Source organism: Gymnoscopelus braueri (genome assembly GCF_963280865.1).
Source record: "Gymnoscopelus braueri genome assembly, chromosome: 4".
NCBI lineage: Eukaryota > Metazoa > Chordata > Actinopteri > Myctophiformes > Myctophidae > Gymnoscopelus > Gymnoscopelus braueri.
Genome location: NC_137605.1, coordinates 29,773,095 through 29,845,183, shown reverse-complemented (window position 1 = coordinate 29,845,183; position 72,089 = coordinate 29,773,095). Strand labels below are relative to the sequence as shown.

Here is a 72,089-nt window from a genome sequence, read left to right as displayed (position 1 = left end):
AATACATATGTGCTCAAGTATTTCCTAAGTTCCTGCTGTAGCCTTATGCTAATCTAGCAAAGCAATATATAAAGTTCTGATTGAGGGGAACGCGAAGGAAAGAAAACAAAGCTAATGTGCTCCATTGTTGTCTTTGGGTTGAGTCACAGTGGCTGTGACCGGCTGGGATCTGAACTGTACATGACCTTGGGGTCAATCCCAGTGTTTGTTTGTTTTGGAATATGACTAACATTGGTCTGGTGATGCATTTGCCCTGTGGACCTTGCACAATGAGGAAATCAAAAGGGAGAGAGTGAGAGAGAGGGGGCGGGGGGGGGGGTGAGACAGAGACCGAGAGACGGACAGAGAGAGAGAGGGAGAGAGAGGACCAGATGGGAGACGGAGATGGATTGGCCGGGCTAACAGGCAGATGTTTATGGGCCATTATTTACAAGCTCTTTAATCTGGGCTATTTCCTCGCCCTTGGCAATGGATAGGTCTATGGGTCATGCTGCCTGAACTCCTGCACCACTGGTCATCCATCTCCTACTGTAAGAGGGGCAGCGATAGAAAGCAACAAGGAAAATGGGGAAAGAAGCGGGCAGGGGAAGAGAAAGGGAGGGAGGAAGAAAGAAAGCCATGGAAGAAGAGAAATCAGACAGGGAAAAAGTTAGAGAGAAGGCAGATGATTGAACAGAGAGAGAGAGAGAGAGAGGAACACATAGTACAATGTGAGATGACATGCTTATAAAGGGTGGATAGAGGAAGGCGAAGGACAGGGCACATCGCATGATGATCAGATGAAGAATAGGCCATAATAGAGGAAGAATAATTGAGTGTCTCTCCCTTCTAAACGCTTGTCACGGCTATTTGTAACTTTTCTCCTTCAGTATTCATCTTTCCCATTCCTCTGCGTACATTTCAATTAGATGGAATTTGTGTGATGCTACTGTATGAATGCAGCTCGTCTGCCTCTCTCCACCCCTCCAGACCTACGCCTAATTTTCCCATCTGCTGCTCAATGAATATTAGCCCAATTGCTGTTCATATCGATTCACACTGAGGTTAAAAGCTTTCAAGACCTTGGCTTGGCTATGGGTTGCCTGGCAACAGTTCAATACAAACCCTCAACGTGACCCCACCCCACATGGGAAGATTCAAGTGGGATGGGGTAGTAAGGTGACGATGAGGGTAATGGGAAGGGGGGTGTATGGGTCCGGCCAGATAGCAGAATCTCAGGCCTTGATTTCTATCCCCCATCAGTGATTAAAAGCACCCCCTTTAGCCTGACATGGTGACCTTAACCCTTGGACCTCTCAGCTCTGGGGTCACTTAACCTTGAACCCAATTACAAGATAAGGTTATTTAAGTGTGACCCGGGTTGCGCGCCTCACTCAGTTAATAGGACAGGCTCGAGGAGAAAAAGGCCAGCACAGCTGATACGCTTCTAGGCTAATTCACCAGGTTGACAAAGGTCGCGGCGGGGCCCATAAAGAACGGGACGTAACTTCGATTTCTCATGCAAAGTGAGACTCAGCAATACGATATGGTGGTGAGGGGGGGGGGGGGGGGAATCGCAGAGACAGCAAAGCTTGTATTCAGATAGGATGGTTTCATCACCATCACCAGGTGCCATCGCTGAGTCTATAGTTTGATCTAACTATGCACAAAACTGTATCTGACCTTTCCACACTGTAAAATCCACAGTTTTGATTTGATTTGACACTGGGAGAGTCTCGTTGTTAAATCAACCCTCCAGATTTTCCTGTGCATGCCTTCAGCATCATTCCCCTTCAGTATACAGTTTGAAGAGTTTATTTTCATAACGCATCCATTTTGGGAAAGTTTGTCATACAGAATCTCTGAGATAGCAGTGAAACTTTTGAACTAGCACTACGCTCCTGCAAGACTTTTGTTATGTTCAGTAAGTCCCATTTTCTATACTAGTGACACGTTACATTGCACCGTGTTGTGAGCTTGTAGATCTGCTATTTTTCCGCAGAATACGGATGCTGGGGTTTAAGTGCTTAAAATAATTATTTTATAAAACCATGCATCCCACTACTGAGTGTTTATCCAATTCTCTGATAACTTGTTCTGTTCCTACTGAACTGAAATGTGAAGACATTGACTGTAATTATATCTTCCAGTGAAGACTAACAACCCTACAAACGTTCCCTGTTTAGTTAGATATTAAAGACTGGATGTCAAATAATTTCCTTCAGTTGAACTCTATAAAAACTGAAATTCTCATAATTGGCCCAGATCACTTACTGTACATTTTCTAAATCAGTCATCACTTTTATCCAAAAATGTCAGTTTGGTTGTTAAAAAAAACAGGTCTAATTTTCTTATCAGGTCACAGGCCTGATCTTCAGATAGACGTGCAACTGCTCGTCACTTTCTCATAAATCTTTCCTCATTGGCTGGCCTTGGTAAAGGGCCAGCCAATGAGGGCTCAATGTCCTCTCAGAATAAAGACCTACGCAGTACAATGCGATACTGTGTTCGGCCACTGTATATATCTCCATGGTAAATCTGTGGCGCTGTTCCTCACAAATTTTTCGTCTAAAATGTGCTAAAGCCACAGTAGCAATCCGGTAATGCCAAATCCAGGCTACATTTCACTTAAATATCAAAGCTTCAATCATGTAAATATGACATGCATGCATTAATGTGTCAGTGAAATTAAACATCTGTCCCCTGTATCCCCAGTCCACCAGCACTACAGGATACAGACAGGGAGCTAGCCAAAATGTGGCTAATAGTAGGCAACTAATTTCATTGCACATTTGCAGCCGAACGTGGAAATGTCCACTCGATTACTTAGCAACGCGAGTCGCGCTATTATTCCCGTAATTTTCATGTCATGTACATCACAAAGAAACAATTATTAACTGACAAAGGCTATGGCTGATGCTTATTTTTTTCTCTATGGGCTGATGATGTAGGCGGAAGTGATTTCCTTCCGGAAAAAGCAGATCTGCAAGCTCACAACGCTGCAACGCGTTGTGATCTTGCAGATCGGCTATTTTGGTTTGATTGTTATTTCTACAGCGGTCTCAAACTTTTACTCAAGAAAGGACTATGTTTCAAAGACAAATATTGTACTTTTGACTCCACTACATTTCTAGGAAGGGAAAAGGTGCATTATGAATTAACCACTTAACCACACGTTTTACATCTATAGTAGCCTACTTCACTTTCATAAAAGCTAAAATGTGAACTAATAGCAGCATATTTTATCATTTCTTTTTTCAATATGAAAAGAACTTCTAAGTAATTTCGATTTTAGGACTCAATTAGACCCCATGAGAGGACCCCAAATGGACACATGATTTGGGTAATTTTTTCATGTAAGGTATATGCCAGTAGTGAAAAGTAACTAAGCACATGTACTCAGTTAGACCCCAGTAGTAGATGTTTTTTTAGGCTACATGTGAATTAGATCAATAATTATGATTGTGTAATTATGACCAGATTCATATGGTAGAACGATGCAATTTATGACACTTAAGCACAGAGATGTTTCTTTTCTTTGAAGCCCACGTTTGTATATGAAACTAGAATTAATTAAAATCTTGTTTATTTTTTATAGTAATTTATTATTCTGTTATTCTTTATTATGCTCACATAAGCTATTCAGATGGGGTAGACAGTGCAAAGTATTCAGGCCATTCACCACAAGTAAGGATGTTTACATTTATTGAAATACAAGCACATATGTCTGGACCTTTTGTTCTGGATCGCCTGCCTTGCATTCCCCCTTGCATTTTTGGAGTGCTGGATCACTAAAGGAAAACTACAAGTGCGACCTGATATATACGGCTGTCATTTCTTGTTTCTTCTTCTTTTATCTTATGGCGGGTTACAACCTCTGGGGTGTATACCGCCACCTAATGTATAAAGTGTTTCTGCTTCATTTGATCCAAGCCTAAACTTTGAGAGACACATTAACAAACTTGTTCAGACATGTGTTTTTTTCCATCTATAGGGAATATATCCAGGATCAGGTCAATTTTAGAGACTCCATGAAACACTGTAGGCTTATTGCAAATACCATCAGTTTATTGGTTGAGCATTCGGTACAAGACATTCTTCAGAACATGTTGAGAGTGAAATGACACAATCCAAATATAAATAGAGTGGAGGCATTAACAAGTGCAGAAAGGTGCATTTGATCAGGCATCATCAATTTAAAGTTATATTGACCAGAAGTATACCTTATTTAAATAGTCCCATATACAGAATAGACATTAAAATAGGAAGTATTATGTATATAAAAACACAACTCAATCAAACATTGTCACCAGAGTCATAATGGCCATCCGTACAGAACCTCAAGGTAACATAAGAGACGTGAATATTCTTAGACTACAAATGGGAATATCAAAGGAGTCATGAACAATAAATAGTGTAAGGCACAAAATACTAACCCCTTATCAAAGCACTACTGTACATCACAGAAATAGTAGATTAATACCACGAGACTAACATTATTTTTAAAGACAATTTGGAATTGAGTCCCTCAGTCCCATTGGTTGCAGGGTAAAGGAAAGCCTCTCTATTTGTTTTTGTAAAATATCTATGTTGCCTCCTCTGTGAGGCAGTCTCTTTCGGATGAAAGGTATATTGTGTTTATTATCATTGAAATGAATAGCCTCTGGCTATTCTATATCATTCCATCATATAGATGCTTATGTTCACTTATCAGTTGTTTTAAGGCACATGCTGTTTTGTCAATATAGATAAGACCACAAGGACAAGTGATCATATAGCCTACTGTAGATGACATGAGTAGTTGATCAGGTGATGGCATCCCTTATGGGGAACTGTTTCTGTAATAGGTTGGATAAATATAGTAGACTTTACTGAATGATGACACTGGGAATAATAGCCACAACGATAAATTCCATTTGGAATCGGCATGAACCACATAGTCATGTACTGTTGGTCTATTTGTTTTCCCGTTTGTGTTTGTAGACAAATCGAGGGAAATCCTTAAAGAAATATCTGTAAGGGAGGGGTCGGATATTCCAGTGGTGTTTCATTCTATTTTATTTCATATGCTTTTGGAGTATAAGAAAAAACATGTAGGGATCTTTCTCTACCTTTCCCTTTTCCTTAATAAGTCTAGATGTGACTTATTCCGAGCATGTAGGTAAGCCTCTTTAACCCAGGTGGTAGGATGCCTCTATCTATGAACTTCTCAGAGTATTGATGCATCGACTTTTAGGGAGGCAGGATTAAAACGGCACTATGTAACTTTCCTCTTCCACCCCGGTTTTGAGCCTGGTTTACTGCTTAAGTGCTGAAATGTTTACCATTGAGCTAATAGATCCAGCCTGTTTGCTCGTGGGATAAATTGAATTTTGAACATCAGGTCAAAATTCGTGTCAGATCCTGTGTCTAGGTGAGACAATTGTATAAGTTATATTGTATTAACATACTCTACCATACAGATGGGACAAATTTACATTTTATTCATTAAAAAAAAGTTATATCGTTTTTTTTCAAATTCTTTTTCCCTGTCTTTATTATAGAAATAACAAAAATGAATTTCACCCACTGTTTTACACCTGTAAACCTGTGATGTGACAATAAAGTTGATTCTGATTCTTTAAATGAGTTAGCCATAAGAAGACAATTTATTTAGTACATAATGTAGCATTCATTCTGGTGCCTTTTATAACTCTCATATAAAAAAGCTATTAATGTCACATTTAATGGAAGAACCTGGAGAGGAGTAGTGCCGATGTTGTTCTCATTGTGTGGTCCTTTTGTTGTTATTTTGTGTGATTGTCTTGTAATGTTTAATGTAATTGCCCATTTTGTTTTGTTGTAATGTTAAAAAAAATGTTTAAAAAAATAAGAAAAATAAGCTATTAATGATAAAAACCCAGCTGTAAAATAAAGATTTGCATTTTGTTGTTAAAGGGGCACTTCACCCATATCCAACCGCTTGTTCATATAATTGGATCCTCACTACTGCTCATTATGGTACATTTTCTGTCTACTACTGCATCTCATCGGGGAGCTATGGACAGTTCAGACACCTGACATCATCAATGGGGATTCCAAGGTAATAGAAACTACAGCCTCTCTTCCTGGGAAGTTGGCATGCTGACATAAAAGCCATTGTTCTTGCAGTAATAATAATACAAATTTGAAATATTGTTTGAAATGACCACACCTGTCTATCGATGATGTCACTGTTTGGCAGTTTTCTGAACTGTCAACAGCTCCCCTCAAGATATAAAGTAAATTGCATAAAAACCTCAGTAAATTGCATAAAAACCTCAGTTGATCCCAAAAGAATACATAAAATTCGCAAATCTAAACCGAGAAATTATGTTTTCTCTAGTGATTAATGGCTAATACTATTAATATGCTCTTTCTCAAATCAACAAAAGCAGTATATTTAGCATTTTTGGGGGCAAAAATGTACCACATAGGATTTCCCTTCTGATGAAGATTGATTTAATTCTCAAAACTGAAATAGTTAGAAAATAGGATGCTAAATCTATGATGAAACCGAAGGACGGAGTCACATTATATTAGGCTCATGATCTGACAGGGAATGGCAGAGAGCATTAATATGACCTTCATGGAATATTAGTATATAAAATCTCTATATCAAAGCGGGCAATAGTGTTGTTAGGCAAATCTTGTAAAAAAAGAAAGAATGCATAAAGTCCATTGAGTCCTAGGAAGGCAAAGATTTAACATAATGGCTAAATGGAAAAAGTCCACAAATTGGAACAAGGCTTCTAGGATTGAGTTTTTTCTGCAGCACATATTGTGTGTATAGGACAGGGTGAACAGGACAGGAATATTCTCATAGACGATATCAAAATGGCTGGGCCCTACTATACATACCGTACATTTTAGAGTTACTAACCACTTAGAGTTAGACCCTATATGCTTTGTTGACCGGTGTCCGTCTATATAAGGCCCCCTACGTTTTCGCGCTGTACAGAATCTCTTCATTGAAAACACTGTACCTCATTGAAAATACTGTACCTCATCTACAAGCTCACAATGCATCGCAATGCGATAAGTTGTAAACTTGTTGGTCTGCTATGTTTCGCCAAATTTTCATACCCAAAATAGGGACGCTAGGGCTCAAGTGGTTAACCCCATACAAGCCTGTATGTGCAGTTTATGGTCCTCAGGCAGAAACCTGCTGCTTGTTCTAGAATCAAGGCTGAAGACAAAGGGTGCCTTTGCTGTCAGGGCTCCCCAACTTTGGAATGATCTGCCTGAGGATATCAGTTTTAGTAAAAGAGTGTCTTATGAGCTTGCACATCTGTTTTTTTGTTTTTGTTTTATGAAATATTTTGCAGTTAACCACATTAGTGAACACTTCATTATTTTTAATTTCTTAGAAATTGTCACCTAAAATTGGGACACCAGGTTGAAAGTGATAAAGCCTAATTTACTTCTTTGTATGATGGTATTGCTGGCTGAAAATAACCACATTTAAAGCCATTTCTTCTTTAGTCAGACACAGTCGGACCGTATATTGAGACTGAAGATGTCTCAACTTAAACCTACTAAAGTCTGTCCGTTTGGTTTTGCCTGGTGCCACGTATCATGTGGTTAACTTTTACCCTGCCTCTCCCCCTACAATCTGGCATTATTCCTCTTGGACCAAGGCCAGCAGGCAGCTTAACAAGCTGGGCTACATCCGAGCAGACAGGAGGGTGAGGGGTGGTGAACACAACAAGCCAACATGAGCAGTATATCTTGGCAGAGCCTAATGGCACATTGGGATGAGATTTAGGTGAAGCTGAAACAATGATGTTATGGTTTTTTTTTCAACTCAATGTTCAGGTATATTGTGCTTGATATTAAACTTTTATATCAAGAATTTTCTTCAAGAATATTAGCGGAAGATTTGAAGAAAACCTTACAATAACACAAAAGCAGTAGGTCTAATATCGACAGCTGTACAATCAAAGGGCATATGTCTACTTAGTCTTATCTATTTCTAATAGTTGATATGTTGCGATATCAATAGCTATTAATAACAGTAAAAATATGTTCTTGAGGATACATTTAGGATTTGGCTTATTATTATTGTAGTTTCATTATCATTATATGTATTAATATTATTTATTATGTACTGTATAGATCATCCTTTATATTTAACTGCAGTGGGGTGGGGGGTATTGGTGTCATGTCTTGTTGTGTGTGTAGCGTAGAAGCCACTCAAACGAAGCCCGGACATTCTCTGCACCACTGAATCACTTAGTTTGAGGTCAACTGTTGAAATAGGTCACCATTTTCCTAAAATGAGAGACAAAGGGGTTTCTGATTAAATTTCGCAGATGTAACGGATTTATCAGGATCACATCATGCTAGTCGAGCAGAAAGGTATGGTACAGCCTCATCAAAATTCCAGCCATAAAAACCATAACAGAAAAGCTTTCAAGTTCATTTATATGATGTGGTTACATGAGTCCGTCAAAGTCAATTTTGCAAAAGTTCCCTCGAAAAAGAAAGAAAGGATTAATGCAGTGTCAAATCATGCAACGAACACAAACCTCCATCAAGCACACACAAGACAACCGCCTTTCCTTTTCACTTTGCCTTGCCTTTTGCCTCATGCCCTTAAAGCGTGAACAGGGGAAAATATACATATATTCTGAGTGTTCATTTAACTCTTGAGAGTATAAAAAGTGTTGAAACACCCAGGATTTCACAGTGCATGTACCATATGTTCTTGTACCACTTTCAACCTGATATCCCTATTTTGGGCATGTCATACTGTAGGTGAACATTTTCAAATAATGTTCAAAATATTCAAAATATTTACAAAATTCACCAAACATTTCCATAATAGCGAAAATAGCAGATCTACAAGCGCATATCATGTCACAAGTGTATTTTGTACTATATAGGGCCCTGCAGTACATGGGGCTTAAGTGAAACTGCAGTTTCATTCTGGGTCAAAGGATGACAGAGACAACAATGCATCAGTTGTTGCTGCACATGAGAGTAAATATAACACAATCTCTTTGTTTTTAACTCACTGAGTTTGAACCGACTGATTGCCTCGCGGCCGCAATGCAACACAGGCTAGAAGAAAAAGAAGTGAAAGGCCAGGGAAAGGGGAGAATTCCATAAGAACAGCGAGCCGGATGGAGAGTGAGTGAGGAAGAGGGAGATGATGGGAGAGAATAGCAGGGAGGGAGAAAGTGAAGAGCGACAGTGGTGCCCTGGCAGTGGCCCGCTGACCGCCAGTTGAACCTCGCTCTGAACTGCGGGTGAACCCTAAACTTGAGGATCATTGGTCACAGATTGCCCTGGGAGCTACAAACCAGGGCAACATGCCCCCGGACCAACACATGCACTCACACAACACTCACTCGCTCATCATTCACATTCTGCATGTGGATGTGAACATGCACGTCATCCTATAATACAAAAGTAAAAACGGTTCATCCGCCACAGCATGCACAAATCCACTCACTCTGCATGTGTGCACGCACACACACATGCACAGCACACACACACACACACACACACGTCACACGCACAAGCACGCACGCACACGCTTATCCTCTTAATATTATCTTGACCTTGTTTGACCTGACAAATGCTGCCTAGTTTGCAGAAGTCTGCATGTGTGGAGCAAATCAACACAGTGTAATTGTGTATACTTATGTGACGTACCTATAAATATACACGCCGATAGAGCATAGAAGTGCAAGGCCAGTTTATTCATATAGCACATTTCAACAAGAGAGTTCAAAGTGGTTTACATAAAACTTTGAAGCATTGAGACATTAAGACACAGAGCATTGAGTGTACAAACGCATTATATAAAAATAATACATCAGACTTTTATAGCGTGTTTCTTAGTACCCAAAGTCGCTTTACAAAAAAAGGAAAAAAAAGAGCGAAAAGGCTAAAAAATATTTAAGAAAAACAATTTTAAATAAAATACAAGAATACAATTACAGCACAGAACACAGTAGGGCATGCAAACAAACACACTTGCATGCATGCATGCTATTGTGCTTACAACAGTAACACCAGACATGTCAGAGGTTGCTCTAGCCAGTTAACCACCCCCACTTTGGCACGCCCAGGAGGGCACAGCAGAATGCACTTCGGGGTCATGGACAGGTCAGCGCGGAGCATACCAACCCTGTCCCTGCGTGACGCTTCGCTGAAAATGTCACATACAGCAAGTTCAATGGAGGAGAGAGAGAGAGAGAGAGAGGTGTAAATGGGGGCACTGTTCCTGCACATTTAATTCCAGAGGTAGAATTATATTGTCTCTGATACTAACTTCAAAGTGCCAAGAGTGGAAAGTGCTTTTTCTTTTATCTCATATTTGTTTCTTCCATATTTACGAGCTACTGTGTCTGGTCTGGCTTAGCATTTCACTTGAGCCTATATTATACTCTTGTCACTCATTGGAAATGGAAAGACACAGTCGTGTAACAGAGTATAAATTAGTGACACAAAGTGATAACGGAGGTGTTACACATACTATAGGGCTGTATTAACTATGTACTATTTTCGTATTGATTACCTTTCAATTAATTGAATAATCAAGACGTGCAATATTTAGTATTTTTTATATATCAACAAATCAACATGCAAAAAATTCCTTCACATTCTTTTTTATCAACTAACTGGATTAGTCTGATTAACCACGTAAGCCCTACTTTGCTGTACAACGGTGGCATGTAAAAATAGCAAAAATAACCCATCTACAAGCTCACAACATGTCCTCAAACATGTCCTGATCGGCATGTCCTGATCGTCTATTTTCGATAATTGATTATTTGATTGAAATCACTGAAATTGATTCGTTTGATTAACTGTTGCACCCTATACTACATTATCCTCTCCAACTGCTCAATTTGACTTTTCCCTTTTTCCCCTGTAACCATCTGGTTAAACACATTGCAGTGTAACAGATCTGCAGCTGAAATCAGATTAAAATGTACAATTAATCATTCTTAATGATATAATGAAAGACATATTTCATTCCAGACTACCGTATATTTTTGTCAACCAGCCGATAAATGTGTTAAAAAATATACGTATGTTGTCAAAGCAGAGCTATATACAATAGTCATGAAGTGTTGAAAAAAACTATGGTCATGAATCAATAATTCATATCCCATAATGTCCAATTCCAGATGTCCACCCACTAACACAAGAAAAAAAACAGCATTTCATTTAAATAGCAACCTTCCTATGTACATACTACATATTAAATGGAGCATCTTATAGTCAATGGGATTTTGCCTCTGCATTCGAGATATGGAGTATTTTGAGGGTTGCATTTACCTGATGAAATAATGGACACTCCAACATTTCCTATGATGATTTATTTATATCCCACAGGAGCAATGAGAAGGAGAAAAGGGGTAGGAACTGTGCTTCTATAAAAGGGTCTTCCAGGAGACGGGAAAGGCTGCCCTCTTTTGTTAGTGTTAAAAGGCACTTCACTTTAACCTTTCTTTAACTAGGGAGGGAATCCCTGTGCATGCATGGCTTTTTCCAGTTGCAGCCTGCTTCACATTCATCCAGTTACACATATTCCCACCTGGGAGCTGCACAGTACATCCACAGTCAGCTGTGGTTGTACTGGGAGCTGCCCTGTATATCCACTGTCAGCTACGGTTGTACTGGGAGCTGCCCTGTATATCCACTGACAGCTACGGTTGTACTGGGAGCTGCCCTGTATATCCACAGACAGCTACGGTTGTACTGGGAGCTGCCCTGTATATCCACTGACAGCTACGGTTGTACTGGGAGCTGCCCTGTATATCCACAGTCAGCTACAGTTGTATAGGAGCTGTCCATTACATCCACATCTACTATTGTATTGGGAGCTGCCCAGTACATCCATAGGCATATACTGTTTAGTTTGGGAACAGGAATACATATCACCGGGGGGGGGGGGACAGAGCCAGATAATAATAATCATTGATTAGTCTTGCCAGCCTGAGCACTGATGTGAATGTTATATGTATGTTTTAAGTCACTTATCTTGAAGTAGCTTTGAATTTGAATTAATTATAAAATACAAAAGTGCAATGAACAGAAGTGCTGTCATTACACATTATACATTAATTAGTACCTAGAAGAATACTTCAACGTTATGGCATGGTCAAGTTTTTTTAGCACGGCTTTTGACTTATCCAGTCTATTTACAAACTGCAATGCTTAATTTATACTCCCTCAAGCGCTGGAAATAGCAGATCTATAAGCAATGTGTTGCATGTTTAGCTTGTAGATCAGCTATTTTTGCCATGCAACACGGTTCAGAATCAGAATCGGCTTCAATTGCCTGTTGTGATATATAACATCAGCATTTCTCATCAAATTAAAGCACATCAATAAATGTTCTGTAAACTGTTGAATTAAAGTTAGCAAGAGCTAAACCCATTTCGTTCATAAATGTGGGCCATTGCCCCACAAGGAGACAAAATGAATTAATATTTAAACTAATATGCCTTTCTCATTGAAAGGGTTTACTCCAGACAATAGAGATGACAGACCCCAGTTAATCCCAGGTCCAGATTTCATCATTTGTTAGAAATGAAAACAAATGGCTTGTACCACATAATTCCTGAAATGAATAATATTATGGTCAAGAACTGCAATCTATTTAATCAAAGCTGGCGTTGTGTAAGAGGGGCGATTCAAGCTAACTGACTAAACTAAAAGATTTGTTGAAAAATTTGGGAATACAGTAATTTGATCAATTTGTAACGGGACGCTTCGAAAAAAACTTGCGTAAATGGCCATGACCTGCGTGTGACCCATGTTCACAGCTCAATGTAAATTGGCCCAGACAGGGGTCGACCCATGTCAATATCCACTGTTAAACCTAAGTCTGTGGTGTAAAGAGGATTAATCTGTGCCAGGAATATCTCCTGTTTATCTCTCATTGGAGGATTTTGAACAGAGCATGCTATACTGCTAGAATGCAAGAGAAAAGCTTTTCAAACATCACTCACATCAACGCAATTATGATCACCTGGAGAGAAGTTACCACCTAAGGCACATTGTGTGATATCCTACTCTTTTGACTCCACTATTCAAAGGAAAACAGCAAAAACTCCATGAGAAGCATGTGACTCAGACCTCCCTGAGGTTATGACAGGTGCTGGTATCCTGGAGCCACGGCAGTGGCAACAGCTGCCATGAAGACCTGTCTATGGACTCCCAGGCAGGGTTTAGACTGACAGGTGGTGTAGAGCTGTTGTCACCGTCACCTATCATGACCTAGGATGGGGTTTCACCTGGGGCCAAGGAAAGATCAACATTTCCAGATCTAACACTTCCATTGTTAGGAGCCGTACATGTTTAATTTAGGCGTAGTAATTTTGTACGTGTGCTACGTTTTAATTTATTTAATTGTGTTTCTTCTAAATCAATGGTTCCATGTCAAGAATGGACAAATTGATACAGAATGTACTTGGCCACGGACCCCTATTTGAAGATTTTGTGCCAGGGACCCCAATAGGAGAAGATTTATAAAGATATGTCAAGATTTTTTTTAAATACCGGATCTACAAACTCGCAATGTGTTGCATCGCGATGCATTGTGAGTTTGTGGATCTAGATACAATATTTTTGTATAGCCAAAAATGTTTATGGGGCTTAAAATGTTTAAACTGTCCCTCACTTTGCCGGGGACCCCCTGGAACACCCTCGAGGACCCCTGGGGGTCCCCGGACCTTAATTTGAGAACCAGTGTTTTAAATGTTCTCATATCAGCCAGAGAAAAGTTGACTTTATGTATAAAGTCACACAACATGGTGTCCAGGTATATTTGTGTTCTCAGCCCTGAATAGTCTCTGGATTGAATTATGATGGCAGTCATAACACACATGGAAGCAGCTGAGCTTCTTCTGACAGAGGGAGCTTTCCCCCTTAATGCTGTGGATGCGTCGTGGGCATGGTCATGGCACCAAACAATGCAAATGTGTACCGTACAGTTACAGTATGATGGCCTGTTTGAACCAACGGTATTAATATTTTAATTTTTTTTATTAGTTTTATTTTTTCACCTTACTTTTATGTTTTCAATACCAGTTTAGGGACCTCAGGCAGATTCTACAAAGGCCTTCTAAATCAGTAGTTCTCACACTTTCACGCAGTGACGCGCTGTGAGCTTGTAGATATTTTTGAATGGCCAATGAACGCTAAAATCTAAAATGCTTTCCCTGTTTCAATGGGTTAAAATCGTTTTTAAAGTGGGTGTGCAAGTTTTTTTTTTTTTACATGGCATGGCTTAGTTTTTGTTTAGTTTTTATTAGTTTTAATGTTGTTTGTTTTTTATTGTTATATAATGGGGTATTTGTCAGGGGTGACATTCAAAAAGGTCAGCAAGGGTGTTAGGTAACACCATTTTAAACACAAGACAGGGTGCAATGGCCAGTCTGTGATGTCGGGCACCTATTCCTTTTGTATGAGACGCGCATTGTCGTCACAACATCTATTAGACCCTCCAGAAAAACGCGGGCAAAAATCCTTAATTATGCGGGGTAAAATCCTTGATTTTGCAATGAAATATGTGGGGTTTTTTTTCAAATTTATGCGGTGAAATTGCGGCAAGTTGCAAAATATGCGGAAAGTTGTAAAATATGCGGCAATATGCGGCAATATGCGGCAATATGCGAGATATGCGAAAAGTTGCGAAAAATGCGGAAATATGCGATGCGCATATTATGCGATGCGATGCGCATATTATGCGATGCGGCCTTTTTGAAAAAACGTTACCCCCGCATAATTATGCGCCATTTTGCTGATTATGCGGTAAATTCTGCAATCGCATAATCGCATTTTTCTGGAGGGTCTATATAGAGCACCGAAGTCTGACGTCACTGCCACTAGAGGGAGCTGTTTCACGGGTTTGTGGCTTTATTTTTTGTGTTGAAATCCCCATTTGGAAATCTTAGATCACGTCATATAAGAACTGTGTTCCAAACATAAGCACACCACCCTGGCGTTTTTGTCAGGGGGGTGGCTCTGCATCGTTTATGATATTCATTCATATTTGATACAGCCTGTTTCTGGCGCAAATGGAATTAATTCTGCCTTAAAAGTCTTAAGAACTACTACTTCCGGGTCTGATATCACTGTCCCTACAGCAGCCGCGTTCATGGGAAATGTAGTCTTTGGGTTGCTTGACTCGTTTCTAGTGTTTATATTGTGTTACTCTTTGGGTAAATGTGTACATTTACACCTTCAGTCGATGCTTCATATCCATATGAGTAAAATCGCCAGGGTGGTGTGTTTATTTTTGGAAAACTGTTCTTATATGAAGCGATCTAAGATTCCCCAATGAGGATATCAACACAAAGAGTAAAGCCACGAACCTGCGGAAAAGCGCACTCTACTGGCAGTGACATCAGGACTTCGGTGCTCTATGACGTAGCCTATTTGGGCATGGTTTTCGGGCTGACCTGACTACTATTGATTTCTATTATAAATTTAAGTTAAATATTCTTGTGCTTCTCACTTAGCCTGGGACCAGACGAATCTGCCAGTGCAAAAAAAAAAATTGCCCTCTGCGATTTGGGTCTGGCACCGCTCCATTGTGAATCCATTTCCTGCTCCAGAAGTCTGGGGTGGCCAATCAGGGCCCAGTATTCGAATATGGGAGACTGTGATTAGTAGTTGGTTGTAGATCTAACCAATTGTGTCCAGAACCATCGTTTTGATCCCGCCCCCTTGGAAAAAAAACGTCCTCATAGATGCACCAGACTCATATCCACGCAGTGATATAGTCTGGCTACGCGAGGCTACTTCTCACTGCCTGTGCCCCACCATCATTCATCTATATGACTGTCAGCATCCCTGTGTAGCCACTTGTGTTTCTTGCTGCCTGTGCCTGATGTGACTCTTTGCAGTATTTTCGTCTCTCCTGCGATACACTTCATCTTGTATAGACTGTTTGACTGTCAACATTCCTGTATGGCCTCATGGCTCATGGCGCCCTGTGCTCCACCATGACTTGTCTAGCTCACTGTCGTCAAAGTTGTGCAGCATACAGTAGTTGTTTCTGTGTGGCACAGTGCTAAAGTACCTGCCCATTACTGGTTTCGAATCCACCACAGTGCATCCGGCTTTGTCAAGGTCTACATGAACACCAGCTTGCTTGAATTAAAATTTGACATAAAGTAAAGTTAAGTAGTCAAATAAAGTTTGACATCAAATTTGAGGTCCAAATTGGAAATTAGTGTTATTTCACGCTTTCATTATGCTAACTTCTGGTGGGACAAAGCATCTAAGGATGCTTTATATGTCTGTATGACAAAGAAATAAAAATCAATCAAAGAAAGAAAATGGATAGCTATATTGTGTGTTCTGGGATATTCTGACAGAGCAGAGGCAGAGCACTGCAAGTCAATACGTTGATTAGGAGACTGCACTGGCATATCTTGGCGTGTGATCCATCATTGGCTGAACCCCCAGAATAACCTTCTGCAGAAGGACAAATTTGAGAGACAAAATTAAGCTCTCAACATAATTTCAAGCATGAAGACAACTTCATTCAGTCTCTCTTTACACACTTCATGGGGCGTCTGCCTCTTATTTATTACCCAATGATAGGATCTTATCCCCAATAAATCCTCAGCGACGGGGTCAATGCCAAAGGTACCAATATTTTAATATTATTATCAACATCACTTTTGGTATCTTTCCTGAACCGTTGCACTCATATTATCTATATGAAACAATCTCAAGTTGTATACAGTACCCACACCAGAAGGGAATTTCGAATGTGATTGATGTGCTTCTCCCAGTGACAGGCTATCAGTACAGGATGTGTGGCTCTATCACGTGCACCACCACTGGAGACATCTACCTCATTAGATGCCCTTGTGGAAAGCCATGTGGGACTGACAGCCAGGTCTTTGAATTAGAATGGCTGTACTGTAGGTCTGCAATGAAAAATGCTAAACAAGAAAGTTGCCCAGTTGCAGTACACTTTCACCATATGGGACATTCCCATTTATCTTCCTGGTACTGAGGTATTAAAGAAGGCCCATCAGGGCGACCTGAGGGAATGTGAAGTTATCCTTCACATGAGACTGTCCTTCAATGTGAAGCTGTTATTCAATGTGAAGCAGTTCTTCAATATGAAGCTGACCCTCAATGTGATGTTATCCTTCACGTGAAGCTGTCCTTCACATGAAGCTGCCCTTCAATGTGAAGCTGTCCTTCAATGTGAAGCTGTCCTTTAATGTGAAGTTGTCCTTTAATGTGAAGTTATCCTTCACATGAAGCTGTCCCTCAATGTGCTGTTATCCTTCCTTCAACGTGAAGCTGTCCTTCAATGTGAAGCTGTCCTTCAATGTGAAGCTGTCCTTCAATGTGAAGCTGTCCTTCAATGTGAAGCTGTCCTCTACATGAAGCTGTCCTTCACGTGAAGCTGTCCTTTACATGAAGCTGTCCTTCACGTGAAGCTGTCCTTTACATGAAGCTGTTCTTCATGTGAAGCTGTCCTTTACATGAAGCTGTCCTTCACATGAAGCTGTCCTTTACATGAAGCTGTTCTTCATGTGAAGCTGTCCTTTACATGAAGCTGTCCTTCACATGAAGCTGTCCTTTACATGAAGCTGTTCTTCACATGAAGCTGTCCTTTACATGAAGCTGTTCTTCATGTGAAGCTGTCCTTTACATGAAGCTGTCCTTCACATGAAGCTGTCCTTTACATGAAGCTGTTCTTCATGTGAAGCTGTCCTTTACATGAAGCTGTCCTTTACATGAAGCTGTCCTTTACATGAAGCTGTCCTTCACATGAAGCTGTCCTTTACATGAATCTGTTCTTCATGTGAAGCTGTCCTTTACATGAAGCTGTTCTTCATGTGAAGCTGTCCTCTACATGAAGCTGTCCTTCACGTGAAGCTGTCCTTTACATGAAGCTGTTCTTCATGTGAAGCTGTCCTTTACATGAAGCTGTCCTTCATGTGAAGCTGTCCTTTACATGAAGCTGTACTTCATGTGAAGCCTATGATAACAGAACTAGAGTCTTGTGCACCAGTAGGGATAAAGAACTGGATTTGAGTGTTTTTCTGTAAGATCTCAAATTACAAGGGTCAAAAAAGTATACAGTATATACTGAATATACTGTATATTATGCAGTACCGTAATAGAACATTACAGTCAGCCATTTTGAATCATCATTCATATTATTGAACATACAACTGTATGTGTGCATGTTCAAATACCCACACCCACTTCCACATCTTTCATCATTTATTCAGTCTATGTACAGTATAAAAGCACAAGCACTGTGATGGGAGATCAAAACATCGACAATAAACCGGTGTAAAAGTGTTTCTCATGTTGTGATTTTGGGGTATGTGATTCCCACAAAACACACACAGTGATGAGCATGTTATTCAGCTCACACATAACACACATGACAGAACAAGTGGGCACACAGCCTATACCGTATACACCAACACTCTCATGTACACACCAAGTCGCACTTGCTAATCACACTTGCTGAAGCATTTGGTAACATGCAGCTGCAACGGCCAGTGCCAATTATTATGGCTGTGACCTCACACATACGGGTCAGTGATTCCCTCCAAAGGGACAAAAAGAAAACCGGTCCCGGAATTTCGGCTCCCAATTACTCTACAACAAGCTCCGTTTGGCTGACAGTGCTGCAGGTGAGAAGTTGGATGGGGCCCCTGTCACAGCTTGGCAGAGGCACAATGGATCTCTGTGGCATTGACTAGAACAACTACAAGCCTGTTTACCGAAATGCACTCCTAGAATGTGATTAGTTTAGAATGGAGTTCTATACAATATACTGTACATACAAAATAATATGTGTAGTACATGTGAAGATGGATACATAGTTATGATGGAATGAGCTGTGGCTTTGTTGTTGAACGGGTACAAATCATATAAAACTAGAAAAGTCTCCGCCAGGCCAGGTTGCCTGCCCAGGGCCCACAAACTTTGGTCATAGCCACTTGAAATGGGATCAGACAAATCTAACTTATACATCACATGACCCTAGAGATAATGTGTAATGATTTGGGTGAGTTTTTGACAAAATCTGTAGTAGTAGCAAAAAGTGTTTAGAAGAAAAAGCACTATGGCAGAACATTTTATTTGGCACTACAGTATAAGTTGCGTCATGACTCATGATCCAAGGAATCTAGGGGAAAAAATGTTGATTGAACGTCCTAACGGTTCAAGAGTTATAGGTCAAAACGTGAAGTGGGCTGTTGTAGCGCCACCATGAGGAGATTGGACAAATTTGGGAAGGAGGTTATTCCATGGCTTAGTGGGAATGTGCGTGCAAAGCTTCCCTACACAGGTAATGTATATAGATTTGCGTGTGGACAAATCTGTAGGAGTAGTGACAAAATATGTGTTTCATGGTGGCGCTTGTTTTGTCTATTTATTAAGTGCTACTATTTGTAGTCTTACTTAACGTGCGATAGTACATGAGCATTCCTCTCCGGTGATAATGATGTTAAAGTAGTTCAGTCAGATAACTCACGAATAGTTTGAACCAATATTTTATTATGAATGTGAATACAAGTGTGGATATAATAATTTATCTTGGCGTTCAGGCTCTGCAACATTTTTCTCCCTGCTCAGCACAATCATACAGCCATCATTAACCACTAAGAGCAGGGAGATACATATACCATAACAACCCCCCATGGGGAACAGAACCAATAGCAGAGCCCACTGGTGGTGCTGGGGTGGTGGTGGGAGTAAACAGTTGCATACCAACAAAAGACCAGGGACAAATGACAGCAGGAGGATGAACAGAGACTGAGGTGAGCTTAAATAACCCGCTGATTGGTCAGCTGATGTCACGTCAGCTATGACGTATGGTCTGCGTAATAGCGTTGTAGTAAGCTCTGTATGCACCCGCATAACCGCAGTGTGTAACCTCTCGATTATATGCTGCCTGGACTAACTTGCAGGCTACGTATCATTTGATTGATATTAGTTAGATGCTGTTTCTCCCTCTTTCTAGTGATAACATTTGCCCGTATTTAGTTGAAATAGTCATGTCATGCTTTTTAATTCTTCCACCTAAAATTATTGATTATTTTATGTGGGAAAATCGGTGATATTCCATTCAAGTCAATGGATGAGCAGCGATGCTTGCCAGACCTAGAGCTGCAGAGTGGTGGGGGGGGGCGGAGCTTAGCGAAATTATCAAAATTTTGGAAAGCATCATGAACCCCAAATTTGAATCCAAACATTAAGGTGCCTCTACACAACGCAGAGTCAAAAGGGATTTCACTTGGGGGCGCCACAAATCCTATGAATGTCACTGTTGCAGAATCCCCCCACCCCCCACCACCACCACCAAATTGGGTACAAGTGATCTCGGGAGTCGTGTGACAATGAGCATTAAACAGGGTTTTGAGATTCCATACTGTTTGTCTGTAATTTCCACAAATAGTGGGAGGGGCCCCCAAAAATGCCATAATGAATGCAACACCCAAACAACCCCAAATTTGAATCGTATGTTGAGAGGCCTCAGGCCTCTATAGAGCACACCTCCAAAAGCAATTTGAAACGTTGCACTGTACGTTGTAGAAATTCTATTTTCCCCACAGCCTACTCAGCTCCTGATGGTTTTCAACCCATGATGACTTAGACAGCCCTGTCGTGTCTAGACAACTCAGTCTGCCAGAGATATGCCCTCCACGGAGCACACCTTTCTAGTTGTTTTTGTGTGCATTTCCACACCATTTGCAGTGTCTATGAGTGCAACACGAGTTGTGGAGCAAAGCTAAGGTCATCAACAGAGAACTCCATTGATTCCACATGGTCAAAGACCATCAGGGGACATCTGCCCTTGGGCATTTTCCAATGATTCTGGATCTCATACTCAGTGGAAAACTTGCCCTCCATTTACAGTCCAATGACCACTCGCCTGAGCACAATTATAAAGCCCTGCATGCATTCTGAGCGTTCAATGCAATGCACATGTGATCTAATATACTGTCGATTTTTCCCACTGCTTCAGGACATTGGACAATTTGAAACATAGGAGAATATGAATGTGTGTGCCTATCCAAAATGTAACAGAAATCACAAGTGTAAATGTTGCCTTGCATTTAAAAATACATTTTAATATCAAGTGCGGAAAGAGTACTTCTACCCTGTGGCATTCATTATTTGGCTCAAGTAAAAAATGTGAGTACTTCTTCCAACAGACAGACCAAGTGAGTACTGTTGGTTTTACTGTCTGTCTGTCTGTCTGTCTGATCAGGGATCACTTGACACCTGGGACAGATTCCAGTGCAGTTAATCAGAACTAACTAGTTCTTCTGGGTTTTCCAGATCCAGAGATTAGAACCAATTAACTATCGGCTCCAACTCAGTCCTTCTCTCAGGGATCATTCCTTTTACTGACATACAGTAAGAGACAAGCATGTACAGTACACAGTACACACAGGTCTATAAATTGTACACCTAGATCAGATGATTGGTGCGTTTGTCCTTACTAATACAGATTATAGCATGCTGTGGAATTATCTTAACTACTTAAGTTAAGTTCCATATACTTCCTAGTGTGATGACTAGCAGAAATAGCAGAAATAGCAGAAATAGCTGATCTATAACCACAAACAAGGGAATGAACTCTTTCTCATGCTATGTAACAAAAATGTGGAATGCCCTCGAACTGTCTATTGTACATATTTCTTTGTTTTTCATACCAGTAACCTGTAAGCTGATTGTATGACGTTCTGCATAGTTGTGTATATTTGTCTGTTTTCTTAAATGTCATCATGATTTGAGTGCGTGGGGATCTCATTTTATATAAGCCATTGTGCTTTTATGAGCGATCCAGTTTAGAGGACCTTGTATTGTGACAATGTACTATTTCCATGTCTTTCTAAATAAAGTATTCAATCAAAACGCAATGCATTGTGATGTGTTGTGTGTTTGTAGATATGCTATTCTCGCAATTGTTTGGAAAATCTTCAACTTTATGAGCATGCTTAAATAGGGATGCTAGGTTGAAAGTGGTTAAATTAGGCAAAAGAAACACCAAAAAAAGCACTTAACCAAGCTGATGTTCGACCAGTACTGCAACCACTAGCACTACTGGGTCTGTGTGTGGATTGATGTACTGTTTCTCAGTTGGGAACCAATTATAATCCACCCCCAATGCACGCAATGCTCAACTGATAGGCCCTGGGGCCATGTGAAGATGACTTGGTGGGTCAAACGTGGCCTGCAGCAGGCAACGCAAAAAGCAAACAAGAGATGCTCTAACCCAACTCACCGCCATCCCAATGCATCCCATGCAAATGGCCCACACACACGCACGCACGCACGCACGCACGCACGCAAAGTGGAAACAGACAGAGCCAAAAATAAACCATCTGAAATATTTAACTTACTGACCCAGCTAACAAGCTAAGCTAAGTGTAATCATATCTTTGTTCAGAGGACACTGTGATGGCAGAGCCATACTGTAGGTCTGATAGTAACTGCAATGTAACATACGTGTACTAACCTATAGGAAATCACCTTAATGAAGCACTTATGTCTTTAATTGATTATGCAGTGAGTCTGATAATATGGTATGTATTGTGTTCTCAAATCAATGGCAATGACATATTGAGTTTAAAGTCCAAATCTATATACTATACAAATACAATCTACACTAAATATGATTGTATTATACGTATAATGCATGAAGCAAGTGTTTACTTTTTTCTCCTTTTCTTCTCTGTAGTTAAATGTTGACATATACCAGCTCATTAGTTTATGGTTCTAGTCACAGATAGCATCACTAAAGTGACTACCGGTATGTTACAATCACAGGTTTACAGGAGTAAATAAGTGGGTGAAATTATTTGTAGTTTTCTGGAAAGGGAAGAAGAATGGAGATAACACACTAACATGAATAAAAATGAGACTGCCTATAAAAACCTCCAATAATGATTAATTAGTTAATTGATTAATTGATTAAATGTGATGTGAGAAAGTTAGGCACAATCAAATGTAATACACTTAATCCTAATTAGATTCTTGGTGCTGTTTTATTTACCAGGTTTCTCTTAAGAAGGACATTTCTTAAATCTCTGCGACATTACCTGCTTAAATAAAGGAAAATCTAAATCAAATATGAATCAGAGATCCTCATTGACCCCAGATCTGCCCTTCTTGATGATTTGCCAGGACAGGACACAATGCTTGGCATAGCCCCCTGCCCCACTTTCAGTTAAATGGCTGTCCATATTCAGTGATGATATTGGCCTATAACCCCCAGCCCTGTTGCCATTACCATTTTAGAGTCCCACCCAGCAGCCGGGACAGCTCACAACACCATCAATATTAATGTTCTGTGGCTGAGGCAGCTTTAGAAGAACTTTCTCCCACATCAATATTGATGGTGTTGCCATACATCAGAGTTGGGGCCCTATTTAAGGATTTATAACAGGGATGCTGGTGGTGGTGGTGTGGGGGGGTTCTGTTCATGAAGGCGGGCCCATGCCATTTTTGGCCGGCGCCTCAGTGATGGGTACATTTTCCTCCCATTCAGAACTATTTCCGTGGGAGAGGGGTGAATTCAGCCCACCCTTGATGAGATCCAAGTGAGAGGGGTTGCGTGGCGGCAGATCCAATTCCCTTACAATGCTTTGCCGGAGATTATAGTTATGGAAAAATGAACGTTCCATTTCAAGGGATCTGGGAATGCTAAATGGGGTCTGTTGATTCTGGAAATGGGAGTATTGCTTTTGGGACATCTTAACAAACAGTCCTGTGTTTGGCCACACACATACAGACAGATCTAATTCATTACAATATTAGCTTTGGAGATGCATTGCTCTACATATCAAGTGTCAAGAGGGCTTGCTTGGTGAAGAGTTCCAGCCCTGGTTGATTTGTCATGCATTCTGAACCAAATTACGGAACGAAAACTGAAATTAATGACACTTGCAATGTAACATAAAAGAAAATACTATTAAATGCATTTACACAGCAGGAAATGGTTTGTTGCTGTTTGTTAGTTTTTCCCACTTGACTGATATTAGTTTTTTCTGTTTTCTTTTTTGTCAGTTGCCAATAAACTTATTTCTCAAATTGGTTTGAAAGTAAAATAAATAAATAAAACATACCTGGCTGCTCTCCCTGATTACTTGATTTTTATGGCAAAATATTGAATGTATCTTTGCTGTTTTGGAGTCTCGTTATATAAATGAGTAATTAGCCTGATTCATACTTAATTGTACGACAGTAAGCAGAGGACAAGGTTTGTTGGAAAGACCAAATTGCATTCTGCTTCAGACAGGCAATTGTTCTAAATTGCTACTTCCATATCATTAACTTTGAGGCCAGGTTTTATCTGAAAATGATTACACTGTAACATCCAACTGATTTCATTAAAACAGGTCACAAATAATGGAACTGAGGAATAAAAGAGTAATCCCTGAGATCTCCTAAATGCACTGCACATGCTATTACACCACACGTTTCCCACCATGTTCAATATCACTGAAATGCATACCATCGCTGTAGAGTGGAAACCTTGTATGTCCAAACCTTTTACTTTTCAGGAAATGGTAAAAAGAACCTGTGTTCCAATGAAAAAAGAAAAAAAGAAAAGGTGAAATATGGAGATACAAGGTTTCTGCCCGACAGCAACGATTATGCTTTCAATTGAGCGGTAAGAGTCAGGCAGGCAGGCCGTTTTAACATTAAGATAAAGCTGAGCATCAACAAATCCTATGCATCACATCAGCTTATTGATCCCTAGAAGAACAGATCTCCAAACCAAGTCTTCTCCCAATCCTGGAATGACATAGGATGAACATGTTGCTTGACCAAAAAACATGCTGTTCTGACAAGACAAGAGCCACAGATACAGCTGTATAGCCACCACAACCCCCACGCCCCACTCCACTTTAGTAAGCGTTTGACGGTGAGCCAGTAAGTGGGACCTCTTAGGGAGACAAAGAGTGACCTCAATTCAATCTGACGTACCGCCTATCGATCTTCTCTTGGCTGGACTGCCGTATCCCCAGGAGATGGACAGCTAGCTTGCCCTTGTATGCCTAGCATTCACATTTAGGAGTTAGTCTGTTTAATAAGCAAAATCTTCTCCTTCACTCCCACTCTCCCATCCCAGATGAAATGACAGTACATATTTTAACTATAACCCCCACTCTCTTTTCCCCAATCCCCACCGCTTTCACGGGTATTCTTCCCATGTAGAGCGTTGCTCGTCTCTGTAAAGGCCTGTTTGTGAAATTGTAAGTGTGCTAGAACAAATGGAGGAGGTGTCAGGGTCAAATGCATGTGACTGGCTCACATGTCATTTTCGTCAGAGGGGCACCTCTTGTATTTTTAACAGCGGGGTTGCAACGGGGACTCAGGACAATTACTGTCAGAGCAGTAGGGGTGATATATCTCTGGTGTTATTGTGTTTGTCATCCCAACCCCTGGCTGGGACTTGATTGGTATGGAAACACACCTACACGCTTTATTTATTTGTGTTATTTGTGTGCATCGCATTGCACTACCCAACCGACTGTTTCTGACTCAAACCTGAAAATCAACTTGGTTTTTGGACACCTTGGTGGCTCAGCCAATTATGAATTGGCTTTCGTCCATCGGAGGAAAGCCAAGATCTTTTTGCTGACACCAAAGTATAGTACAACTTTTTTGATGACAGTATAGTATGACTTTGTTTCAATTGCCTTTGGCATGACTTTTTTTTCCAATGCCATTGGATGATATGACATTTGTCCTGTGTGTGTGTGTGTGTGTGTGTGTGTGTGTGTGTGTGTGTGTGTGTGTGTGTGTGTGTGTGTGTGTGTGTGTGTGTGTGTGTGTGTGTGTGTGTGTGTGTGTGTGTGTGTGTGTGTGTGTGTGTGTGTGTGTGTGTGTGTGTGTCCTTGTGCGTACTTGCAAACCGCTGAACCAATCAACATTTGTGTGAACATTTCTTGTGACACTGCCAGGAAGCCAAAGAAGCACCTCCACTCATTTGTTTCCACGTATGTTTTATTTAACTTCATTTTATATGCACATGCCACACAATCAGTTGCCTCGTTGTTCTGTCTTATTTTTTCACACATGAAATGGCTGTGGCTAGTTCTTAAAACGGAAGAATGTGTTGTGAGTGTGTTTGTTCCCACAAACATGACATTTGTGAAATCTCCCAAAAATCGACTAATACACTCTCGCTGGAATTTGTTTTGGGAGCAGCAGGCTACTGCATGGTTTGCCCAAACCAAGGCTCAGTTTCCACTGAGGGATATCAGTGTGGATGACACAAAATATTATTATGTGTCTCTCTTCACTCAACAGCTCCACCGCGACCAGGGTGGTGTGTTTACGTACAGATCCCCCACACCATAACAAATACGCTCATTCAACTCAAACGCAATTCTTGGGACTATGTCGTCAGAGCCACCCGTGAGCAGTTGGTTGGCAGTTACTCACCAGAGTCACCACTGAGTGGCATTTCATTTAAATGTGGGCCTGGCTGGTGGGACCTTTCCCCCCCTCCCGCTGGTTCATGCACTTACGGTACTCACCATGGTGGACAGGACCACAATGTGGCCAGATGGCCAACGTGGCTTGGGGCACTCACTGGCACCTGGGTCACGCCTGGTTCAGCGTGCCATCTGATATCACTTCTGCCTGCTGCCCCCAGTTCACTTAGGACCTCTGGGCCATCATTGACCAGGACCTTCAGGTGAAGAACCATCCTACACCTTCATCCCAGCCACAGGACCGACCGCCTACCCAAGCATTTACATTGCTCTTTGAAAGCCTCATTGAGAGCCAGCCTGAAGGATGATCCGATGGATGGTGGGCACAATCTGCTTCCATTGCCCCAAAGGAAGACCTACAGTACTTGGTGCTACAGTACCACCGTTCCCAGGACTGCATCCCTTCCAGCACTAACCTAGCCTGGCATGGCCAGACTAATATCACTTCGAGTTATTAGTCTGGAATCTCTGTGTGGAACCTGCATTTCCAAGGGGCAAATAAAAAAAATGCCTCTGGTGATAAACCCGCCCCATATTTGCATACTGGGCCCTGATTGGTCCCTCACTACTTCGGAGGGAGTGAAATCCAATCACAACTGAGCGGTGTCAGACCAAATCTGCCGAGGGCTAAAAAAAAAACAATGGTGGTGGTTCCAAACCATAGACCCCGCCCACTCTCTGAGTGGACTGCCTCTTGGTCTGGTGTTGAATTGTGAGCCGAGGATATCTTCGATACCCTCCAGTACCGTCCAATGAGAGTCGGAGGTGGGGGTGGGGGTGGGTCTAACGATAAACCAATCAGCGAATATCTGCTAAAACAAGCTGTGCGATGACGGCCGATGTAGGCAGATCTGTGGATCTCTTGTGATTGGTTTAGGGAAATTCAAATCCCCTCCCCCTTGCAATCGCCGACACTGCAGCCAATTTCAGACTGAAGCTCCACGCAGCTTCAGGCTAATAATCAGGCTAACTAGAACTCACAACCAGGACTCACCTAACCCCTGCTCATTATGCTAGGGTGGGATGGCTCAAGGTATAGGACAGAGTACAGCAAATTGCAATGGGCCTGGTTTTCAAGATACTCTAGGGACCAGTGCCCATGTACCTGTCAGACCACTTCAAAAGAGCCAGAAACGCCCATGGGCACAACACCAGAGGGAGCTCCACTGATCTCATTCCCCCCAGATTCGGCAAAAACATGGGGATGAATTCATTCCACTATTATTCCACCAAAATGTGAAATGCCCTACCACCAGCCATCAACAAGTGCAACTCCGTACCCTCCTTCAAAACCACCATAAAAGAGCAATTTTCAACTGGACCTAGACAAGTCTTGTAGCTTGCCAAAAGAAATTGGCCCCACTGTTTTCTGTAAATATATTATTACTGCTCCTAGTATTGATAATTTCTTGTATAGTATTGTATGTCTTGATGAATTGAATGCATAGGACCACAATGGAAACAAGCCCTCAGGGCTTTATTGTGTTATCCTTTTAGCATTATTGTATAACTACCTCTGTACTTTTTGCAAACTGTTAATAAAGTACTCAATCAATCAATCAATGCCCCCCACACACATACAAAACACATTGCATTTACCGTACATCGCATATGGGATCAATGCACAATATAGTCAGCTACTGCCTACACCTTTTGTGATGCCATAGTACTGTATAATGCTTTTTTATACTATCATATGACTTAGCTTGATAGCATACCATGGAATAGTATGACTAAATGTGACATACAGAATATGTTGCTGCATGGCTGCCAGTTTTTTCAATTACATAGTTTAGGATGAGATTTTCCACAACTTGACACTGCTGCAGGCCAGCCTCTACTGGAATAAGGCAACCTCCGTCCAACAAAATATCCACGATTCCAGTGACCAAGACTTCATGACCAAGACTTGCAGATGCCAGTAAAGCTAATTGTGCTAATATAGGCGTATCATGCAGTACTGTATGTACAGTATCAGTTATATGTTGTCTAGCAATAAACGTTTCTGATTTTGATATCATATCGTTCAAATTACAAACCACCTTAGTATGATAGCATAAAAATGTTATGCTGACCATTGCTGCACATACTGTTCTGGCTGTTAGCTGTATCACATTTCCCTCACCCACCGCGGCTGGGGATTTGGTGCTGGGCTCACCACTATTGAGGGAATCCATACTGTATGGGTTCTACTCTTCTATTCTTATGTTGTCTATTGTTGCAAATTAGAGTGCTTTAGAATAGATTCAAATATACATATGAGCATTACACTGTTTCCAATGCACAAAAAGCATAAATAATCTCGATAAAATGCAAATTAAGGGTCCAAACACACCCAGTCGTAAAGATAAGCAATCCAACAATTGTAATGGTTACAAAAAAAAAAAAAAAAAAAATAGACACCCAGTTTGCATTCATAGCTCATCTAGTTGAAAAGTAATTGCTTAAACCTTTTTCAGGTGGTGGCCAATTTGGATTTGGCCCCCATGGCCCTCACTAAATCATTACAGCATGCCCTGGGCTACATCTGGTGCTTATAGACTGATTTGTGTGAAAATATCCCTGAAGGCCCTGAACTCTACCTATGTGATTTCTTTAATGCTACTGTATAATATAGTTGGAGTTTTATTGACACCATACAATAGTATGACATTCATAATTTTGTTTGTCATAAATAATGTAGAATTAGGGCTGACTGCATCTGCTTTCATACTGTACCTTTGGACCATATGAAGTCACATACAAATCGCATTACAAAAATGTTATACAGTGCAATATCAATAGTTTTGTTGGCAGTGTAGCCAAATGTAAGCAAAGCGAAGAAAATTCCCTTTCCCGAAGAAGAAGAGCAGGCCTACTGTATATTGTGAAAATGTTTTAAGACATTTTTCAGACGATAAATCACGACGTTTCTTAATGCTAAACCACTACTTTTGATTCCTAAATTGATGTATTTCATTTGTATAGTTAGAAAATAAATGGCCACTTTCAAAAATGTATGTGCAAAATACGTTTCGTTCCCACCATTCAAAGAAGCAATGTCAATGTCAATTGATTTACCTGGACATGTACACGTGCGCGCACACACACACACACACACGCACACGCACACGCACACACACACACACACACACACACACACACACACACACACACACACACACACACACACACACACACACACACACACACGCAAACTGACACCCCCACCTACACACGTTTAGTTCACATGTGTGTTTTATATTCATATGTTGGAGTGGTGGAGAAAATGCACACCTCCAAAATGGAGGTTGTAGGGTCAGGGTGTTTGGCCAGGAGTGACAGCTCTGAAATGAAGGCATAAGTCAATTGGTTTCTACACACACACACACACACACACACACACACACACACACACACACACACACACACACACACTGGGAAAAGCAAGGGTGATGGAAGGGGGGTTGAGGTTTGGGGAGCAAGAGTAGATGGAGGAGGGGAGGTTGGGTGTAAAGGCTACAAGGTCACTAGGCTGGGGAGTGTGTGTGCATGCATATGTGGGGGATGTTTGTGTGTTGGTGCATTTGCGTGCATGGTGGTGATGGTGAAAGGCTTGGTTGTGTGTTGACCATATTCACATCGCGGCCATTTTGCTCTTACGTCTTACTCGGGGTGGGGTTTCCCACCTCTGAGTATGACCCAAGACCAAAAAAAAGAAAGAAAGTCATGCCATCTCCGGTTTACTTCCCGTAGCTGCGTGAAGTAGGTGGCTGCCTTTTTAGGAGACTGGAAGCAGGTTGGAGTCTTATTATTTCCAATGGAAGAGTGAATGTGAACACAGCTTCTGAACCATTCTTTAGCCCCATGGTCACTGAACTAAAATTTGGACCCGATCGTCACAAGCCACACAATCTTCCCAAGATTTTCATACCAATAAATCTAGCACCATTAAACATCGGAAGTTTGTGAGATCAGACGCAGCCCACTTAGAGACCATTTGTAGGATTTGTGTACCATTCCGCCTCTAGTGTCTCCAATTGGCGGATCTTTAATATTTGAATATCTCTGGCATGACTTAACCACTTAAACCCTTTAGTCTTAGACTTGTCACAGCACAGTTGCAACTGTGCTTCTTTCATTTTTTTTTTTTTCATCTACACCAAATCTCTTCACCAAAAATAGCAGATTTGGCGAATGTTCCCACCAGAATAGGCATGCTGGGGTTCAAGTGGCAAAATGGCCGCTGTGTTGTATAGTGGTCCGTTCAGGTCTTAGTAGGACTCCTGTCTCCCTCTGCTTTGGTATCTGTCTGACACCCCTGGGACCCAGTCAAGGAGCAATAACAGTGTTTACATGTACTCGAAGGCACCAGCAGGAAAATCTGCTCCTCTAGGACACACACACGCACACGCAAACACGCACACGCACGCACACACACACACACACACACACACACACACACACACACACACACACACACACACACACACACACACACACACACACACACACACACGTTCACACAAAGTGACGCACCTTGAACTCAAAGGTCAAAGACCATGTGTGCTCTCCCTCTTTTTCCTCTCACATGCACACCATAATGTGAGGGGTCACAGTGTTTGTTTACATTCTATCATGTACCATCTAACAGCAGCAGGCCTGGATCAACATTTGTGCTGCACCATACCAGCCAGGGAAACCCCCCACTTGTTTTATTGTCACTGATGGAATCAGTATTGATCAGTCTGTATGCTTTTTTTTCTCATCACATCACAGGGTTCTAATTGGTGAGAGACACGTGGGTCCAAAGAGGAGTAATGTATCCTCAATGGACAGTGGTGCATCGGTATCATTACATTTTTTACATACTGTAGAGATAGATCATTTAGGTCCTTTCAGTTTGTTTCAAGCCATATGACCTTTTAATCTATTAGTTGTCATACTTATACAGTGTGCTTGGTGGAGGGGGGGGGATAAGTAAAGATTAGTTATATGATTTGTTGTGATGGTCTCGTAAGAATATTTATTCATGTTCATGTGTATTATGGGAAATATACTGTAACGGTACAAAGAATACTGTGAACAGATTTTTATTTATTTCAAATAATGGATCCATATTTTCAAACAAAAATAGAGAGAAAAAAAAAACTCTTATAGAAATAATCTGTGTAATCATTTATCAATAGACAACAGACAAAGGTCCCAGATGTTTGTCAAATACTATTTGTTGCTGATACCACAGTGCCATGTTGGCAACATGACGACGATTGGTCAAAAACAATTTCTTGCAAACGAAAACACTGAGTATAATCCTACACTTTGTCACAGTCAAACGTCCAACAAGGACAACATTGTAACATGAATTGGGGTTTTCAGAGGTTAGTGATACATTTTACTACAATATCCTGTCTGACTGAATGACACTTGTGAATTGAAGGTGGCCTTTCCTTAATGACAACATCAGTAGAAGAGGAAAGAAACCGGAACACAGTCAACAACAAAAAAGAGCTGATGTAAACCAAAAATGTATTTTTTGTGTTTTAGTTTTTTCAGTCGTAGCACTTTTTGGTACGTTAACATATTATTACACCTCGAGTGGGCATTGTGGTGGTTTTGACAGTAAGCCGGTCCCTTTCCTCTGCAAAAACGGTATAAGGAGGACGTAATGCCTGTCATAACAGGTAACAACAGATTATGGCACAGTCATAAAATAAATGGTCATTGACAAAATATTTTGTTCTAAGGCAAGTACAGCTAATTTTACAAAATCCTTCCCCCACTTCCCCCCAAAATATCACAGCTATCACCCGTTGTCATGGTGAGGGACTGACAATCACTGGCTGTTGAAACAATCAAGATTCAAGAGGTTATGTTTTTGTCTCTCCTTTGACAACGTTATGTTGGAGTTATGAAGGGCCACATGAAAGTTGTGAAATGGTTAATGGTAGGTTCGGTCTAGTTTTACAATGCAAGTGCATATAAGATTTTATCCATTTATTTTATTTTTTATAAATTCCCACACCCCCCTGAGACCTAGATACAAGTAAAAGTCAAATTACAGACCTACCCAAACTTAAATTGCCATCACCAACACTGTCACAAAAATATTCCAAACAATATGCATTTTTCAGCTTTGGCACAGTTTGTCGATGGGTGTAAAATTGGTGAGACGGATTTGTCCTTGTATTGATAATGGCATATGTCCATCTGTACCCTCACCCTTGGACCTGAGCTTTTCACATTAAACCTCAATACACTATCAATGCCTATGGGTCAATGATATTCATATGGACACAATCATGTTTTTTATATATATAAACAGTGCCAATACACACACACACACGCACGCGCACACACACACACACTCACACAATATACATGTCCTCTGCAAGAGTCCAAGGAAAATTTGGCATTTGTCTTTTTTTAATGGCTTGTGGTTTTCTTCCAAATAAAAACTGGTAAATAAACACCAGACTTTGTTCTGTTGGCAGAACAGTTCTACTGGCAAAGCCCTTGCTCGACAAGCACTATATTGGGATGCTTCGACACAACAGCCCCTTTTTAAATGCAGGAACGGTACCAGCAATAGAACAGATGTCCTGTCATTTGCTTTCCTGGTTTAGGGTTTTTGGACGTGACATCTCCTGTGAGTCCAACAGACCTGCTGGTGAACTGACCAGCTATGACCTGTTCTCTCCCAGCATGTTCATCTCATGTCACGCCTCAAAGATAGACCGCACCATCATCTCGGGGACCACGATGGGCCATTTAAGTCTCTCCTTTGGCCGCAATCTCTCCAAGGAGGGGGTGAGTGGTTGGCTGGCTTGGCTAGCTGGGATGTTGAAGTATGGTAGTTGGCTGGTCAAGTCTAGGTATTTGGTGGAATGGTGAGTGGGCTTCTTCTTCTTCTGGTAGAGTTGATGTGTTGTATACAGGGGACAGGAAGATGGTGTACTGTATATGAGTGGTCGTCAGATGAATGTTCAGCATGAATCGCTCATGGAATTCCGCCAGGTCCGCGCTCCTCCTCCGTCTCAGGGCCCGTTCTCGTTGTAGTGGAGGGAGATGGGCCGGTCCCGCTGCACGGCGGGCATGTATGGCCAGTTGTAGCTGGACCCCGACAGCAGCATGTCACGAAGCAGCGTCTCGATGGGCGTCTTGCCCACCAGGCGCACGAAGAACAGCTGCTCGATGACGGGCGAGGACACGATGCGCAGCGAGGGCAGGCGCAGGAGGAGCCGTCCGAATCGGTTGGGCTGACTGGGATACTGGTTCCTCACATACTCCTCCAGCGCACACTGGGACTTCTCCTGGATGCTCTCCACGTGAGCCACGTCTGAGAGCCCCATGGCATCTAGAGGGACAGGGAGGAAGCACGTGTAAGTTCCTTATGACATCACAAATGATGTCTGATAAGCAAGAAAACAATACATGTACATAATATGTACACAAATATGTGGAACTCATGATCTATTCTTCACTGTTTTCTCTAGTTAATTCAGTTCACTTATCAAGGTGAAAAAGATAGAGGTAGATAGTGTTACAGTTTGTAGTCTTAAAATGGGCTTTTGGGTCTGTGGTTAACATAAACCTTTGGTTTTGTTCTATGAAGTTTTTTTACACAAAAATGTGTGAATTTCTGTGCTTTTTCTTTACTTACTGTATATTAACTGTGTGGTAAAAAAAAGAATAGATAAAGAAGTGTGCGGATTTGCAGAGAGATCAAATGTGTGACTATGATAAGCCTTTGTTTGCTACAGAGCTTGTTTTAAAAATTTATTCAAAACCCAATGAAAAAAATCCACCAGTAATCTGGAATTATATTCTGTAATGTGGGAATTGAACGGAGGTTGGCCTACATCCTCTATTTTCTTTTTTTTAAGCAATTCAAGAAAGAAAGAAAAAGTATTGTGCAACTCGATATTAGAAGTGCGGTGCTGATATGTTGGTGAAAGTGAAGTTCAGGAATAAAAGACCAATGGCATTCAGTCATTTAGACCAGTGGTTCTCAACCTTTTCAGGCCACGACCCCCCCAAAAAATCATATTTGAACTGGGGAACCCCCACCCTGCAGCACTTGGAATTGTAGGAGTTGAGGCATTCAATTTAGTTTGACTAGGTTCCACAGATAAATATTGTGAAATAGCAGATCTACAAGCTCACCTTCGCGTTGTGAGGTGTTAATATGATTCCTAACTGTCATTAATTTAGCAGGGGACCCCCAAGAATTCCCAGACCCTACACTGAGAACCAGTGATTTAGTGATCTTCAGCCTATATTACATGCAATTATTTGGACAGTAATAATCACAATTCAACGCATTCGTTGAACTAAAACTGACATAGAAAAATAATTACATATTCAGAATGCTGATGATATTTTCCACATTCTGAGACCTTCATAAGCTAGTGAAAATCAGGGCTGTAGATGCAGGGAGGTACAGTGTATTACACTCGTACTGTAATAAACACTCTTGTCACATTGAACTACAGCATTCCCTCTCCCCACGGTTGGAAGGTCACGCTCAGCACTCCCACCGCCTCACACCTCTGGTTCCACCAGCCCTCCGCCTCAGAATGAGTCTCGCACGACCAGGAGAGCGTGTTACGTTGTGTGATACTTTTCACACCCTCCGTACACAGGGGCTTTGTGCAGGAGGTCAGATATGTGTGAACTCAGAGCTCATGCACATTTTACTGTGCACTGCTGCATGTTGTACACCTAGCAGCAGTGCTGCTATACTCTCTGTCCCTGTCCCCTGTATGAACCCTCATTTGGAAGGCTGACTTGCTCTCCCTGAGTACTTTACTTTAGTTGAGTGTGCTAAAGCACCACGGTTTGAACCCGTCAACCTGCATGCAAGGTCCCCTTTGTCCTTCCCGATGAGCTTCAGTTCCCGGCAACAAAAGATTTAATTTGGCTGATATTTTTTATGGGGTTGTATAAAGCATGCACTTGCTACCCCTGCTATTGAGGACAAATCTGCTGCGTTTTTTTTTTTTTTTTGTCTGTTGCTAGTTGGGGAGATGCGTGACCAGTCAGTTGTTGTTGGCTGGTACACGCATTGTAAGTGGGGCCATCCATGTGACTGAATTCCCTCGCGTGCCAAAGAAACAAGTCTGTGGGCGATCGCCCACACCAGACACCAACTCCCTTTGTCTGATCCTTGGGCACACACCCAGGGGCGGTGGGGGTTAGTGATCAGGGTGGCCGGGCTGAGATGCCCGATCTCTGATGTGGGTTGATGGGGCTGGGTTTTATGCAGGAACGAGAGGGAGGGTTCTCAGAAGGCAGAGGTGGTAGATGATTGGTGTTTGATTTTGTTATCTTGCTATACCAAGTCTTTATGGGGGGGGGGCATGTCTCTGACTGCTTGTGTTCAGATTTGGTTGTGTCTTTGTGTTGATCTGTGCACACCAATTGAATGTGTATGACAAAATTCACCTCAAGTCTGGCTTCTTATTTTTTTTCAAATGTAAATCATCTCATCTCCCTTTTTTCAATGTGCGCAAGCGTGTCTGTGTGTCATTGTGTCATCGGTGTCTGTGTCTGTGTGTGTGAGTGTACGTGCCCATGGGATGCTCAAGGCTACAGGGGTTATGTAGGTCATGGCAGGGGCTGTGGCGTATTCCCCTTCACACTGAAACCCACCATGCATAATTCAGCTAGCGTGGTGGGGGCTGGGGTGGTAGGACCCAAACTAGGCCTGGGGTTGGGTTTGGGGGAAAGAGAGGGGGGTGTAGAGGGGTCGATGACTGGTTTCAATAATAGATGGGAGCGTGAGGGGGAAGAGTTTGATGAAAGAAATGAGATGGGAGCGATAGATTCAGAACTACCTGCATGGAACAGTGCACAGCGTACTACCTTGGTACACACAGAGCGAGGCACACTAGCTGTGAGAGGAAGAGGACAGGGTTAGGTGTGATTTAACTAAAAAAACAACAAGGGTAAGAGACACTTCCTTGCTGGCCAGGGATGTGCAGAGAATGTTGGAGGGGCAGGGGATGACATTTCTAAAAGTGCACTTTTGGAACAATTATGAAAATAGCCAATATACAAGCTCACAACAAGCTTGTAGACCGGCTATCCTCGGTGCGTGACACCACGCTCAACTAAGTAACTCCTAAGCCTTTACAGGAGATGCGGTGTACGGCATGGAGTTCTCCACAGAGCGGGCAATTCTTTCAACATGAAAACGTGAAATGCTGCAGTTCAGGAGAGTTTGGAAAAGGCAATTCTCTTGAATGCTGCCTTCAGGTACGGCATGGAGAGGGGGCATTTGCATTAGTTTCACCATAAGTAAATGCTGCATTCATGGTCTGGAGATGGCACTTTTTACAGATGGGTAAAAGGGCAGGGGCTAAAGAAAAGACCCCTTTGATGTATGCATGTGTGCGCGTGCCTGTTGCTGGCTTTCCTCACCACCCCCTGGGTCACAAGGCATGATTTCTCATTAAAGGAACCACCAGATCTGACAGTATTTTGACTCCCACTGGAACCCAATGCTGGGAATGATGAACACCCAACAGGGTTTGTGTATAAGTGCTATGAAACCAACTTTCATAACACAGACTTTCCATGAAAGAGTTAGGTATAGCTACTGTAGTATCCCTACTGTATACAAACTGTTCACTAGTCCTGGGTAGAACAAGGTTGGGGATCAATATACCTGAACCAATTCACTTAAAATATCTGCAATACCAACAGGCATATATCATAGAAGAAATGTTTTATGTAATTTAATTTAAAAGGACAATTTTGGGGGGTGGGGTGCATTTAGAACACACACATAACATGAAAGAAGCAGAGGAGTTTCATTTTGAAAAGCCACTAATAATTGCTCTGAGGGAGGAAGTAGTAGGGTGTCAAGAGTCAAAGATTAATTTAGTTTGAGCCAAATTGGATCTACAGAGCTACCCACAACTTTTCAATAATGCATGTCATACTATCAACAACCCATATTATTTCCTGGGTCTTTGTTTTTATTTTTTATGTAAACAGCACGTGGTACGACATTAAGACTAAAAGGATAACAGAAAAAAGTCCTGGGGACTTGTTTCCATTGTGGTCCTATGTATTCAATTCATCAACATTGCATAACAAATTAACACAATAATACATGTCATCAACAAATACAAAACACTATATGTACAAAGGAGAAAAAGGGAAAACGGTGGCAGTGAATGACGCCTACTTTCGATGGGAATTTACATTTACCTCCCCTTGTGGTCTCCTATTTAGATGTTTTTTCAAGCCAATTTTGAAAGAGAAAAGTGATACACTTCCTTTAAAGTCTAATGGATGGTGCCAGGGCATTCCACATTTTGGTGGCAGAGTAGTAGAATGAGAATTTTCCCATGTTTGTTCTAAATTTGGGTGGTGACCATTGCACCACTGATGCAACTTTTTATATATATATATATATATATATATATATATATATATATATATATATATATATATATACACACACACGCGCACACACACACACACACACACACACACACACACACACACACACACACACACACACACACACACACACACACACACACACACACACACACACATACACTGTAAAGACGTATATATTATGTGTGTGTCCCTGTGCGGCGCGGCTAATCCCGCAAGCCACTTCACCGGTGGTGGGGTCTTTGAGAGGTGTTCCCAGGGGTCCCCAGTTAAATGATTGATAGCTGGTTATATATTTTTGATAGATAATATATATATATATTTTTTAATAGAATTCTTCCTCTCTCATTCTATTTGTGCAAGGGTTACATTAAACTACTCAGGGATAAAAAAAAATGAAAATCTTGCTAAAGTGTGAATTTTATGCAGGAGAGAGAGAGAGAGAGATATTACAGGCAGACAAACGGGTAAGAGTTCATATAAGCAGGATTCCCTGACTATCGCATTCTAACTAATCTAAAGTAATTTTGCCGGGCCATAAAAGCTTGCTGGCTGGCACAGCAGACAAGCTAATCCAGCGTTAGCTGTGTAACAGCTGTCCAAAGACTGTCAGAAAATGGCAGCATGTGTTTTGCTGACAGTGTGGGGCATTTGAATTTATTCAATTGGAATTTATTTACATGTTATATCATGTTACATGTTCATCCGAAAGTGTTAAGTAATACATCTATTACTTAACACTTTCAGACATTTTCAACAGCTTTTTGGTGCTGTCTGGGATTAGAACAAGCGCAATTATGATTAACAATTAGAGATGTACATGATTCCTAAAAATCACCCAGAAACACAGATATGTGTACTATGTTTTGAATGGTATAAAGTCCAGTGTTTACAAAGGATTTATTAAAATGTTAAAATGTATCATTGATGTAAAAAGGGGCCAGTATGTGTGTTGTGTTGACTCAACAGGGATAATATTAAATGAGAAAAGTTCATAGAACAATTTAAAAAGCAATACACAGAATGCATGACAGCCTCACTGCAATGTATTCCATTCCATTATGTTTTGAATTGTCACCTGGCGCCTAAATTGTTTTTTTCCCCTTTAATGTCCACCAGAATGCAGAAAATTAAGTGTTTGATGCTAAACCCCCCCCGCCCCATCCGCCTCCTGCTTCATGTGTCAATCCTCCCCAATGTTCAAACCAAACCTACAGTACGGGCCGTACTATGATGTACACAACTACACAACTAAACATAACTGCTAATTGTAACTGAACGGACAAGATCACCAACCATGACTAGCAATGGAACTGTGGTACTAGCAGTTACATATGGACTTAATGAGACCATATCAAGTATGGTGGAGTGGGGGGGAGGGTGGCGGGTCACATCTCGGTCAAACTCACTGGAGGTGAAAAGGCTATAGACTAAGTACTATTGAAGTTGAGGTCAAGCCTGCCAGAGGTCAGATATAGGGCTGTGAGATGAATTTACATTGACAGTAAATTGTCAAGCAATGATCAAACTTGAGAATGATGCAAAAGAGTTGAGTTCTCTGTAGGTCTTTGAACAAAAGTAGGAGATACTGTAAAACTATCTTTTACTGCATTGTTTTTAATGGATACATCTAATCTACATCTAAAACACTAATGAGACATGTGCTCTAAGGCAGTATTTCTCAACATAGGGTCAGACAGTTACACAGACTTAGTAGTAAATACCTCTCGTGATTTTTTAACAACTATTTCCTTTAAAATAACTATTCATTATTATTACTATTGTTTATATTATTAAAGAGGGTGTAAGTGATATTTATTTGTAAATAAATAGCTCTATGTTCCCACAGTATCATTGCTATAGTGTTTGTTCAGTAACCCTATCTCTCCAGCTCTTAAATGAATAGAAAATATATTTTCAGGTCGGGATGCCAATTTCATCCAATCAGGAGAGCGAACTCATACAGGATAAACAAGTGAAATTGGTAGTGATGAAACAAAAGAAAAAAATGTGCAGACAAAATAGGAACTGGAACACTATCAAATTGAAGCCGATAAATGAGTTCTCTCTCCTGGTGACCCCTGGAGAAATTGGTGACCCACCTGAAAATGTATTTTCTGTTTACTAAAGAGCTGGAGAGACGTTGAACAAACACTCAATAGCAATGATTGCTATATGAGTTACTATAGAGCTTCAATGTTTTAACCAAAAACCCTTTTGTTTTCACCAAACAATATCGCTGTTGTTCTCCACATAGTGAACGTGTATGGCAGCTCACCAGAGGTGAAGAGGACGATGGACTTGAGGCAGGAGTACTCAGCGGTGTCCACCTGTAGGACCTTAAGCTTCTCCACCTGCTCCTGGAACACCCGGATGTGGTCCATGAAGGCCACCACGCGCTCCGCAGACATGGGCGAGGCGTGCAGGCCAGCCGCCGCCAGCAGGGGTGCCACGTGGAGGGGCATGGAGCACTGGGCGGCATTCAGGACAAAAAGCTCACTCCAAGACATGCGCAACAACGCCACCTAAGGTACAGGAGAAATGGGCACAATATTAAATGGTTTGTATTTCTAAATGCAGATGCTATGGTGTAATATAAATGATTGAAGAGTTGTAACACTGACTGTAGCACACATTTGTCTTACTTTACACTCTTGCCATTAAGTGCCTTTATTTGTCTGTGATGTGGCAGTACCATAATATAACATAATACAGATGACTGTGCATAAGGATATTGATGATGACTGCTGTGTGCCATAACATAACTCCTAATGTAAATATACACGTATGTGGTCATGTAATGTGAAGATCAAAATAAGTTTTCCTGGCGTCCTTTAGAATAATTATGGATAATCACATGCAATTCAACACAGTAAGTCAATAGAAATTAGTTTGAAGCATGCATTATGAAGAAATGCATTATGAAGCATTTGTGGAGATCTTTTAATGACAATCTGCCCCTAGTTTCTTGCATTAATCCATCACATGACAGCACTTATCCTTGGTATGCACCCATAACTGATATGCTCCATAATAATAATAATAAGTATTATTATTGATGCACCTTTGCAGCATTACTGTGCATTCTAGTCTGCAATTGATGCCACCAACTCACCTGGTCCATAAGCTGTAGATCAGGGAAGAATGGGATGTTCTTGGCCCACTCCACGGCACTGAACAGCAACCTGGCTGCAAGCTCACAGATGTTCTCAATGCCCATCAGGTTATTTCCTTGCATACACTGTGCACCATAGCGGGATGTTGGATAGGGTTCAGCGCGCAGCAACAGAGAAATGAAGCCAGATAGGTAGGGCTGGCCATTGTAAGGGTCACTGCCATTGGTCAGGTACTGTCCTGGGCTGGTCTGGGAGTTGGACATACGTCCTCGCTGGACAGCTGCCAGAAAAGAGTACAGAGACACAGACATGGGTTACAATTTGAGAGCCTGATACAGTAGAGCATCGGTTGCATCTTATAGAAGAGATCCTTTGAGGTAGTTTATTATTAACATATTAATTCTTTCTTTCTTTCTTTCTTTCTTTCTATGAACCTTTCTTTCATCCTTTGAATCCCACCCTCTGCTTTATTTCAGCCCGGGCATACATACACATGTACCACACAGTAAAAAGTCAGGACCTGAAAGCTTCTCTGTCAACACACTGTCATTATGGGGTCCTGCACTAACTGCCTTGATTTAGTAGGGCTGCTATCACACCATGCCGTAAACCACAATCTGCTCTACAGCCACGGGGGCTCTGTTCTGTCTCACAGGAAACATATAGGAGGGCAAACTGCAGCTAAAAGCCCTGTCATGTACTGGAGGGAGAGGAGAGGATTGACTTAAAGCCAATGACAGTGAGAAAAGCATAGGGAATGTTTCTGGCTCTAATGTGTCCGCACTTTGTCTCATCCTGACCAGACCAACGCCTTACTCTATTGCTACTATGCATCAATGAGTAATGACAAGCAGCAGACGGTAAAGACATCGCGCTTCTTCACACCTACACCTACACACACACACACACACACACACACACACACACACACACACACACACACACACACACACACACACACACACACTCCTATCCTCCCGCTTCCACTGGCAAATGGCTCAGCCTGAGGCAAGGAGGGCACACAGAGGCCAAGCTCTCACTAACTCTCGCGCACACACACACACACACACGCACACACACTCCCAACCCCCCTCGCCAAGCAATGACGATGCGGTGAGTGCTTAAAGGCCCATTTGGAAAACACCTGTTCAGCCATCCCCGCTGTCTAACTAATAACTCCATCTACTGTTACAGAGAGAGGGAATAATAAAAGAAGAGAGAGAGAGAGAGAGAGAGAGGCAATGAAAAGGCAAGCGAGAAATGGGAGAGGCACTGCACGAAAGTAAAGAGCTACAAAAGGTGAGATAAAGTAGAGAAAGAGAGCGAGAGGTGATAAGTACAGTACAAGGACTGAGGCCAAAGGGGGGGAAAGAGAGAGGGAGAGAAACAGAGAGAGATCTACAGTAGTCGTCAGTGTGGTTCTCACAACGCATCATGACACGAAGCATTGTGAGCTTGGAGATTGGCTATTTTTGCTGTTTTTGAAAAAGATAATAATTAGACATTTTAGAAAGATTTTGACTAATTTAGAAAATTTACCCAAGATAGGGAAACCAGGCTATTCAATGTGGTCAACTTTTTTAAGACTTTGTCTTTGTTTCCCAAAAGGAAATGCGTGTATTTAATTCAGTGGGACCACAAGCTTGGATAAATCATATTCCCACTGCCGATAACAATGATGAGGGCGGATATCAAAAGCAGTGGCATGGAATTCACCCTATCCCCCCCCAGCAAATTGAACCCTGGTGTGGTTGAATATAACATGGAGGTGAGGTTTGCTACAGAGGGAGAAATGGTTTACATGAAGAGACAGGTGGAGGCAGAGAGAACCATGCAGAGCTGGGAGGGAGAGATCGAGGGGAGGGGGAACAACAGTTTGGAAAATGCTTTTCAACCCGGTGTCACCTGTCATCTCAAACACAGCAGCTGTGTCAGTCGAATGCACGACAGTGCGCCTGCCTGAAAAAAGACAAGAGGTCAAATCACTCGCGAATGCCATAAAAATGTCGTTAATTCTGCCCCGTCACCCGCATAGAAAAAAACTAAAAAGAAACATTAGACAAAAGATTTTGACCTAAAAAAATACTCAATTTAGCTGTGAGCTCATTTCAACCCACATTCCCGGAAAAAGAATGCAGTCTCCTTTGGCAAACAACGGTGTCTGAGCTATGAAGAGGTGTTGCTTGTCACAAAAGCAACATTGCACAATGGGACATTCCTTGTCACTCACACTCACAACAGCACAGCTCTCATCTCACTCTGTACATAGTAAAAAATGTGGACTTTTGACACACAGAACCTTTCGTTAGCAGAATTCCACAATTTCCAGAAAACCTCAACTGAAGTGTAATTTATATGGTTAGTACTTGGTCTTGCATTAATTAATGGTTAATCCTTCAAAACACAAATCCACTCGATGCACTTGACCTCTCAAAAGCCTCATTGTGAGGGTCACTCACTAGTGGCAAACTACATCTGACAGGAGACACGCTGCTCTTTCTATTTCCTGGCCTACAAGACGGGGATGCAGACAGTGAAGAGAAAACTGGCTAAAACATTGAGGCAGCTCAAGGTCGGATGTTCTGGGATAAGCGTGCGTGTGCGTGTGTGGTCCCATTTGTTCCCCGCTATAAAATGTGTTAGTTTAGTGTAATTGGTCTATTCTACGCATCACTGTGGTAAGCATAGGAAACCATTCTTGTTTTCGCCTGTCCACTACGTAACGGAAGCACAGAAAAATGGAGGAGGAAAGTCGCACAAAAACCTAGGTACCTCAGGGTATTTCAGCTACACCATTTCATAATGCCACTTCAGCACATGGCAGCGAGTGCACACTCTGTGCTCAGCTGCCCTGGATTACCCTCTGGGTCAGACCGCACGAGGAATTACAGAGGAGGTGCACCAGCTAAATACAATTAAGGCCCATGAATGTTGGGACTAAAAGGTCATGGTGTCTGCCGGAACACTGTAGACACATAATAGATTTGGCTCAGTCTACTACTCTACACTTCCACTAATAAAAAACAAATTACCCGGCATGACCATGACCATGCGCGTGGATGTGTAAGTATTTGTATAGTTGTGCGTGGGTGTGTACAGTATGTGTGTGCCTGGCAACTCAAAGGCGTGTGTGTCAGTCCATACATGCATGTAACTGGCACAATAACATATGCCATTTGTTTGAAGTGTACACTGAGTACATTGAAGCACAGAGGAAAACCTGTGCCTGTAACCCTAGTAGTCACACTCTGTGTGTGTGTGTGTGTGTGTGTGTGTGTGTGTCTCACACACACACACACACACACACACACACACACACACACACACACACACACACACACACACACACACACACACACACACACAGCTCATGATATTGTATGTGATGTGACACTCAGGTGTCATTGCTGTAGCTCTCACAGTGACTCATTTAGCTTCGCCCTGAACTCTGACCTACAGGTCACTTGTTCACGACACACCAAGTCCTGTGGCAAAGAAAAGCACTGGGAATGAAGACTGTCAGACAGGAGCTAAGAGATGGGCTAATATGCAGAGAGAGAGAGAGAGAGAGAGAGAGAGAGAGAGAGAGAGAGAGAGAGAGAGAGAGAGACAAACAAGCGGACAGACAAGTAGGAGACAGAAAACATCCACAGAAAAAGCACAGAAACTTTCATTTCACTTTGATATCACTCAATCTAGGAGGTAAATGTCCTTAAAAGTAGTAAAAAAAAATAGGAACTATGTTGTCATTTAAAAGGATGTAATATTTAATCTAATCAAAAGTTGGATCGAGTTGAGTGGGTTGAATTGACCCTAACCCTGGTGTGTGTATTGACCATGTAAGTCTCAAAGTGTACGGAGTGTGAATGACACAATGGAATGAGAGTGCAGACCGGGAGCAGTAACAAAAGGCAGATAGTGACAGTCAGAAGTATAATATGGAGCCTTTTACAAGACAATAAAGTTCCTCAACTAAATTGTACCCAAAACTTAATTTACTTAATAAATAACTATTATTTCAATGATCACTTAATTCTCTGGCTCTTATTTCCTTTTGTAGCACTTGAGGGGACACGGCAAAATAATACATATTTTATTTTGGTGTGTGGCTTTATCCTCCCTACTTCTACACACTTCTTAGAATGGTGGCACACTAGAATATATATTTTTTGCTTTACTGTAGCAGGTATTGTAAATAACTAAATGCAAAACAAACCCTGTATTATCTTTAACTATAATGGAGAAAACAAGCATGGGGGGTATTTCCGAACACCTCAGGATATCTTCACAGAGTTATTTCAAGTAACCTGGGTGACAAACAAAAACAGGTTGAGCTACTTAAGTCACAAACATCAGCATCAGTCAATCAGGCATGTCTGTTAAAGTGATTGATGGAATGCACCTGGGCTTAGATTTTAACTAATAACCCTGGCGTCCATTTTTCGAGTATGCTATTATAGGTGAATTTCCTCCCTACACACACACACACACACACACACACACACACACACACACACACACACACACACACACACACACACACACAAACCTAGGCCTATACGTATGCTTAATAACTTACACCATGTTGCACGGTGAAAATAGCCGATCTGCAAGCCCACAACGGGTTGTTAGATCGCAGATCTGCTATTTTTGCCACCCAACACCGTCTTATGCTGAAGTATAGACCAGACTTAAATTAGCACCATGTATTAAAGCCAGACAATAGATAGATGTGTCCTATGTCCAATAGAAAATTGTTACACGTACAGTAGGTGACAAAAATTGCAGAGGAGAGCAAGTTAGCAACATTATTTTGAAATTTGATTAAAACAAAATGAGGATGTGATGGTTGATGAACTCTGTGTTAGTAATGTAATTTAATGTAAAAAAAAGAAATAAATAAAAGGTGAGGTCCTCATATAAGCCCTTCCAGGGTTTCTCACCTCACCTGCACAACTCCTTATTACTTGACCCTTTCTCATCAAAGATGTTTACTGTATAGTGTACTTACACTCATCTTGTTGTGCAAATCAATAAAATGACATTTGTATTTATTTATAATCTTTATTTATTCACACCATGTTAATATTAGCCTTTATAATCCACAACAGATAAAATGAAGGGTCAGCAACAGCTATAATGTGAAGTGAAGCTTTTGTCAATCACAGTCCAAAAATATGGTTTAAAGCAGGGAAGTATTTTAGTATAACAACAATCACCACTGCTACTGTGATAGGTAAAGGTTTTTGCAGCCTGGGGGGTTAAACTACAATGTTAAATGTTAAATTGCCTGCTGTTACAAGCCCAGTGTCGGGTATGGATTAGTCAATACATGGTGCCTGTTAGCCTTTAGCGCTTCAGTGGGGTATTTGCACAATTCAGAGCCCAAGGTTGTCTCTCACATGTGGACTTTGCCTTGAACCTGTGTGTTATTAATGTTTTAGTTTCCATTGACCTATATTCAACACCTCTGTTGGGTTTTGGTTGGCATGAACTAAGGGTCATGAGCAGTGGCAGAAATCTCACTTTGTGCGCTGAGTGCCTATTGCAGAATTCTTTAAATGAGATTGCATGCATATTAATGTGTGGGTGCATGTGTGCATGTGCCCTCACTCAGAGCTCACAAATGTAGTTCAAGAAAAACACAACAGACATGACATTACATAATTCATCTGTGTACACCAGCATTACCAGTACACTGAAATACCTCAATAGGGGATTTGTTATCACTTTGGTTAAAAGGCATTTCCAAAATGCTCCATTTTGAAAAGGAGAATTCTTTAAGTCTGTAAATGTATTTTTCAACCAAGCATGTCACTTGCCTATACAATCCTTTTAAAAGGATACAACTTTAAGGTTTTGTTTAGTTTTTTTGTGGTGTCAATTTTGTAAGAATATGTCAGTATTTTCAACTGGCTGACATCTCATTTACATGGTCCCGAGTACATAAATGTAACATCCATGTGTCAAGCATGGCTCTAACACAGACAAGTTGAGACAACACTGGAGTTCAACTCCCCCAGTGTACAAGAAAATGTATAGAGCACCTAAACCTCTAACCACTTGAACCCCAGCATCCCTATTCTGCGGGTAACGTTTGCCAAAAATAGCCGATCTACATAAAGCTCACAACGCATCACAACGTGCTTTGGTGTAGCTGGAAAAAAACGGTCCAAGTAGAGTTGTAACTCAGATCTGTTTTACTACGAATATAGGGTTTAAGTGGTTAAATATTTGCACCTAAGTACTGTATGGTGTGTTTGGGATCAAATCATCCATTATAAAGCGTGTTTTTACAGTCATATGCTCACAGTGGGAAATCGCCGCCAGTGACTTATGCTAAATCTGAAACTCTTCCTTCCAGCACTTATTATTATAGTTTAAATAGAAAAGCCAGTAAGTCACACCATGAATGAAGTTACGTTATCATAGACATAGTTATGACTTTACCGGACCTATATGAACATGTACCGAATGTGGACTGTCTAAAATGTTAGTATAAAATCCAGCCTGAAGGGCTGTCCACACCAAGAACAATAACTATAACCATAAAGATAATGACGTGAGCATCTATACTGATGTTGTCATTATAGTTGTGGTTTATGACCATCCACTTGAGTTAGATTTCTAAAACAATATATTTTATAGTTATAGTTATCGTGCTTGGCGTGAACGCTCCATTACTGTGCTATTTCCTCTGGGCTCATTAAAGAGACAAGTTGAGATCATAATGTTGTCATCATGGTCAACCAGAGGCTCAGGGCTCAGTTCCTATCCAACAATACTATTATGCAGCCTACATAAATGTGTCAAAACCAGTCAACATTTATCATAAAATGCCCTGACAGACTTCAACTTGCAAAGCTGTGCCATGCCACAATATCTTGGTAATTAATAATCAAAATTGTCTGTGCAAACAAAATTAAGATGATCATTTTCTAAAACAGAATTTGATATGGATAAAATAGCACAATTGTTCACTAAATGCCAATGACAATTTTCAGTTGGAAGAGTCTCATTCACATGAGTGAAACATATTTGAAATTCATTTTATACCAAAGAAGAAGTTGGTTATTGTTGGAAATACACAAATAATAATCTAAATTGAACACAGATTTGGCTATAATTCATAATATATATGCCACCATTTAAACCTTTTAAAGCGACCACATTGCACAATGCAAAAGGAAACATGACTTATGTATGACCTCTGGTGATGATATGGAGTGTTACTGAACATGTGCATTTACAATTCCAGTGCTTTTCAGTTCACAGTAAACTGTGTGTGTGTGTGTGTGTGTGTGTGTGTGTGTGTGTGTGTGTGTGTGTGTGTGTGTGTGTGTGTGTGTGTGTGTGTGTGTGTGTGTGTGTGTGTGTGTGTGTGTGTGTGTGTGTGTGTGTGTGTGTGTGTGTGTGTGTGTGTGTGTGTGTGTATGTGGCGTGCATGGTGTGTGTGTGTCACATTTTCCCATGTATATCATAAAAGTTCTTTCCTTTCCTGCCAATCATTTTGGTCTATGTGGGTTTTATTAGAAAAAAGAAGAACGGAAATGAAACTACTTTTTTCCATAGTTGTGATAAAAAAACTAAAATGGAAATACATCTGTATCAGATGAATACCTTGAATCAATTAATTAATTGTCAATATGATAAACAGACTGCATGCTAGAAGACATATGGGAGCGCCTTTTAGCGTCCCTTTGACCTCAAATGCACTGACACGTGAGAACTTGGCACATGTGCCAAAATGCTTTTAACGTAGTCTATATATATAAGTGTTTTGCAACAACTTGAGGTATAGACCTACCTACACACAGCACTGCTTATAGGCCATACAACATAAATGTGTAGGCTACTGTCATAGTTTGTGTTGCTTAACTCGTTATTTTCAACGTCTCTTATTCATTAGTTGGCATATCTGGTGTGCAATTAGGAGCAAATAGCATGGGCCTTGTTTATGTGGATGAAAGGTCAACAGACTGCGGTGCATCAGGCGATTTCCTCGGGTTCATTCCGTCAGAAAGGGGCATGACCGAGTCAATTCAGCCTGCGGGTGCTTTGCAAGTGCGAAGATTGTGTGTACAGTGTATACACTACACTTACACTACACACACACACACACACACACACACACACACACACACACACACACACACACACACACACACACACACACACACACACACTAGAGCTAGTGGTGCCTCAAAGTGATAACTTTAAAGATCTCATTTGGCTTATGCTCTATTGGGACAGATATTGTCCACCAACTCTTTGTATTTTGATCATAAGATTTGGAGTTTGAGAAATACATGCATCACAAATGATAGCCTAAATAGGCCTATAATGCTGTTATTGTGTTTACTCCCACAAGTTTCCAATTGATAATCATGTTATCATCTTATTTTCAATATGGCTAATATGTGAGTTTATTTATTATAATGAATAGCTTAGTTAGACATACACACATTTGCCAAAACATTGGGCAAATTGTTTAGGCTACAATCAGAAATCATTCTCAACCTCCATAACAGTCAATTGTAGCCAAAGTCTAATTGGACTTTTTAAAAAGATCAATGATCCCATCTTTGATCTATCTGTATTATGCGCCTCCGGTCTGTATAGACCTAACATTTAAATTTAAATGTAGACAGATAATATGCCTTGGGTATAATTACTATCACAATATCTCTCTCAGTGAGCGGATTGCAGCGAGGTTAGCTGACTGATTGGAAGCGAAGCGCTCTCCTTAGGAACACGTTGCCACTGTTCCTAATTCGCACTAATTGACCCGTTGTTAATCAGACACAATACAACAAATGTAGCGGGATCCTCTTATAACGGCTGTGGGTGTTATAGGGCGCAAACACCATAATTAATATGGGCACAAAGACAAACCATTTTTCCAGAGGGACGAAATGTCTGAGTGTATAGCACTGCTGTGTGTGTGTGTGTGTGTGTGTGTGTGTGTGTGTGTGTGTGTATAAGTATATATATTATATATATATATATATATATATATATATATATATATATATATATATATATATATATATATATATATATATATATATATATATATATATATATATATATATTTACACACACACACACACACACACACACACACACACACACACACACACACACACACACACACACACACACACAAGACAAGGCTTCATATGTTGTTTTAGATAACACAGTAGGCACACGTTTACACAAGCGATCAACATTACGCACAACTTTACGCACAAAAATAAATCTGGTCTTGTAAATCAAAGCACAGTTTGGGTCAAAAGATATAGGCATCAACGTACAGAGGATTGCCTTACCTTCTCTTCTCATGCCTACTTTCAGGCACTTCTTCAGTCGGCAGTACTGGCACTGGTTCCGATGGTGCTGGTCGATGGGGCAGTCGCGGTTCCCTCTGCAGGTGTAACTAAGGTTCCGTCTCACCGAGCGCTTGAAGAAGCTTTTGCATCCCTCGCAGGTGAACTGGCCGTAATGCTTGCCACTGGACTTGTCCCCGCACACCATGCAGTCCACGTTGGGGATCTTGTCCCCGGAAAGTGCATCGTTCCCCGGGGTAGAGCCGTTGGGCGTCCCCGGCGCCCCGCCAGGTTCCTGGCCGCAGATCTGGAGCTGGGACCCCGGATCTGCGGAAATGTTCTCTTGCCACTGGTTTACTACCATTGCCATGCTATCCCAAACACTTTGATTCCCCCACCGAGAGACTCCGTTGCGCGGGGAGGGGATAGAAATCCGTTCTGACGTTTAAGGGAAAACAAGGCAGGGCGAACGGGCGCTTCCCACTTCCTTCTGAGATTAATAAGGGACTAAAATGTGTGTTCAATCTATTTTTTTTCTATATTAACGGTCTATTTTTTTAAAATCAAAGTTTACAAAAACGTCAAGGTATCAACATGACCATTAGCCAGAACGTAACATAGCCTACAATTCCCAGCTCTACTCACTGCACAGAAATCCATAAACACGTTCTCTTCTAAGTTTGACCCTCTTGAACGTGTCAATACATTAGGCTTGAATGTTAAAAGTGCTCAAATAAAATAATTTGCACTTGTTCATTTAACCCCAGAACTTGCGAAAAGAAAGAACAGCTTCTTGTGAGTCGCTGCAGCCTAGTGTTTTTCTCTCTCAGACTCTCTCTCTCAGACAGTGAATTGGAATTGAAGATAATTGTTGTCCCGTCTCGATTGAAGGTAAAATATCTCTTTCCACGCCGATGTTTCCTTCCGATCAATCACACCAAATCAATACCAGTCGTAGACATCGGCCAATTTGCTACTGAGTTACAAACTCATATAAATCGTAAATGAGCAATCACGAAAAGTTGTCCTTGGGAGTTCTCGTTCTTGAGCGCCGCGTTTGATAAAAATCGTCCTTGTAGGAAGTTGTAGCCTATACGCAAAAGAGGTGTGCGTTCTGATTTAAGACGAAGTGAGTTTATTTACGCGCAAAAAAAGGCTTTTGACTGTCAAGTGTACTTCTCCCTTCGGCGGTCGGTCGCATCTCTGAGAATCATACTTAGAATTTGGTGAAAGTGACACTAAACATCCCGGCCAGTTTGGGAGCGCCCTAGCCGCGCTCCATATATGGCCACAGTCCCCAAATAAGGGCATGCCGCCTCCTCCCACCGAGAGAAGCGCGTTATGAATGGTCACTCACAATTGGTAAGGGAATAATAGAAACGTAAGGGGCTATTTAATTGGACCGCGGTCGATTTGGGTTGGCTTTGATTGACAGAGGAGTTGACAGACTGCTACTGTACTGTTCAGCCTAGAGTTTCTCAATATCATGATGAGTCTCTGAACTCATTGAGCTCAATGATAAAGAACGAAATAATGACAAAATAATAAATCAGACATTTACAGATGTAGGCCTGTTAGAAGTTCATGGTAATAGGATACAACTGAATAGCCATAGCCTAAATAAAGTCACGTAGCCTATTAAAGTGTTAATATCTGCATTTTATGATGCTTTAAAAACACCATTATTCATCACTCTGAATTGCAGATGGATGGCCTGATGTTGTCCTTAGCGTGATGTCACAAACATAAATTAGCCTATATAATAATGATATCTTATTATACTGCATGTGCCCCCCCCCCACCACCACCACTCTTTACGTAAGCAGTGGTGGATTTTTTTTTTTTACTTAAGTAAAAGTATCAATACTGCAGTGTAGAAATACTCTGTTACAAGTAAAAGTCCGGTAATCAAAATTTACTTGAGTAAAAGTAGCCTACAAAAGTATTGGCATCAAAATAAAGTAGGCTACCAAAAGTAAAAGTAGGCTACTCATTGTGCAGAATGTCCCATTTCACAAGTTTAAAATGTATAAAAATCTTTTGAAAATAGCAGATCTACAAGCTCTTTTCAAATGGCCGAAATGAATAGGGCTGAAGTGGTTACTGCATGTTTTGTGATAATAATCAAAATCTACAAAGTAACTAGTAGTTTTCAAATAATTGTAGGCCTATGTAGTGGAGTAAAAAGTATAATATTTGCCTTTGAGATGTAGTGGAGTAGTAGTAAAAGTACTGAAAATTGGAAATACTCCAGTAAAGTAAAAAATACCTCAAAATCGTACTTAAGTACAGTACTTGAGTACATGTACTTACTTTACACCACTGTACGTAAGTGCACGAGCCAAAAAAAGAGAGACAGTGAGAGAGAGAGAGAGAACTTCTCGCACCTCCGCTGTGCCAACAAAAAGGTGGCAAACATCTTGCCAACACTTACAAACTCCTAAATGTTTTACCAGTTGAGAAAGTGTTGATTCTGTCGGTTTGTTGTGTATAGCTTTGCCAGCTGGATCTCGAAGCACAAAAGGTCATTGCGGTAATTAACAGTGACAGTGTTGTTCTCTAATGAGGTTTTCAGCCCAAAACAGCAGGAACCTGATTGTTTCCCCAGATAGGTCTTGATTTGGCAAGTGAATGAAGAAGGTAACTCCAATAATAATACTGCCATGGTTTAGCCACACTATATCACTCTTGTCTTCCCTGTCAAGGACATTTGCATGAACAAACTTACACCAGTTTACGCACAATGCGCACTCATAATGTCACGATCTGTAGATGTCACGTAGGCTTTGTGTGTGTGTGTGTGTGTGTGTGTGTGTGTGTGTGTGTGTGTGTGTGTGTGTGTGTGTGTGTGTGTGTGTGTGTGTGTCTGTATGTAGCCTATGTGTATGTATGTATAGCCTATGTATGTGTATGTATATGTATGCATGTATATGTATGTATTTGGTATTCTCTTGTGAAAAACAAAAAAATTGCTATTAGCTATGTAATTTATCATATTTGTCAAAATATTGTTTTTTAAAAATCCTATAGGCTATTCAATTGGCCTAAGTCTGTATTGACTATCAGAGCTAGAATTAACGGCTTGATTAATTAAGCTATTATTATTATTATTGTTGTACTATCCATGATGATGTGTAAACACTCATGTTTAAAAATGTGAGATTAACATTGCATGATTATTGCACAAATAGACCACGCATTTGTGTTGTTTGACTTTGATAGATGGTAGATGCACAGAGGACTTTTATATCAACACATTTCCAAATGTTTTTGCAGTTGGTCTGGCAAAGTATAGCCTTCTGCTCCAAATGGCGTCTCCCTCCCTGTCATGATTTGGATTGGTATTAATGAAATGAATAGGATGCTATACTTATTCCGAAACAGAAACTAACATTGTATTTTATTATATTCTTTAGCAACATTAGGCCAGTAGCCTACTATAGGCCTATTGGTTGTTACTGATTAAACAATAACCATGGGGAGTGGGGGACCTGCTTCATAACCTACTTAATCAGTAAGTAATTTGCTTCTTCATATTAGGCATGTATGGCATAAAATAATGTGATTGAGCAAAAAAAAAAAAAAAAAAAAAAAGCCAAGATATAAGAATTTCCCAATGTGGGGGTTAGACAAATGCTAAAGGGAAACTGCATTACCAACCAACTGATTTCCCAATCTATGAAAATAGCGCGAAGGACAAGACCCCACTTAGGAGGCTTGAGTGCTGTGCTTGACTTGCCCGGGGCGATAAAGTTGGCCTCGCGCTCAGCTTAATTGCTGTCACATGTAACCTTACCTGTCTTCCAATTAGCCCCATGACTCGCTATTAGAGCATTCCATGAGCTACAGGCTAGTGGGCCAAGGGCATTTTAAGGTTTGCAGCCTAATAATTAGAGTGTAATTCTATACAGTGCAGACTTATGGTGGGGATGAATTTGACCAAGTTTCATTGAGCAAGGCTCATTAAATGAGGATCAACATAGAGATGCATGTGGTCTCCATTCTTTAGTTCTTCCTTTAGTTAAATGCCCCACAAATGCTTTTGTAAGCTATTGATGTTTCTGTCTTATAATCTTGATAGAGGCAATAATGTGTGTGTGTGTGTGTGTGTGTGTGTGTGTGTGTGTGTGTGTGTGTGTGTGTGTGTGTGTGTGTGTGTGTGTGTGTGTGTGTGTGTGTGTGTGTGTGTGTGTGTGTGTGTGTATGTGCATAGGGGCTGGGTCATGCTGAGAGAGCTGCTGTCAAATGAGAACTTGTTGAATAACTGTGTATTCACTTAACTAATTTAAAGGGACTTCGTAAAACAAAAAACGGATGTGGTGTTGTGGGGTTTCATTGCACTTTTCTTACAATAGTAGCAATATGTGAATTATTATATTGTATGGCATTGCAGCAATTTTGGGACATCTATTTTGCTAAGTAAATCTTGCACAGAATGTTCTGGCAATTGACATTTGAAACAGAAAACAAATTATTATAGACCTATTATGATTAGATTATTCTCAGAATATAGTGTTATTTGATTCAATGGATTCTATCAAAACATGGATGTTAATTAATGAATCATTAAATCCTGCAGTTACCTGGGTTTAGTCAGAACTTGCAATCTTTTTTTGCAAAATTTTATGGTTTGTCTTCCTCATTGCCAGATGGGTGGAGTTGGCTAGCCAAGACAAGACCATAAGCACAATAAACTTAACACAATCACAGGAAAGAATTTGAGAGCCAATTTGATGTACGTCTGTACATGTGATCCATAATACACTTCCCATATTCTGAACTGTCCTGATGAAAAACCCGCTCATCTGTTAGATTCAAACAAATGGCAGGATATTTTTGCAACCATTATTTGACCCAGGACTGATGCCCAGTGATGGACGGCTGGAGCAACTGGTGCAGGGAGCTTTGACACAAGAGGTGTCAGTGTAGGGCCAAGGGGTGATAAACATGACCGCACCGGATGGCCTAGGAAATGCAGAGGCCACTGCTTTACTATATAGATCAGTGATTCTCAACCTTCATAATTTTACGTTTCATTTTATGCCTGCACGGGGGACCCCAATTTCCTCAGTGTTCATTTAACCCCCAGAGTGTACAAACTGTGAGAGTGTACACATGTTTGTACATTCACAGAGTTACAGACCATTTGGTCCATTTGGTCCCTAACTATCAATCATTTAAGTGGGGACCCTCTGGAACCCCCCCCCAAGGACCCCTGGGGGACCCAGACCCCATGTTGAGAACCTGTGGCCTAGGAAATGCAGAGGCCACTGGAGATGACCTGACAACACGTGCATATACACTCTGCTTCTGTCAATGCTAAATATGATCCATTTGAGAACGATAGAGAGCTACCAGATATGTAATCGGAGTGTGCTACTGAAATATAATATGCAAAGGTAAGAAGGACATGTTTGTTGAAAAGGAGGCTTTACATGGCCCACAAATAGATGCCTATCTGAATGTTCTTGTTCACAAGAGAACAATCGCTTACATGAAGCTTCAGGTAGACTTGCCGGTGAAAAGAAAGAATAAGTTGTAAAGTTTTTGTAAAATTGTGTATAGTATGTGTGGGCACGTGCGCATGTGCGTGAGCGCATGGTCGAGTGAATGCTTGTGAGGAAAAGTGACAGAACAGTGAGAACACACATTTCTGTCTAATGGGTGGGTGTGCTGACGTGGGTGTCAAAGTGAACGCACAAAGGTGTTTACCCTCTCCAGCGAATAGTTTTGAAAGCCAGCGTTTCCTTCGGCCGATTGGGGTTGATTAAGAGGTTAAACGTAGAGAAGTACGGCGTCTTTAGGGGAGATTTATATGTTCCTGCTCTGACCCCTCAGTGGTAGCTTCCCTCACCCCAGTGTCCCCAGGATTTATTTAGTTATTTGTTTATCTGTTGGAAAGGGTCACCCCCCCCCCCCACACACACACACACACACACACACACACACACACACACTCCATTTTAGCCCTGTTTTTGCATCTCAAACTAATTTCTCATCTTTTTTTTCTCCTGGGATTATGACACTGTGATGTTTCCTGCACGAATGCAGGCCCCGCTGAGTCTCCTGACCCTTAACATTTGGCAAGCAAAATGGTCCCAAAAATGGTTATTTTCATTTAACACATATTTTGTTATCTGTTAAACTTTGGCCCCATTTGGAGGAATTATGGCGCTTTCCTAATCACTTCCCGACAGTTTTATTTCAGCCCCATTTAAATTTATAGGCTTTTATTTCCCTCCAATATGACTGACATGCTTTTGTACGTCTCAATGGTGAACCTATTTCCACTTTATTTTCTTTTTTTAGACATTGTCGCTGCGCATTTTGTCGTCATCATCACTATCACGTAGCACTTTCTATTGCTCTGGGCTATTGAAAATCTTAAATCTAGTATAGCAGAAATAGCACAGCACTAACACAATACACATTTTTGATCGTGTTAAAACAAAAACAGCGTAATCATCATTTCTCCATATCACCTGCCAAACTTTATATTTTTAGGTGGAAAAAATGTATTTGAAATACGTATGTCAATATCAAAAAAAAATTTGAACACTAAAATATAACTATAGCTGTATTTTTAAACAAACATGTCAAGATGACAGATCACCAAAAGTTAACCATGACGTGCTTTACTTTATTTTTTAAATGAAGCTTTTGAAGTCAAACTGCACTACACCTCTTAAAAGACAGTTTTTCTTAAAAGACAACTTCACCCAAGTTCCACAGAGATTGCTACCATCCGTTATCTCTGGAAAAATCACAGACACTTACTCAATAATCTCACACCTCTTGTGTAACAGAGTTTGTCACAGTAAAGAGTCAGTGGGCCTTTTGCAGTGTGGGGTGGGGGGGGGGGGCTATACAGGGAATGCTATGTGGCTTGCATGACCTGACATGTCTCTGAAGGTGGAGGGGGTCTTGAACTTTGACCCCTGGCTCCAAAACTAGGAAGATGAAAAAAGGGGATAGGGTGGGAGGGTTTGCCTCTAAACAAGGGCTTCTGTTTCGACTGCTCCAGGAATGTCAGTTCCATAAAAAGATGCCTACCGAGTGAGAGAGAGGGAAAGACAGAGAGACAGAAACAGAGACCGAGGGAGAACAAGACAGAGACAGATAAAGAGAGGGAGAGAGAAACAGGTGAAAGTGGAAGGGTACATTTTGCCCTTAGCCCTCAACTTATCTGCTAGACCTGGATATTATCACAGTTTTGTGCCATTTATGACAGGGGTCAATTGTCCACACTTTAAAGAAAAGCAGTGTCTACTTACAGTAGAAACACAGAATAAATAAAGCAGCATCTTACTGCCTTTCACAATTCCACTTCCTGTACCCATACATGTAATATGCCGAAGCAAATCGATGCACAAGACTGTGTAATAGGGCCTCATGGTGACCCTGTGGTCAAAGATGATTATACATTATAAGGCATTGAGACTGTGACCAATGCGCTGAACAAGGCAGTGTACCAGGAGCAGTCCCCGATTCTCCTCTCCTCCCTTTGTCCCCCTCCTCCACCTTCATAATGCAATGTTTACAGCCATTTTTACCCAAAACCACGGTCATGCGATCGGGCAATAAATTAACCCCTGAGCCCCTGCTGAGGGCTGAGGCCTTGTGACTTGCTAGCCGGCGCATGCTAGGTCAGCTACAGCAGAGCAGCCTTGGCGCTGCATCGTGGGGGCTGAGTCAGGAGATAACCTTGTGTTTCGCACTGTTTTCCAGGTCGCAGACTGAAGTCTGGATGAGTGCCCATTGCTGTAATCTATTGCCCCCTGCAGAGAAGAGTCCTGCCACGGTGGCTGCTGCGTATCTTAGAAAGGGCTAGTGTCTTCGGTAAATGTCATCTTTGTGATCAGACTGTGATAAGGAGGGGCTGAAGGAAGTGAGGCATATGAACACAATGCGGAAAGATTGGTCATGCTGATGGCTGTTTACATTTATGGCCCTGTGTCTCATGAATGGGCTCAATAATCAACTAATGTAAAGTCTAATTGTCTGACATGTGCCTTTTGTTACGCGTCTGGCTCGGATTTGATCTCAAGAAGCAGATATTGGAGTGCACTCTCATGACTCACGAGAAAAGTATATCAACAGGGTTTATGTGTCACTCATACAGGCATAAGCAGCAGTAGATATTCCATATGGAATAAGATGGATGGCCAGTCTGCAAACATCTTGGTGATTTTGATGAAAGGTCAGAGAAGCTCACGTTCTATTTGTGGATCATGAATCCCCACTGACTGTTACAAGAGCCAATCAGAGGTTCCTACAGGGGTTGTAGATTGGCCCTGGACCCATCCTAATCTCTGATTGGATCAGACGTAATCCTCAATGTTACATGCCTCTGATAGAATTTCCACAGGCCCTCCATCTAGGGGTAATTGCCATGACCCAAGAGAACTTGAATACTTGAAAACATGTGCTCTTGGAGATCCTGTACACTGACACTCACATTTGTGGCCTGGTTGTCTCCAGGCAGTGGTCAAGATGTAGTTTATGGTCTTCGTCCATCATGCACTAAGCTGCTGAAGTTGAAAATGCTAGAGAAAAAAAAAGAAAAAGAGGGAAAAAAAGACCCTTGTTTGTGCCTGGGGGCGTCAGTTAACTTAACCGTACTTAAAAATTAGGCCAGCAGGCCTGGTTTACCCAGACCTTGTCACTCTCCAAATGCTAACCGTGTGCAGGGGTGGAAAAAGGGCCAAATTCCCCTCCCTGCAGTTAAAATCTCAGACGGTGGTCTTTAACGCATTCTCCCATTCACTCCCTCCCTCACTCCCAATAAAAACCTCTGACCAACAGTTGACCTTTTGCCTGGCCCCCTTTCTCGATGCTCCCTCTTTGCTTCTCACTCTCCTCACTCCTTCGTTTTCCAATCCTTCCTCACCCCTCGCTATCCTTCGCCACTGCGGCTTGTGGCAGGCCAATGGGAGCCAGCAGCTGCAGGGAGTGAGGGGTGGGGTTATGGGTTGCGGTGGGGGTGGGGTCAGGGTCATAGGGGGTCACGGCACTGGTAAAGTCATCGCAGGGGCTCCGATGCAGGGGCCATCGCTTCCCCCTTCAAAGGGCGGTATGGTGACGTCCATACACCCCCCCCTGCACCCCCTCTCTTCTCCACCACGTATGCCCCCCCCCCCCTTACCCCCTTTGGCCCCACTGTTGCTTGGCTCTCAGGGGTCGAGACAAGTGAGGGTTAATAAAGTGATACCAGGTGTTGGCCAGAGAGGCGAGTTTATTTCTCTGCTTCTTCTTCTTCCCTTGTACTCTCACCAGCAGCAAACTGGTGGGCCCCCATTTCTCACCGTCAAATCCTGCCGGGGGGACTGAGCCCACAAGCAAGCTTGACAGAAGTGGTGGCCACACATGTCAACAACCTGCATGTAGCGAGCAGAACATGCCTACTTCACTTATGTAGATGGATTGATCAGATCTAGATATAAAATATTTATACATAAGTATATACAATATAAAATATGGATAACATTTGTGCTTGTGTGGTGTGTGTGTGTGTGTGTGTGTGTGTGTGTGTGTGTGTGTGTGTGTGTGTGTGTGTGTGTGTGTGTGTGTGTGTGTGTGTGTGTGTGTGTGTGTGTGTGTGTGTGTGTGTGTGTGTGTGTGTGTGTGCGTGTGTGTGTGCAGGTGTGTAATGTATGTCCCCATGCACATATGAGCATTCAATCAGTACACACTGTGTGTGTGCATGTGTATGTGTGTACACGGTTGCGTGCGTGCGTGCGTGCGTGCGTGTGCGCATATGTGGCCTCGGAGGGATACTGTGTCATATGACAGCAAAGTCAATGGCATCAGAGTGTTGAGGGGCCTCCAGGACAATACAGGGTCAACCAAGCCAACAAAGTGGACGATTATGTCTCAACAGAGACGGCTCGAAAGCAAAAAAGATCCCAATCCCTCCCTAGATCCCTCGACCACCATTCTGCTGCATCTGCCGACATATGCAAGCACGGCACACACACACACACACACGCACACGCACACGCACACACACACACACACACACACACACACACACACACACACACACACACACACACACACACACACACACACACACACACACACACACACACACACACACACAGTGGAGTGGAGGTATGGTAGAGTGGGATAGTGGTGGTGGGGCTAGTCTAGTGGTGGGGAGCGGTCTTGAGTTCTAAGCACTAGAAAAGAGAAGGGCTGAATGGTTGCAAAGATCAAACCTAGTGAAAGGGAGTCATTGTGGTGAGTGCAAATGGCTTCTGACAACAAGTGAAGAGCAAGCAGAAGGAAGCCGTCAGCGCACAAGTGCTAGCACAGATATAGTGCTGAAATTAATGACAGCGCGCTAGCCGCTCGTGTATGTGTGTGTGTGTATGTTTGTACATGTGTACTTGTGTGAATCCAAAGCTTCACAAATACTGCGCCAGTGTAAAGCCCCCCCCCCCCCCCCACCTCCATTCTGCTAAACGAAGGGGGTCCTAATTAGCGCTAATTAACGTCAACGACAAGTTGGGGGCCATTAGTCCAGCTAATCCTCCGTTTACATTTTCCCCTCTTGCTGGAACCCTGCTGGCCAATTCTCACCCCAATCACAGAAAGGACACATTGTTAACAGGCTCAGCATCAAAAGACACAGAGTCCCCTCTAAACAAGTCCCCTCCATTAGGGCCTGAGAGCCGGTGCTGATCCGAACACACGGCTCAAAGAGCCCCAGGACTGAAAAACGGTAAGGAGAGGCAGGGAGGTCGAGCCCTAAGTTTAAACTGCCCCATCCGATCCATCAATGACTCATTTGCACTCTGTCATGATCCCCAGCCATGTAAAAAGAAAAAACCTAAAAAACTAAAGTGAAACATGAAAGATGGTAGTAAAAGATCTGATACTGTAGAAGGACCACTGGCACAGCTGCAGTGCTGGCCTGCTACACAGTGGAAGTGTGTGTGTGTGTGTGTGTGTGTGTGTGTGTGTGTGTGTGTGTGTGTGTGTGTGTGTGTGTGTGTGTGTGTGTGTGTGTGTGTGTGTGTGTGTGTGCGCGTGCGCGGGTGCGCGTGCGCGGGTGCGCGTGCGTGTGTGAGTAAGTGAGTGCACATGCACCTTGCATTTGTGTAATATGTTCCTGTTCTTGAACATGTGGACATAATATTGATGTGAGCATGTGGGGGTAATGGTGCAGTAGGTGTTGTGGAAGACGGAAAGGGAATTGCGCGCGCGCGCACACACACACACACACACACACACACACACACACACACACACACACACACACACACACACACACACACACACACACACACACACACACACACACACACACACACAGCTTGACGTTTTGGCCTATAACACTTAGACCCGTAGTTTGTACAATCAAAAAGGCCTAGTTTACCCCTGAATTCCTTGGATCGTGAGTCGTGACACAGCTCCCCAGTTGCAGTTGGCTTAATCTCATCAAGACAGATTCAAAAAAAAAATGTAAACGAATGGGCTCCCAGATTGCAGTTGGCAATGACTGTCTTCCAGATTTTGAAGGAGGTGGTACTCCTATATTAAAATTGGCTATTGGGAGGGCCATAACCATAAACAAACCACTATGTCACTATGACTCAGACATAACCATAAACAAACCTGATACGCCCTCACCTGATACGCCCTTGGGAGGGCCATAACCATAAACAAACGACTATGTCACTATGACTCAGACATAACCATAAACAAACCCGATACGCCCATATACAGTATAGGCATATATGGAGATCCAGTTGTCCAGAACCACAGATCCGACCACTATGCCCATTGCCCATATATGGTCATGTGCATATATGGGACCGACCGACTTCAAACTCTGCGCAGGCATCGACAAGGACTCGAGGGAGTGCGGTGCCCACGGTCGAGTCGAAAATATATATCACGAACGTGACATCCAGCATCGACAAATTGGAATAGCATGTTGAGGGGCGGCAGGGCCTCTATAGAATGTGAAAAGTTGCACTGTCTGTGGTACGAACTCTATTTCTGCCCGCAGCTTCCTTGTGTGCATGCTGTTGGATGCACCCCACAACATTTTGTTTTGTTTACCTGTGATTCTTGCCTTTGTTATTCCTCAAAGCTCACAAGCTCACACGTGTGTGTGTTTATCTGGAACAAACTGCTGGACCTATCAGCACCAACTTTCTTTGAACTTTCTACCTCCACTCATTTGTTTTCATATATGTTTTATACTTTTTGAATTTAACTTTCATTTTATAATACTTTTATAAACCTTGCTCAAATTTGGAGCCATGCTTCACAGATATGTGATAGACGACTGACGTCACAGACTCACCAAGTCTTCAGTAATGGATTGAATGCATGGGACACTTTCAGGGAGCAACTTCAATGTGGAGCTCACGGGCATTGACCATATTCACATGACGGCTTTTTGCTCTGTCATATTTGTACTACGATAATGCAAGATTAAAATGCCCACCATATGGTCAATAGTATGTGCTTCTCTGTGTGATTTCATTGTACCCTTGGCTCTGGTTACTGCCCGGGAAGAGACAGGACGTGTTGTTCTAGATGTTGCTGCCAGTGCGTATAGTTACACTTCCTCTTCCCACCACAAAACCCACAAAAACCACAGAGTCCCAAAAGCACAAATCTGCCATTCATAATGTCAAATCCTGGGTGTTAATTGAACTCTTAGAGTGACAAATGGACCCAAAGGGTCAGGATTTTACAGTTCAGTGAGAATCGGCAATCAGAAAATGTTCTATGAATCGATGTTCTTTTATAAATAACATATTGCTTTTGCTGCATGCTTACCTACCATTGTTACCACATTATAGCATCATGATCCACCCCTTAGGCTACAATATGGAGGGCTATATAAGTACTGGAAATCTGTGGTCAGTTGAAAAAGACCTTTGAGCAGACAACACATCAAGGTTGCATAATTATTAATTGTTTCAATGAAAGCTCCAGGACATACTTGGTACTTTACAGTACTAAGTTCACAAGTTCAGTGCGTCCACAAAGACATTGTCCCAGGACAGGACAAAGCTATAGTTGAATAACTATGCTGTTTGTATGTAACTGTCCCAACAGTGAGTGACACACTTTAGAAAGCAATTACCTACGGGGTCAACAGCACTTTCATTCTAAACTCCCACTTCAGTGTTCTACATAACACAATTATCTACATAGATACACTGTTCCAGCATAAATCACTCACTGTCTTTAGCCTCATAAAGGCGTTCTTGTTTGTTTCCAATGTGTCGGCCCAAGACACGTTTTTTTTCCTCGCTTTGCCTCTACGCGCCCTGGAAAGTAAATACAATAAATTCCTACACATAGCGGGAACCAAGCTGTTGTGTTATTTAGCGGGTCTGTGGGTAAGGACAATAGACACACAGCTGTGCTGATCAGTCCAGGGCTCCCCGGGAGCCACTGGAGACCAGGAGCACATGTTCGTTAATGATCAATTACAATGGTTACAATGGCTGCCGCTAGTCGCTGATGTCTGTACTCCTTTGCGTCCCAAACCATTGAAATGGAAGAACCTTCTGCTAAACGTTAACACCTGGGATGTGTCTTCATTAAATTAAATGCAGGGTTGACGTTTTAAGTCAGACTGTGGTGTTTTGATGGCTCTAAAGCAGTAACAGAGATTTTGTCATCATCCTGATGAAACAGGGCGTACTTTGTGGACTGTTTCATTACTGTCAGTGATGATTAATATCTCAGTAAATACAGTGTGAACAACTTCAAATGTGAATTTAATCCATTCAAGTATGTTGCAGACTGGGGAAAGAATTGAATTGCCATACATATGATTACAAAAACCTTTCATGGCCCATGAGTTTTGACTGGCACCATCCTTACAGCATTTGTACTTTATCTACCATGTAAAGATGTTGTTGATACTTTTTGGATAGTAGACCTTTTTGTCCTTGGCTGATAAAACGTCAGATGGAATAATTAACAGATATTGAACTTTAGGTCAACACATAACTTAGATAATGACGTACTGTAGACACCAATATATTGAGGTCAGGTTTTGCTTTATGTTGGGTGAGCCTCTCCCCAAAAGGCTCTCACAAAGCTGTAAACATCAAGAGAATGTTTCAAAACCCTTCAACACTGAAGCTGTAAGAGTTTTTTTTTTTTTTTAAAGAGCCGACTGCTCACACAAACACATGTATGTGCACGCGCCAGCATGCACGAATAAACGCACAAATGTGTGTGCATGCATGCACGCACACACGTGCGCGCACACTCACACACACACACACACACCACCCACACACACACACACACACACACACACACACACACACACACACACACACACACACACACACACACACACACACACACACACACGAACACAGAGGCACCTATCCCTCTAGGGCAATCTGCGACCCCTCCCCCACCCTTGAAACTCGATCTGTCGGCATGCAGCGCGGAATTCTCCAATCGCCCTGACCTTTGACCTCTGCCCTTTTTGGCAGCACACAGAAGAGAAGATGAAGTGTCCAAGCCTCTCTTTTCCCTAACACAAAAAATCCCCTGTTCTAGCCGTCCTCCCACACATACACGCATGCGTGCGTGCGTGCGTGTGCACAGACACACACACACACACACACACACACACACACACACACACACACACACACACACACACACACACACACACACACACACACACACACACACACACACTGACTCCCATTTGGGACTCCTTGAGGCCAAATACTCCCTTTGATTCCCATGAGGCACATGGTCCTAATGACTCTTGATATGTAGGTAACACAGCATGTGTATGTAATGTAATGTATATGCCGCTACATGCATGTGTATGTGTGAGAGGAAGAGAACAAGAGCAGCACAGAGAAACAGAGAGGAAGAGAAAAACATTGACCTTTAAAATTCCTCTATTCCATCACTCTCATGGCGAAGACACAACAACACAGTTGGAGCTCCGGGGGCTTAAAGTAAACAGAGGATGCAACATACAGTGTACCAGTACTTTTGCCTCATATTATCATCATTACCCCCAGCACTGAGACAGAGGGGGGGGAGACACACATGGACAGAGAGAGAGTGTGTGTGTGCATGCATGAGTGGCTATGTTATGAGTACATAGGCAATGTGCATTATCTGTCACATTATGCTCATAGACCTAAGGTGACGTTCTGTTATGTGTGTGGTGGCTCTACTTATTCTGGACTGTGTCTTTGTGTTATGTGCCAGAGTCTGTGGGAACTTCACCTATCCAGATCTCAAAGAGCTAAACATGTTATGATGACATATACATTTTGTTGAGACTCAAAGTACATCTAAACTCCAAATTAGACCATTTCAGAGTGTACCCGAAAACCATGCACAATTGTGATTATGGGTTCAAGCCCCAAGGGCTGAAAACCTATTTTGTGCAATTAATGTCATTTTTTATTACATCAAGACCAGAACATCTGGAATGTGAAAAATCAAATTTTCTCAATTCCTGGTAAGTAAGATTTGACAGTGGATTGGCCACGTTTATACCTTAAATGATATTACACAGTGATGGAATATAATTATGCATACGGAGCGGCAATGTTCTTAACGATCTGTGTGTGTTCCCGGAAAAAGCCTATAGGCCTAATTCATTATGTACAGAGCATGTGCTTTTAAAATCCCGATTTTATAATTGCCAATATTTTATTAAAGTTTTACACCGGCAGGTAGGTTTGGCATATCCATGCCATATCCACTTATCCATGGTAAGTGGAATATCCATCCAGAAATATCCCGTTTAACTTTCTGATTTAGTCTAGGGGATGTCGATATTGCTCAAAAAGGACATGACCTGTCTTCCTCTTAAAAGCTGTTTTAAGTATCTTTAATGCAAGTATTGGAAACTGTCAAAGATCTAGACCCCAATGTCTAACAGTCTGTGTTGGCTTGAACCCCCAAATCTCTGCTTTGCAGCAATATTTTGCATTAGCTTTATCTAGAATTTTAAAAGGATTTAGCATTTATATTACCTTTCATTTACCTTACATCTGAATGACTCCCATTTGCAAGGTGCACAGCTTTAGCAAGATTTTATCAAAGTAGCAATAATAGGCCTACCGGAGAAGGGTCTAATTCCCAAATATTACATATCATTCTGGGGGAATATTGTTACCTGATGTTCCTGCCTCAATATGGTTCAATACATCAAAAGCACAATTGATTATACCATCAACATGTTTTACGTGTCATTACATATACTATCCTGTATATTTCTTCTTTATTAAGTAAGACAATAGGAAATGAGCGAGGCAGACATCATGGGAGGCAGAGTAGAAAGCTCTGGCAGGATTAGATCATAGGCCAGCAGAGGCACATATGGATCCAGAAAAACGGGTCTTAACTAATAATACCCTCCCTAGGCACCAAAATCTTCTTACGGTTTCTGTGAGCAAACCTTGCCAACATCTTCAGTAACAAGCCCTGCTTTCACTTATGAAAGTTTCATAGCAGCCATCATTCAGTATATAGATAGTAGCAATCAGTATGGAATGAATCTATGAATGTGTGCTCATTTCCATGTTTAGGTTCATATATGATGTGTGAGTCCTATATTCCCATACATCTGACCCTATGCCCCCCTCCCTCTCTGTTCGTGTCCCCCCCCCCCCCCCCCCCCTCCTCAAAGTGCTCCCTCTCTCCTCCTCCATCTGACCGCTGCCATTTGTGCATTGTGTGTGTCCGGCGTGACTGCTCCCGTCATTTTCCCCTTTGATTGGCCTTCGCACAATGTAATCAGTGTTGCAGCTGTCTGAAAAGGCCTCTTGTGCTGTATCTGAGCAATGCCGATCGCTCCGATGCGTTCGCAACTTTGCTTTTAGTTCCATTCAGGGGCCGTGACAAACGGCAAACTGTCTGGTGAGCATGTGTCAAGCCACTTGATTTACTGCTTTGTTGGACTGCACTGGCCCTGCTGCTGAATGTCGCCTCTGACTTGTATGGCCTTACTGTATTGCTAAGAATTGCCATGGCCGTAAGCTTGAAATTCTAATGTACAGACAGACTGCAAGAACTGGGACCACAGTATGTGTGAGTCACGTGATATACTTCCAAAAAACAAAAGCAGACTTACTCACTTTTGTCTTGCCTGGCTGTTACACATTGGTCAAATCAAATGATTGATTGATGAATCAATCAAAAACCATGTTCAAGTCAGCATGGTCAAATTCACTCTGCCCTCCTAGGATGAACAATAGCACTAGAAATGAAGAAACCTACACGTTTTGGAATCTGGGAGAAAGAAAACTGAGTGAGGAGAGATTGAAGGAAAGGCCATGTGGTTTGAGTTAGTTTGTTAGTGACTGACGTGCCTTCAACTAGGTATAACTCGGTGTGGTGGATCCCTAAACTGTAGCCAATCCATTAAGACAAAGTCCTCTTATCCCTTTCTTTAAACCCTCCACCGTATCTGATTAAATGTAGCCGATTTTCACGCCTGTGCTGTGGAGGCGGTGAGGCCTGAATAGGGTCCTCATAGTGTGTCCATAGTGCACTGTCACTCCAATAGCCTGAGGAGAAAAAGAGCAAATAACCAACAGACTGTTTAAAACTGACCATTGGTGCTAGAAGATAGATCTCCTCTGAAGGTGTTAAATAGATTTAGCTTTTCTCACACAAGATTTATCAGTATTGTGGAAGTGAGCAATTAGCGTTTTCATGTTATGCAGTATTCCACAGAAAGCTCTGAATGTATCTGTATTCAGTTAATGCCCGACAAAATTTGTGGACATATATAATCCTTCAGAAACCACAATGACCCTTTCACAATTTTCACAATCTTTGTTTCATTGGCAACTTCAAAGGAAAATAACCCAATTACAGCCAAATCCAGTAAAATCCTTTTTCAAATCAACCCAAACAAAGCATTACTTATGCATCACTTGACTCCCAATACGTGACCCTTTCGGACAACAACTCCCCCCAACCCCCTCCAATAGGGTGTTAAGACCTGTCCCCACTCTCTCCCCAGGGAATGCTGGGAAAGGAAGGCCTCCGCATCTGTCCCCAGCCTCGGGGAGAATGAGAGAGAAACATTCCTTCACCAGTACAGATCCACACTAGCCCCCACCCCCAGCCTCCCCCAGAGAGACAGAGAAACAGGGGGAAAAAGATGCAGGCAAACAGACGGAACAAGACAGAAATAAAGTGGCATGATAGATAGATAGATAGATAGATAGATAGATAGATAGATAGATAGATAGATAGATAGATAGATAGATAGATAGATAGATAGATAGATAGATAGATGATAGATAGATAGATCTTCTAGTGAGCTTGAAGATCTGCTATTTTCACTATTAGATAGGGCTTAACTGGTTAATTCAATTATGTATTTTTGTAAATTTGGCTCCTGGGGAGACACCGCATTTCTCTTTTGGGTCTCGAAACAAAACGATTGGGAACCACGGGACTAGGGTATAGCATCGATATTGATGTGAAAGATAGAGAGACAGAGAGAGAGAGATGATGGAACACTTGTTCCTTTATGAAGTCATCGATCATTCTCTCAATAGCCCAGTGGGCAGACGCAAAGAACCAGGCACCCCAGGCTCTCCCTCAATAGCAGAGGGAGGCCAGTGGAGGAGAAAGGGAGGCGCAGGGAGACTACAGCCAACCGCCAGCAGTCAGAGCTGTGATCTTTGTCTCCCTCCCCCCTGTGAAGTCAGCAGGGAAAGTGATTAGGCCAACCTCTCTCCGCCTCTTCTTCCTTCCCTCCATTTTCTGCTTCCCTTCTAATGGAAGTTGTAACAGAGCCCCCTGCGTGCCGTGAGCCCCCGTGTCCTCATACTACAACAGCAGCATCCTGAGAGCGTTCTGACGAGCTGCATCACCACCTGGAATGGGAACTCCACCACACTTGGTCCAGCACATTGTCGGACTCGGAGGTGAGCCTCCCTGGGATATATATGACGCATGTACTTCAGATGATGCATAGCTATGAGGCAAAACGGACTCTAACCACCCCAGCCACACCTGGCAGTGTGACTGTGAACAACCACCCCTGTTCACTGCTGCCACCAGGCAGTGGATTCCACAGTATCAAATGCCACACAAAAGACTATTAGGGACAGTCACAGTTGACACAGACAGGCCATCAAGCTGCTGAACAGGTACTGAGCCCTGCTGCACTTTTTGTCGGAGTCTGTTACCCTATGTTACCCACAGCTACATTGACCTGGTCGCGCTTACTTTGATTTGGCTATATGCAAACATATCCTCATACCTTTTTATGTATATTTGATAATGAGCATAACCGATTCACTGACCCAGTAGCACTGTATATTTGCACCTGCTGTATTGACTGTGTACAGTAAACACCTCTTCATCATTTTTGTGCCTGTATATATATAGTCGGCATATAGGCTACCTTTATACCTTTTATACAGATTTCTTAAACTTTTTTATTTTATGATTATTATTTATTGAACAATATCTGCAGTAGCAGAAAGCTTACACAAAATAATTTCTCCACCTCCTTTATACTTGGTATAAACTTATGATGTGACAAAGCTACGTTTACAATTACAATTTAAGCATTTAGCATCCATAGCAACTTACAAGTGCAAGAATAGTAAAAATGACAACAGGGTAAATTGTAAAGAAAACTATTTAGTGCTTCAAAGAAACTAGAATGCCAGGTAAACATCAAATCTAGCATAAACAGCATGCTATGTAAATAACATCCTTAGATTTTGTGGTCAAGCTAAAAATAAAAAACAATCAAACATACATATGTGAACAATAACCAACATATCTGCAGGGTTTGAGTTTGAACAGAGTCTGTGGCTTTCAGTGATGTCTGTAGCTAATTGCTGGTTTGCTAAATGGGTGGCATGGCAATACAGAATTCTGTTCTCTCAGATACATACTGTCACTTGCAATATACACTTAAGCAACCAGGTTTTAAATTCACCTTTCATCTTCTTTCCAATGGGCTCTCTGATTCTGTCTGACAAATTATTTACCTTCTATATTTCTATATTTCAAATGTAATCCTTAAATGTAGTCCTTAAAGGGGACCTTTGCAGATATTTTACGTGAATCCAATAGGAAAACTCATCGAAACCCATCAAAACAAAAAAGCATTTTATGTTGGCTGGCAGTGATTTTACAATTTCTGTAATCTGCACAGATTACAGAACATGTTGAGAAGTGTTGTGTCAGATATTCACAAGTCCTCCTTCAATAGAATGATCGGAATCACGTCAAATATAGGCATAGTTCCCCCTTAAACCCGAGTCATCACTTAGGCTCTTCCCATTTTGTAAACTGGTCATCCATTTACCCATGATCTCTTTTGAATAGAACTGCAGATAAAGCCCTTTCCCTGTCACCTTCAGTCAGCATTATTCTTCCTAAATGTTCTATCTGGGAATTTCCCTACATCATCAAATCTTATGCCAAGTTTATTAATTTGAGTGTGAAAACAATAGGCCTACCGACAAAATAAGCAAAACAAGTTAAGGGAAAAGCGGACGGAGGTTAATAAAATGAAAGAGAGGACAGAGGTTCATTAATCAACTAAGTTTTATTTTATTTTCATAGATTCTGTAGAAGCTAGTGAAAAACAAGTAGATGTTTGCTTGTAAGATTGTGTGGTTGATGCTTTATCTGGTGAGAGCGTTGTTTGCACTGAGAGGGGAGCATCTGTTTGAGTAAGATGTTATATGTACATTCACACAGGCGTATGACAAGTGTGAGATGTTGTTGACCTGTGTTTGTCCCCTCTTATTTCCCCTATTAGGTCCCTAAACACTCAGGTCACAACCCAGCACTTTTATAGGCCCTCTAAAGTCATCAGTTCTTTGGGATTGGATGAAAGCCTTCTAATGGAGTCAGTAATTGGTCCAGTCAGTTTATTAGGTGCTCTGGTTACAGGAACAGCTTTGACATATAAAGTAAAGTATACATCATTAGGGCAGGTACTTGCTTCTCCGGTCAGTGAGAATTACCAGAGGAAAACATCCTTTGAGAGCAATGTTCTAATGACCGCTCAATTGTCACAGATATGGCTCATATCAAATAAACAAAGCAAATTGAATTAGCAGGTTCATGGAAAACATAAAGATTTTCACAATTGCACGACCTAGCTGACCTGATAGGCCTACTCTATACAGGTCCAGCTTTGGCATTTTCTTGTTATTACTTTTTAATTAAGTCTTTATATGGTTATCTATAAGTCATATTTTATGCAACACCCCATATAGGGCATAGCACTGGTGGTCATTTTGTGGTGCCACAGATAGAAAACACATTCATTTTTCCCATAGAGAATGGCAGCCACTGCTATGCCCTATAGGCCCGTTGTAATTAAAAATAATATCGATATACCTCGAGAACGTTCTCTTCACAATTCCAGAACAACTTTTTGGATAGTTTTGTGTGTTTTGGTTCAATAACAGGAGTCAGCCTATACCTTCTGATTTCTATTCCCAAACCGCATACTCGAAATTACACAGCAAATGTTACGCTATCACAGTTAAATGAACACTGAGGATTTTACTGTGTATGATAATAATCAACTTCAGCCGTCAGTTAAGTGAATTGTGATCTATCTGCTGTCGGCTGCCTGGGGAATTGACATGCCATCAAAGGCCTCTTCCACAACCTCCCTCTACAGAGGGAAGCTTTGGTCTCTTAGAGTCCCATTATTTGCGTGACCCCTTAAAACACTTGGACGACTGAAAGGTCCTGACTGTGCACTGAGCTCTGGCTTGGATGTCAAATGCTATTCA

At 41.7% G+C, this 72,089-nt stretch overlaps 1 protein-coding gene across 1 annotated transcript; it reads right to left on the bottom strand.

Moving 5' to 3' along the window:
- Positions 1-31,634: 31,634 nt before the first annotated feature.
- nr2f5 (nuclear receptor subfamily 2, group F, member 5) lies at positions 31,635-51,473 on the bottom strand. The gene is made up of 4 exons (XM_080426905.1): positions 50,323-51,473; positions 40,990-41,270; positions 40,153-40,399; positions 31,635-33,816 (listed from the first exon to the last, which is right to left on the bottom strand). The coding sequence occupies exons 1-4, from the start codon at positions 50,687-50,689 to the stop codon at positions 33,497-33,499; spliced, it is 1,215 nt and encodes a 404-aa protein (XP_080283031.1). The 5' UTR covers positions 50,690-51,473; the 3' UTR covers positions 31,635-33,496.
- Between the last annotated feature and the right edge of the window lie 20,616 nt (positions 51,474-72,089).

Bases quoted from the DNA above. Each gene is read 5' to 3' on its own strand.
- nr2f5 (XM_080426905.1), bottom strand. From the start codon at position 50,689: ATGGCAATGGTAGTAAACCAGTGGCAAGAGAACATTTCCGCAGATCCG. The intron at 41,271-50,322 runs GTAAGGCAATCC...CTTTTCTGGCAG, and splicing joins AGTAGGCATGAGAAGAGAAG to CTGTCCAGCGAGGACGTATG. The intron at 40,400-40,989 runs GTGAGTTGGTGG...CCTGTACCTTAG, and splicing joins ATCTACAGCTTATGGACCAG to GTGGCGTTGTTGCGCATGTC.